The sequence below is a fragment of the Solanum lycopersicum genome, chromosome 11 (assembly GCF_036512215.1).
Source record: "Solanum lycopersicum chromosome 11, SLM_r2.1".
NCBI classification, from domain to species: domain Eukaryota; kingdom Viridiplantae; phylum Streptophyta; class Magnoliopsida; order Solanales; family Solanaceae; genus Solanum; species Solanum lycopersicum.
Window position 1 is genome coordinate 31,779,362 of NC_090810.1, and position 72,089 is coordinate 31,851,450.

At 37.8% G+C, this 72,089-nt stretch overlaps 1 pseudogene; it reads right to left on the reverse strand.

Annotated features, from left to right (window-relative positions):
- The window catches only part of LOC101255359 (12-oxophytodienoate reductase 1-like), an 8,617-nt pseudogene extending 7,169 nt beyond the window's left edge, over nt 1-1,448 (reverse strand).
- Nucleotides 1,449-72,089: the final 70,641 nt, after the last annotated feature.

A 72,089-nucleotide genomic window follows, 5' to 3' on the forward strand; every position in this document is an offset into this window, starting at 1 on the left:
TAAACCAACAAAGCTCCTTATTTCTGACACATTAGTAGGTCTTACCCAATTCTTCACTGTCTCAATCTTAGAAGGATCCACCATCACTCCATCCTTAGAAACCACGTGCCCCAAGAAGGACACTGCATCTAGCCAAAACTCACACTTAGAGAACTTGGCATAAAGCTTTTTCTCCCTCAACATTTCCAATACCATTCTCAAATGCTTCTCATGTTCTTTCTTGCCCTTTGAGTATATCAGTATATCATCAATAAATACGATCACGAAAAGGTCCAAATATCGCTTAAAAATCCCGTTCATCAAGCTCATGAACGCAGCAGGGGCATTCGTAAGACCAAAAGACATCATTATAAATTTGTAATGCCCATACCTAGTTCAAAAAGCAGTCTTTGGCATATCCGTTGCCCGTATTTTCAATTGATGATAACCGGATCTCAAGTCAATCTTAGAGAAGACACAAGCACCTTGTAACTGATCGAACAAATCATCAATGCGAGGAAGAGGATACTTGTTCTTTATGGTTACCTTGTTTAGTTGTCTGTAGTCTATACACATTCGAAAACTCCCATCCTTATTCTTTACAAACAAAATCGGAGCACCCCTAGGAGATGCACTTGGTCTAATGAAGCCTTTGTTCAACAACTCTTGAAGTTAGGCTTTTAACTCTCTTAACTCCGCGGGAGCCATTCTATATGGGGGTATAGAAATGGGGAGAGTACCCGGTTCAAGATCAATACAGAAGTCAATATCCCTATCTGGTGGCATACCAGGAAGATCTACAGGGAACACATCCAAAAACTCACGGACCACAGAAACTGACTCAATCGAAGGTACTTGGGTAGTGTCATCCTTGAGATGTGCCAAGAAAGCTAAACACCCTTTACTAACCATTTTCTTAGCACGAAGAAAGGAGATGATACGCACCGCATTGGAAGTGTAGTCACCCTCCCACACTAACGGATCTGCCCCAGGCTTGGCTAACGTCACCGTTTTAGCATTACAATCCAAGATCACAAAATTCGGAGAAAGCCAAGTCATACCCAGAATTACATCAAAATCAACCATTTCTAAGATAACCAAATTTACATAAGTGTTGCTCCCCACAAAATTCACTAAACAAGACCTATATACTTTTTCAACTATCACAGACTCGCCCACCGGAGTAGAAACACGAATAGGTATATCAAGTAATTCGCAATGTAAATTTAGACCATTAGCAAATGCGGAAGATACATATGAAAATGTAGAGTCAGGGTCAAACAATACAAAAGCCATGCAATCACAAACCGAAAGATTACCTGTGATGACAGCATCAGATGTCTCTGCCTCCGATCTCCCAGGGAAAGCATAACAATGGGCTCTTTCATTTGTTTGTCCGTGGCCCCAACCATGTTGTTATGTAGTGGCTCCAGTTTGCCCATCACCCCGGCCATTTTGGTGACCACCATTACCTCGACCACCGCATCCTCCAGAATGACGGCCTCTACCATGACCACCTCTACCTCTAGCTATTGGGGGTCTATAACTCTGTTTGGGACAATTCCTCATAATATGTCCCGTCTCCCCACATCCATAACACTCTCTAGAGTCAAGCATAGGTCTCTCAGAGAAGTGTTGACCGGTCTGAGGTGGACCCCCAACTACAGTATGTAGTGAAGACTGAATGGGTCGAACTGAGTAACCTTCGGAACCCTGTCCTCTAGAGTAAGAACCATTAAACTCTCCTCCCTTTCGAAACCTCTTTGATGTCGACGCCATGGTGAATTCATCTGGCTTCACTCCTTCCACCTCTACTACGAAATATTCCACTTCTTGGAAGGATTTTGCCGTAGCCGCTACGTGTAAGGCTGAAATCCACAACTCTGACCTCAACCCCTTCACGAAACGACGAATCCGCTCTTGTGGACTGAAACATAGTTGGGTGGCATATCTGGATAATGCACAAAACTTAGCCTCATATGTAGTAACCGACATCCTACCTTACTCTAGGCTCAAAAATTCATCTCTTTTCCTATCCCTCAAAGTCCGGGGGATATACTTCTCCATAAACAAACTAGAGAATGAGGCCCAAGTCATAGGAGGTGCCTCTGTTGGTTTACACTCAACATGTGACCGCCACCACATTTTGGCATTCCCTTGAAACTGATAACTCACGAACTCAACACCAAACCGTTCTACAATACCCATCTTGTGTAGTAGCTCATGACAGCCAACCAGAAAATTGTAAGCATCCTCAGATTCCGCACCCTTGAAGACTGGAGGTTTCAATTTCAAGAACTTACTGAAAAGTTCATGCTGATCATTTGTCATTATAGGCCAAGTAGTCAAACGTGGAAATGTGCCTATGTCCAATGGAACATCCATGCGAGGGGCCACAGTGGCTTCATGTTGTACCTCTGAAACCGGGGGTGTTGGTGCAGAAAACACCAGAGGCGCATGACCTTGATCAGATAACCCACTAAGATAAGCAAGAACCTCATTGATCATCTCTGGGGTAGGTTGGGGAGGCAATCCCTCATTTGGTTTTTGTTCAGTTTCCCCTTCCTCAGCTTCTCTTACTACTTCTTCAGTCAGTGGAGGAGTCACTGCCCTAGTATCAGATGGGCTAGGTGCTCGTCCTCTTCCTCTAGAGGACGTCCTCCCACGACCTCTACCACCGCCTCTTGCTGCTACTCTTCCTCGAGCTACAGCCCTAGTGGCTGGCTCAGACGCTTCTTGTCTTGCCGATGTTGATGTTGGCGCAGTCGTTGCTCTAGTTCTAACCATCTGCGAAATAGAGTGAAGATGGTCAGATACCAATTCGTATCACCTAGATACCAATTGGACCCAAGTAATAGCACGAAAGAAAGAAAGAATGGAATTTTCCTAAAGTCTTATAGCCTCTCAAAGAAAAGTAAAGGCGTCCCCCTACCGTTCCTTAAGACTCTACTAGACTCGTTCTTGTGTGATGAGACCAACGAACCTAATGCTCTGATACCAAGTTTGTCACGACCCAAATCCGGCACGTTATATCTTTTGTACATAGTTTAACTCTGAAGCATGATGGCTAAAATGATATCCCGATAAAACTGGAAAAGGTTGCATGAAAAGGCGTAGTAACTGATAATTGTGTGGATCTAAACATGAAATAGAGTTACACCATTGCACTACCCTAAACCTTCAAGTCGAACTAGGTGTCTGATAATCTGGTATAGTGATGAGATGTCAAGTGAATGTGAGGAAAGTTGAATAGTCCACTACTGATACTGAGCTAGAACTTGCCTGGTTAGTCCTGCTAAATGTAAGTTGTAACATACAATTAGGAAAGGATCATAGGCCCTTATTCAATATAGCCCATTTCTAGCCTAAATAAAAGAAACCAAATGAAAGTTATCCTTCGTTGATCCAAATAATTTGAGCTTAAAATTAGATCTTTCTTTTTCACCCCAACTGATCTTTTCTGGGAACAATATGTTGGCCCTGGTCCCTCCTTGGACATGTGCACCTCAGCTTATGCCAAAAGCATAAGTTGAGGGTGTCTAATGTATAAACAACCTTCGTTATGGCCCTGACCCGATTTTGGGTATTGTGTACCTTGACTCATGGCAAAGCCATGAGTTAAGGGTGGCTGTTTTGAGGAATGCTCTGGAAAGTGGGGTTGAAAGAACAAAGAGAGAGAAAGAACAAAAGTAAAGTGACTCAAGAACTCGTTGAAAAAAAAATATTCAAGAATTACAAACAAGAAAAGAAAAGAGTCACTTACACAAATGAAGAAAGAAGGGAAACAGCAAGGTGAAAGAATAGGAGAAACTGGGCGAGATAAAGTGATATAGAGCGGAAGGTTTAGCCGATATGTCAAGGAGGGCAAAAAGTCACTAAAGTATACCTAAATATACCCTACCTGACTCTGAGCCTACGTTACAAGCTAAAAAAGTCCTATCGTGATCCTAAGGGTTGTATAGCGAACTTAAGGAAGTGAAAATAAGGGCAAGCTTATGGCAATAGGTATGAATGAGTGTGACTTTGTTCTGAGAGCGAGTGTTGAAATGTAATCCTTATACTCAAACTGAAATCATTGTGTGAAAAATGAGGATTTTGTTCTAAAGCGAGGACACTAGTTGCAATACCGGAATTGTTAGCACCTCGGTGAGCAATTGAAGAGGATAGGCGTTAGTGCATGGTGAGTCTGTGTCATGTTCGAATCCCACAAAAGTCAAGCCTAATAGTGATAGCATGCATAGATTTGATGGGATTAGTCGGGATTGATAGCCAAATGATTGCAAAGGATAAAACATGAATACTATTGTACAAAGATTGTGTAGTGAGTCATAGTGCGTCGCTTGAGGACAAACAACAAATTTAAGTTGAGGGTGTTGATATACCGTGGTTTCACGGTATAATTAATACTTTTTCCTTAAGTTTAGTGTGTCCGAAAGCCCTTTTTGTGCTAATTTTGATATAAGTTTTTCTTTGTTTTGCAGGAAATCTGTCTAAAGCTGAATGCTGAGATTTTGAGCGAAAAATGCAGAAGAGACAACCTACGGAGCTTATGACGATCCGTCGTGCTTGTGACGGTCCATAGGTGGCAGCGTAGAGAAGCTGCTGAAGGAAGATGGGGAAGTCTGACCAAGTGTGGGATTACGAAGCTTGTGACGGTCCGTCATGGATATGATGGTCCGTCCTGCAGGTTCGTCGCGAAGATCAGAGAAGTGATCCCAGTACCCAAATTCCAAAAGTTGAAGTATTTTGTAACGAAGGACCTCGACGGACCGTCATGCCTGTGACGGTCCGTCACACTTGCCGTCGAGGGGAATGAAGAAAGCAGCAGAAGAATTGCACCCAAGTATGGGGCGACGGAGCCCACGACGGTCCGTCATGACCACGACGTTCCATCGCGTGGTCCGTCGACCCAGCCGCGTTTTGGCAGATTTCTAGTTATTAGAATCCTTGTTTAATTAGGTTTTTATTTTTTTTATAAATAGTTCGAAAAACCTCGTTTTTGAGGTTAGACTCTGGGATATTTAACATCATATTATTAGACTTTGTTTTTCTGAGTTTTTGATTATTGGAGATTCTTACAAGTAACTCTTGTTGATTAATCAAGCAAATTTTTAGACTTTATTCTTTCTCATTAAAGTAAGTACATGAATTCTTGTTTAATATATTTGAATATTGTGTTTATGGCTATGAGGAACTAAACTCTATAACTAGGGTTGTGGGAACCATAGGCAAATAATGATATAAACCCTAGCTAAAATAACAATTCTAGAATAGTGTCTTGCATGTATTAATAATTCTTTCGCTTAGAAATCTTTTTAACGGATGATCAACGTTAGAACTCGCCTTAATGCTACTTGCCGGACCAAGGAGGTAGATAATAGGAAAAGAATTATTAACATAGATTTAGTGTATACTATCTAATAGGCTAGTATTGATTGGTACGAGGTAATAACTGAGTCAAATATCGAATATGATGCTTAATATGAGGTAAGGATAAGGGTTAGGAAAGCAACACACGTAGCCGGACCAAGGTGCGGAGTGAGATTTTCTAGATGCCGGACCAAGGATTTAGAAATACATAACTTATCACTTTGCATGCAAGATACTAGGAAAGAATTGTTATAGCTAGAATTATCAAGTTATGAACTTGTGGGGAACACGTAAACCCTAGTTACTTTGATTACTTGATTAAAACTCAATATTAAAAGCTGTTAAGTGTCTCTGTCAAGTTCGTTAGTTATTTTTATTTTATTAGGAAGTACAAAACCCCCCTTTTATGCTTTTACTTTTTAAGAAAGTCATCAATCAAACAATAGTAAATACAAGTTGGAGTTAAGTCTAGACTATTTTCCTCGTGGGAACGATCCCAACCTCACTAGTTGGGTTATTTACTTGACGCGACCGCTTTACTTCTCATTTGAGAAGTAAGTTTGAGCGTATCAAATTTTGGCGCCGCTGCAGGGGAATTTAGCTTTTAGATTAACTTTAACTTCTTACTATAGTTTAGTTGATATTTTCTGGATTTTACTTTGTTTTATTGTTTTTGATTCCTTTTCAGAATTATCCTCCTTGTATGCCAAATACACGGAGAGGAAGAGAACCGTTGTTCCCCTACGATCACGAACTAGAACGTACACTGCGAAACATGAATCGTAACTTGGGAATCAATGATGGGGATCCAAACCAGAACATCCCAGCTCCGGCTGATGTTCATGGTCAGATGTTACCCGATGCTCCGGGTGAACATCAACAGAGGGGACAGAATCCCGCTCCACGGCCCCAAGCATACTACAGAGGCTATGATAACATAGCAGATTCGGACGGGCCACTGGTTTTGCCTCCTCTACCTACAGGCCACACTTTTGTGGTAACTAGTAGTCTGATGCAAATGCTCACTGCCAGAGGTTTGTTTTCAGGGCTACCTTCTGAGGATCCACATGCCCATATAGCTAAGGTAAGGGCAGTGTGTAAGAGTTGTGTGGGGAGGCCTGATTTGGATCTAGATGTAATAGGTCTCAGAGTGTTTCCTCTCTCACTGACGGGAGAGGCTGCTATGTGGTTTACTGAGCTCCCATACAACTCTATTTTCACCTGGAACCAACTACGGGATGTCTTCTTAGCACGCTACTATCCAGTCTCCAAGAAATTAAACCACAAAGACAGGGTGAATAACTTTGTGGCACTACTAGGAGAGTCAATTAGTAGTTCTTGGGATAGATTCACCTCATTCTTGAGAAGTGTCCCAAATCACCGTATTGATGATGAGTCACTAAAGGAATACTTCTATAGGGGACAAGATGATTACAATAAAGCGGTGTTGGACACTATAGCAGGTGGATCTTATGGAGAATGCCCTTATGCTGAGATTGCTGAGAAATTAGAGAAAATCTCCCGTAACAACAAAGCTTGGAGTACTAGGAAGTCCGATACAGGGAGAAACACCTTCGCAGTGCAGTCCACTCACATCCCAGCCACAGATGACATTCGTGAGGAAATGGCTCAGATGAGAACTGAGCTTGGGTTGGTACTAAAACATGTCACTGGGGGTGCAGAGAAGATAAATGCAGTCAATTACTTGGCTAAACCACCACCCCCTAACGGTGAATGTTACTATAAGGAGGATTCCTATGCAGTCAATGAACAAATGGCGGGTTTCCGACCAAGCGCCCAAGGCTCAAATCAGGATAATTGGCGCCAAGGTCAAGGTAACCAAGGTCGGAACTATGGTAACTACAACCGTGAGGGTCATTATGTCCGAGATGGTAACTACAACCGCGACAACAACTTCAACAGGAGTAACTATGGTAATAGAAACGACAGGAGTGGACCCTATGTTCCTCCTCAAAATCGTGAAGTTACTCCTAGGGATGGTGGAGATAGTATGGCGCGAGTTGAGGATATGTTGCACAAAATGATGAGGTTCGATGCTAGTGATGAGCACATTAAAGAATTAAGGGGTGAGTTAGCTAGTATTGGGCAAAAAGTGGACACACACGCAATTTCGATTAAACAGATCGAATTGCAAGTGGCCCAATTATCTGTGACAGTGAACACACGGCAACCGGGCACTCTTCCTAGCAACACTGTCCAAAATCCAAAGAATGATGCATACTGTATGGCAATTACTACTCGGGGTGGTAGGCAAACCATTGACCCACCCATGCCATCTGCTGAGAAAAATGTAAGAAAGGATAATGATAAGGTGGAAAAGGGTAGTGGTGAAACAGATGAAAGTAATGGAACAGATGCAGAAGTACCTATCAAGGTAATCCCCATGCCTAGGCCACCACCACCCTTCCCTCAGAGATTAGTGAAAAAGACTGAGGATGGTAAATACCGGCGCTTCATAACAATGTTGAAGCAGCTTTCTATCAATGTCCCTTTGGTAGAAGCTCTAGAACAAATGCCCGGTTATTCCAAATTTATGAAAGATCTGGTCACCAAGAAAAGATCGGTCACGTTTGAGCATGATGATAGATTGCAACATTGTAGTGCTATCGCTACAAGATCCCTAGTACAAAAGAAAGAAGATCTGGGTACGTTCACTATTCCTTGCACAGTTGGGTCATTACATTTTGCGAAAGCATTATGTGATCTGGGGGCAAGCATAAATCTAATGCCCCTCTCAATTTACAAGAAGTTGGGTTTGGGGGATCCAAAACCCACTGCGATGCGGCTACTGATGGCCGATCGGACTGTGAAAAAGCCCATAGGGATACTCCATGATGTGCTAGTAAAAGTGGAGTCATTCATCTTTCCAGCAGATTTTGTGATTCTTGATTGCGAAGTCGATTTCGAGGTGCCCATTATTCTTGGGAGGCCATTTCTTGCTACAGGTAGAGCCTTAGTTGACATGGAGAAGGGACAGATGACATTTCGGTTGAATAATGAAGAAGCAACCTTCAACATTTGTAGGACCATGAGGCAGAGTGGTGAGCTCCAATCGGTATCTGCCATATCCCACAAAGAAAAGATGAAGAAGGGGACTGAACAAAAATTTGCAAAACAAGAGTTCGTGGTTGGGGATTTGGTACTTGTAGACAGTTCTGGGGTGCCTTGTCTTCCAGGTAGGCTCAAGTCCAAATGGACTGGCCCTTACTTGATTACCCAAATATTCCCTCATGGGGCAGTTGAGTTAAAAGCCAAGGAGGGAGTGCGGTTTAAGAAGAATAGAGATAGAATAAAACTCTATTTTAGGCATAAAGCATCGGGGAATAAAGTGATAGAGGCATGTCATCTTGATGAAGTCTGAGTAATCAAGTGGCCCCAGTCGTGCCGCGACGTTAAATCTGGCGCTTGTTGGGAGGCAACCCAATACTTGTCGTCTTTTTAATAATGGTAGCATTTTTCTATAAATGGGTTTTAAATTTGCAGGCACATCACCAGGAAATTCTGCAGAAAACTACTCCGCAGTAGCCACTGACGGATACAACGACGGACCGTCGCGTGTGAAACGGACCGTCGTATGCACCGTCACACCAGGTACGTATTTCTGTCATTATTTGAAACTAGGGCACACACGACGGACACCACTACGGGGCGTCGCATTTGCGACGGACCGTCGTCGGGGTACCGTCGCGTGATTAATGAAATTAACCCGACCCGACCCGGCTGGACCCCTTTTCAAAATTTAACCGTTTATACTCCCATCCCTCCATATTCCACCCCATTACTTCCACTCCCTCTCATCTCCCCTCTCTTTTCCACTTCCACACTTCCCCCACTTCCACAATCTCCCCAACCTTATTACTATCAGTTACTTGTCGGTGCTGCTGTTTTTGGTATCTACCCCCCACCTGAATCATTCCCCACTTGTGTTTTCTCCATTTCCAAGGTATGTGTCTCTAAATTTATACTCATTTCTCTTGTATTTTTGTTTATTAGTTATTATTTCGTTTCTAGTCGTCTCTTGTTACCTTGATATGATTATGTCTAGACCTAGGCTCTAAATGTTTGAATTTGCCATGATAATAACCCCATACATAGGTGATTTCACATTAATAGTTTCCTAGGTAGTTGGGATAGATACATAGAGGTCCACAACACTACACGACCATATGTGTTCATTGGGGTTGCTTAGGGTACCTACAGTTCTATCTCTGATATTCAGAACGAGACCCCGATGACGGTCCGTCGTATTCACGACGGACCGTCGTAGGGTCTGTCGCATAAGCCCTAGCACCCTCCCCAATGACGCCTGTGACGGACCGTTGTCCCGACGGTCCGTCCTGCACGGTCGTCCTGATGGTCAGAGACCCCTTTGAAAAGGGTCTCCAAAAATTTTCCAAGTGTCCAACGACGGACACTTATGACGGACCGTCATACCCACGACGGTCCGTCCTGCACGACTTTCATGATAGTCAGAGACCCCAATGATAAGGGTCTCCAAAAATTTTCCAAGTGTCCAACGATGGACACTTACGACGGACCGTCACACCCACGACGATCCGTCCTGCACGACCGTCATGATGGTCAGAGACCCCTATGATAAGGGCCTCCAAAAATTTTCCAAGTGTCCAACGACGGCCACTTACGACGGACCGTCACACCCACGACGGTCCGTCCTGCACGACCGTCGTGATAGTCAGAGAACCCTCTTCTGAGGTTCTCACATCATTTTCTAAGTGTCCAACGACGGACCCTTACGACGGACCGTCATACCCACGACGGTCCGTCCTGCTTAACCGTCATGATGGTCAGCGACCCCTCCTTCAGGGTTCCTTATATATACATATACCAAGTATAACACGACGGACCTCATGACGGTCCGTCATAGTCACGACGAGCCGTCATAGGTCCCGTTGTGTGGTACAGTTTCAATATTACTAACACATTTTTTTTTAAAGTTTCATGTCATATGATCTTGCCTGATTTGATTGCCACTACTCATACTAACATTGCCCCTTTACAGGTACTATCGACTATGGCACCCAAGCAAGACCGCACTTATGCACGCGGGCGATCTAAGTCTGTCGCTCCGTCTGCACGTTTGATCATCAGGTCTGATGATGAGCGGGACCCTGAATACATGCCCCCAGGCACCTCCGCTCCTTCCCGTGCTACACGTGCCCCCAGAGCCACACCCAAGACGGTGGCGTCCGGCGTAGTCACTGCCTCCCAATCTGATGAGGAGCGCACACTGACCGGCACACCCTCTGGGTCGGCCACAAACGAGGAAGGAGCTTCTGGCTCCTTGGGAGCATCCTGGTCCGAGGAAGCTTCAGGATCTGCTGAGGTTCCCGCACCCGCCACTGCTGCAGCGTCGGCCTCGTCTGATGAGGCTGACAGTTCAGACTCCACATCCGGCGCACCAGCCCCGGTCCCCACCCCAGCCTCTGACCAGCCAAACCGGTGGTGCGTTGAAGGCCAGTTTCAGGTTTACTCCAACGCGAAGTTATTGACCGATAAAGGAGTAATGACTCGAACACTCACCCTTGAGCGGCGGGTACTTACAGGGAGTCTCCCCTCGATGCCGGAGATCCACAACATATTCACCAGTCATCGCCTAGAGTGGACAGCCCGTCCCTTGGGACGATACAGTGAGGAGATGGTCCGAGAGTTCTACGCGTCCTACATAGCGACTCTCCGATCACAGATCGACAGGCGGGCTGCTCCCGCGAAACAGGCCCCATTGGAGCAGGTTCTAGTCCGGGGCGTGCAGGTTGATATTTCCCTGCCCGCCATCCGCCGGTTCCTATACGGCGAGAGTGCAGATGCTACTCGAACCCCCATCACTGCCGAGTTTGACTACCGCTGGCAGGTAGTGAAGGATGGACAGTTCCTGCGAGAGCCAGCACTGAGGGAGACCACCAAGCGGTGGATGGCCCTACACTTATCAGTCGACGGAGAGGGTGCAGATTGGGTCACCGAGCCGAAGGGGGCCATCAAGAAGGCCAACCTCACGTTCGTTGCCAAGTTCTTGTGGCTGCTCGTGCGTCACTGCCTTTCCCCCACAGCTGCTGATAACATAGTCACCTGGGATCGAGCAGTGCTGATGGCGGCGATGATAGCCGGCTTCGAGGTGGACTATGCATGGCTTCTCCAGGCAGTCATGCACGAGAGGGCATTCAAGGTCACCACCACCTACCCCTTTCCGTGCATGATCTTTGCCCTTTGCAGGTCTGCAGGTGTGCCCATATGGCACATAGATCAGTTGAGGACCCCACCGGGTACCATTGACGTCGGCCTCATCAGAGATGAGGCCAATGAGTTGGCCCCACGTCGAGGGCCCCGTCCAGAGCTGCCACCACTATCTGATGACCTTGCGGATACGGTGGCCCAAGCTCGCACAGCTACACAGGCATCCACGGACACTACCCCGGTCGAGTCTATCCCGGGTAGCAGCACAGCCCCTCTACCGACACCGGCCCCGCTTGCCCGAGTCCAAAAACTGGAGGCACAAATGGCCATTCTTCTGCATCATATCCAGCCGTGGATGCAGAAGTCTATTGCTGAGTCTGAGGCGCGTATGGAGAGGCAGATGCAGCGGAAGATTGCTGAGGTTAACCAGCGCCTTGATGCCTTTGAATTGAGAGTATTAGCTCGACCAGCCCCTCCGGTAGATGTGTCGACTCTCCAGGCTGCAGTCGCCAGTCTTCGTGCAGACATCGACACGATCCTAGCGACAAGAGTGTCAGAGTCTGTCGAGCCTGCTAAAGATACTGTATTGGCGGCTCTGTTTTCTACTCCAGACATTCCCCCATCTTCCCCGAGAGAGAGTGCCAAGAGGCGGAGGGGTCGATCAGAGGATGAGGCGCGAGCAAGAAAGAAGGAGCGCCGAGAGATGGAGGCCGCGAGGAGAGCCTCACTTGCTGAGGCGGAGGCACACCAGATCAGAGCATCACAGATAGCGGCTGGGGCGTCTAGCTCCCGCACTGTAGAGACAGCAGGAGGCACTACTGAGGGTGCAGTTGTTGCTGAGGACATCACTGAGGGTGTCCAGATTGCAGAGGATGTGGGTTCTGGGAAACCAGACCCACCAGCTTGTTGATCGACGGCGCTATGCGCCACAGGTTTGCTTCACCTACCCCTCTAATCTTTAGATTTTTTTATGCATTGGGGACAATTGCATGCTTTTTTGTTGGGGGTGGGGTAAATGGAAAGTGAGTGTTAGGGTGAAGTCTGAGTAGCCCGACTCACTATCCTCTTTTGGGGTTTTCTTGCCTGTTTTTTTCCCAAAAGACTGATTACTTTTTCTGTTGAACCGGCACGTGATATCTTTTGTACATAGTTTAACTCTGAAGCATGATGGCTGAAATTATATCCCGATAAAACTGGAAAAGGTTGCATGAAAAGGCGTAGTAACTGATAATTGTGTGGATCTAAACATGAAATAGAGTTACACCATTGCACTACCCTAAACCTTCAAGTCGAACTAGGTGTCTGATAATCTGGTATAGTGATGAGATGTCAAGTGAGTGTGAGGAAAGTTGAATAGTCCACTACTGATACTGAGCTAGAACTTGCCTGGTTAGTCCTGCTAAAAGTAAGTTGTAACATACAATTAGGAAAGGATCATAGGCCCTTATTCAATATAGCCCATTTCTAGCCTAAATAAAAGAAACCAAATGAAAGTTATCCTTCGTTGATCCAAATAATTTGAGCTTAAAATTAGACCTTTCTTTTTTACCCCAACTGATCTTTTCTGGGAACAATATGTTGGCCCTGGTCCCTCCTTGGACATGTGCACCTCAGCTTATGCCAAAAGCATAAGTTGAGGGTGGCTAATGTATATACAACCTTCGTTATGGCCCTGACCCGATTTTGGGTATTGTGTACCTTGACTCATGGCAAAGCCATGAGTTGAGGGTGGCTGTTTTGAGGAATGCTCTGGAAAGTGGGGTTGAAAGAACAAAAAGAGAGAAAGAACAAAAGTAAAGTGACTCAAGAACTCGTTGAACAAAAAAAAATATTCAAGAATTACAAACAAGAAAAGAAAAGAGTCACTTACACAAATGAAGAAAGAAGGGAAACAGCAAGGTGAAAGAATAGGAGAAACTGGGCGAGATAAAGTGATATAGAGCGGAAGGTTTAGCCGATATGTCAAGGAGGGCAAAAAGTCACTAAAGTATACCTAAATATACCCTACCTGACTCTGAGCCTACGTTACAAGCTAAAAAAGTCCTATCGTGATCCTAAGGGTTGTATAGCGAACTTAAGGCAGTGAAAATAAGGGCAAGCTTATGGCAATAGGTATGAATGAGTGTGACTTTGTTCTGAGAGCGAGTGTTGAAATGTAATCCTTATACTCAAACTGAAATCATTGTGTGAAAAATGAGGATTTTGTTCTAAAGCAAGGACACTAGTTGCAATACCAGAATTGTTAGCACCTCGGTGAGCAATTGAAGAGGATAGGCGTTAGTGCATGGTGAGTCTGTGTCATGTTCGAATCCCACAAAAGTCAAGCCTAATAGTGATAGCATGCATAGATTTGATGGGATTAGTCGGGATTGATAGCCAAATGATTGCAAAGGTTAAAACATGAATACTATTGTACAAAGATTGTGTAGTGAGTCATAGTGCGTCGCTTGAGGACAAACAACGAATTTAAGTTGAGGGTGTTGATATACCGTGGTTTCACGGTATAATTAATACTTTTTCCTTAAGTTTAGTGTGTCCGAAAGCCCTTTTTATGCTAATTTTGATATAAGTTTTTCTTTGTTTTGCAGGAAATCTGTCTAAAGTTGAATGCGGAGATTTTGAGCGAAAAATGCAGAAGAGACCACCTACGGAGCTTATGACGGTCCGCCGTGCTTGTGACGGTCTGTAGGTGGCAGCGTAGAGAAGCTGCTGAAGGAAGATGGGGAAGTCTGACCAAGTGTGGGATTACGAAGCTTGTGACGGTCCGTCATGGATATGACGGTCCGTCCTGCAGGTTCGTCGCGAAGATCAGAGAAGTGATCCCAGTACCCAAATTCCAAAAGTTGAAGTATTTTGTAACGAAGACCCTCGACGGACCGTCGTGCCTGTGACGGTCCGTCACACTTGCCGTCGAGGGGAATGAAGAAAGCAGCAGAAGAATTGCACCCAAGTATGGGGCGACGGAGCCCACGACGGTCCGTCATGACCACGACGTTCCGTCGCGTGGTCCGTCGACCCAGCCGCGTTTTGGCAGATTTCCAGTTATTAGAATCCTTGTTTAATTAGGTTTTTATTTTTTTATAAATAGTTCGAAAAACCTCGTTTTTGAGGTTAGACTCTGGGAGATTTAACATCATATTATTAGACTTTGTTTTTCTGAGTTTTTGATTATTGGAGATTCTTACAAGTAACTCTTGTTGATTAATCAAGCAAATTTTCAGACTTTATTCTTTCTCATTAAAGTAAGTACATGAATTCTTGTTTAATATATTTGAATATTGTGTTTATGGCTATGAGGAACTAAACTCTATAACTAGGGTTGTGGGAACCATAGGCAAATAATGAGATAAACCCTAGCTAAAATAACAATTCTAGAATAGTGTCTTGCATGTATTAATAATTCTTTCGCTTAGAAATCTTTTTAACGGATGATCAACGTTAGAACTCGCCTTAATGCTACTTGCCGGACCAAGGAGGTAGATAATAGGAAAAGAATTATTAACATAGATTTAGTGTATACTATCTAATAGGCTAGTATTGATTGGTACGAGGTAATAACTGAGTCAAATATCGAATATGATGCTTAATATGAGGTAAGGATAAGGGTTAGGAAAGCAACACACGTAGCCGGACCAAGGTGCGGAGTGAGATTTTCTAGATGCCGGACCAAGGATTTAGAAATACATAACTTATCACTTTGCATGCAAGATACTAGGAAAGAATTGTTATAGCTAGAATTATCAAGTTATGAACTTGTGGGGAACACGTAAACCCTAGTTACTTTGATTACTTGATTAAAACTCAACATTAAAAGCTGTTAAGTGTCTCTGTCAAGTTCGTTAGTTATTTTTATTTTATTAGGAAGTACAAAACCCCCCTTTTATGCTTTTACTTTTTAAGAAAGTCATCAATCAAACAATAGTAAATACAAGTTGGAGTTAAGTCTAGACTATTTTCGTCGTGGGAACGATCCCAACCTCACTAGTTGGGTTATTTACTTGACGCGACCGCTTTACTTCTCATTTGAGAAGTAAGTTTGAGCGTATCAGCGACTCGCACCCACACTTACCCTCCTATGTGAGCGAACCAACCAATCTAAACCTTAACATTTCAATATAATATCAACAGAAAGTAATGCGGAAGACTTAAACTCATTAAATAAAATCAATAACTATTATTATCCCCAAAATCTGGAAGTCATCACCACAGGAACATCTACGATCAAATGACTAAACTAAGAGTATTCTAAAAGCTAAAAATACGTAAGAAGCTAGTCCATGCCGGAAGTTCAAGGCATCAAGACTTGAAGAAGAAGATCCAGTCCAAGCTAGAAGCATTAGCTCACCCTGAATTTCCGATGTAGTAAGACTGGCTTGAATTACTGTTGAGTTGAAGACGATGGCACGTTTGCTGCACTCCACAAATAACAAAGAAGAAAACAATAAAAAGTAGGGGTCAGTACAAAACACGGGTACTGAATAGATATCATCGGCCAACTCGAAATAGAAAACAATATATACCAAGTAATATCATAAAATCAACTATGATACTCAACATGTTGCAACAACAAGCACTATATCATTAACAATTACCGTCAAGTTCACACATGAGGACTCAAGCCTCAATACCATACTCATTTGGGAATCATGTTCATTAGATTGAGTATATTAACATCTTTCAAAATTCATTATCTTTATTTCTCTTGTGTCGGTACGTGACACTCCGCTCCCTCATATTCATTAATCCTCTTGTGTCGGTACGTGACACTCCGATCCCCTAAATCTACGTGTCGGTTCGTGACACCCGATCCCCTAAATCTACGTGTCGGTTCGTGACACCCGATCCCCTAAATCTACGTGTCGGTTCGTGACACCCGATCCCCTAAATCTACATGTCGATTTGTGACACCCGATCCCCTAAATCTACGTTTCGGTTCGTGACACCCGATCCCCTAAATCTACGTGTCGGTTCGTGACACCCGATCCCCTAATCTCATTCTATCAACTCATCAAGCCTTCTCCCTTACCAAGGCATCATCATTAAAAAGAGATTAGGTTTTTATCAAGATTTGGGATTCAGTAACTTCATCATGCTTAATTTAATCACAATTATATAATCACGTTCATGCATGCATACAATTAAGCACATAGCAGGGTTTACAATACTATCAATACATATCATTCTCTATTAAGAGTTTACTATGAAAGCATGAAAACCATAACCTACCTCCACCGAAGATTAGTGATCAAGCAAGCAAATTTTCTCCAAAGCTTTGTGTTTCCCCTTCTCGATCGACCCTCTCTCTCTCTTATTGTTCTTTCTATTTTCTTTATTCAAACCCTCTTTCTTTTACCCTAATTAGTATATAATTAAGAATAAAAGATGGCATTAATAACCCACTAATTAACTTAAGGTTAACTCTTTTAACCCCCAAGTAATTAGACTTATTAACATTAACCCACTAACTTTATAATTAAGGCAATAATAGTAAAAAACGTCCCTTAAAACGTATAAAGAAATCCGACCCAGACTGGGATTTCGCAGTCTGTGACGGCCCGTCGCGCCTGCGACGGTCCGTCCTGCTGCCCATCACAGAGTTCAGAGACTCAATTTCTCTGAAGGGTCTGTGACGGTCCGTCACACCTGTGACGGTCCGTCCTGCCATTCCGTCACGAAGTTCAGAGAGTCGATTTTCAGTACCCAATTTCAGATTTTCTAAGTGTTTTAAAACGAGACCCTGCGACGGTCCGTCGTGCCCATGACGGTCCGTCGTGGGGTCCGTCGCTTCTGCCAGTTTTTCCAGAATTGAAATCTGCTGCTCAAAACGACTAAACAGGTCGTTACAGATAAGGTCCACAAATATTTCATGTATAAAAAAATGAGAACGCAGGGGATTCAATCCCAACTTTCATTGATTATAGTCTAAAAATCAACTTGCCTTGATAACAAAGAGTACAAGAAAAATCACCATTAGCAAGAGGCATAATTCTGTTCCAAAGCTTCGTTTTGAAAGAATCTTTATGTTCTTTAATGGATGTCTATTTGAATTATCTACAATTCGTCTTATCATTATAGACGCATGATGTGCTAGACGATATGGACCCATGATGTTCGAGACAATCATGCCAAAGTACGAAAGTATTGAAAGTAGGAAACTTTTGATTATTAAAGAATGTGTCACCAATCCTTGTTCAATACAAATAAAAAAATAACACATGTCTGCCTAGAGACATAGTGATACCACAACTACAATAAAAGGTCACAATCTTTTTCACATCTAGCATGGTGGCTTACACCTCATTCACTTTAGAGAATAAATCTGTATTTTTACCATTTATCAAAAGATCACATTCTTCATAAATGGAACACAATCATATAAGTATATCAAATTATGATAACTTAGTACCTTATATACGTATTTATGTGCATTATTCAATCAATTGTTTTCTTTTAGACATATATGCACCGGTACATTCACTTTGGGGAATGAAGCGGTTTCAATTGATAAGTTTCATGACTAACTTTTATCATCATTGTATCATCAATACAATGCATTGAGATTCGAACTCAACATCTTATCCATATAACGGAATTGTCATGCCATATATAAATTGATGCGACTTAAATCGAACATCTTTCATCACGGTGAATAAAAAAAAATCTAATATTTTATTCTCTTAGTACAATTGGACATGAATATATAGCATTGCCTTCAGTTGAGACACACTAGAGCGTTTAATAATATTTGTTTTTCCACTTTGCAAGCCTTTGTTACTAGTAAGTAATGATATCAATATATATTAAATCAAAAGTAAGAAGTAAAAGACTTGTACTACTTTACCGTCACATCTTGTGAAATTGAATATAAGTAACAACAAGGTAAGATAACCTAAACCTAATCAATGAACAAGTAGCAAAAGCTTTAATATATAACCTGTACTAGATTTCTACTTTTTCGTAGATTGGTGTATATTTTTTTTACTTCGAACCAAAATTATCATAAAGGAAAAGGTATGATAGGGCCAAATCATAAAAATAGTAATGAAAATTAGTTCTTTACAGTATAACATACTAAAGATAATGTAATTTAACTAATAGGAGTGTGATAGCACAATTGGGCACATATTACATACTTACCTCGATTTCATGCTTTGAACAAGTAGCATGCAAATTTCATTATTATTCAATCACACACCTGGTTAGAACCACTCACCTGGTTAGAATTTTCTACTGATAATGTGTTATAAAACTATATAAATAACAAGAAAAACGAAATAGGGAGAAGATTTCTTATTCTTCTTGAATGATATTTAGAGATTTACACATCTTATTTATAAAGAAAACCTAATTTGATCTCTAAATAGAATTCCTAACTATGGGCCCGTTTGGATGGGCTTAATAAAAGTAGGTTTAAAAAAATACTTTTGAAAGTGCTGAAACTTATTTTTAAAATAAGCAGTTATGCGTTTGGATAAAAGTGCTGAAGTTAAAAAAAAAAGTTGTTGATGTGTTTGGCAAATAAATGCTGATAAACAGCTTTTTAAATCAAAATGTCTGAAATACCCTTAAAAGTTGTTAACATAACAAAATTTAATTAATTTATATTTTACAGCCATAAATAATTATATTTTGCTATCATTCACATATTTCTTTCTCGTCACAAATTATTTATAAGAGGAATATAAACTTATTATAGATTTTAAAGATATATAATTTGAATAGATTAAAGAACGATTTAAGATCTTATTTTAGTTTCATCCATAGGTAATAATAATTGTCTATCATTCACATATTTCTTTATTATCACAAATTATTTATAAGAGGAGTATAAATTTTTATTTAAGTTACATGTACAACTTATTTTACATTTTAATAATATATAATTTGATAGATCACTTGAAAGATTTAAGATTTATTTTATTTTTATTCATTAGTAATAGTAATTGTCTATCATCCACACGTGAAAAGGGAAAAATAGAAGAAAGAGATGTTAGGGTTATGTGGGTAATTTGGAGATTGTATAAAAATATTAAGGACAAAAAGGTTAAAATGTGGTCAACTTAAAACAGTTTATAAGCTGGACAAAAAAAGCACCCCTACCCCAGCATTTAACTCTTGGCTTAAAATAAATTTATTTTAACTTAAAATAAGTTATTTTGAGTATTGCCAAATAGTCAAATAATTTAAAAATCAGCTTTTAACTCAGTTTGACCAGCTTTTAAGCTGAGCCAAACAGACTCTATATCCTATTAAAAGAACTCCAGGTATGTTTTGAGTGTGAATGGAAGAGAGAGGAAAGAGAAATATCAATAGAGTAGTGGCTAAATTAACTAAAGTTTAAAAATGTTGACCCATTTTTGATGATGTACTTGTGTCAATAGTATTCTTCAAGTAATTACCTCTAAATTTTATTGGTCAATATCAAAAAAATTTAACATTAAAGTTTATATTTGTTAAATTATAATCTAAATAGATTTTATATATAAATTTATGTACCAAAAAAAAATATGGCATTCGTATGAATCTGATAATAGAAGGATATATTCATCTCTATACATTGATTAATTTAAATTTGCATTAAAAATCACTTTTAATAAAATTAAGCTCAATGTGAATAAATCACAATTAATGAAATGAGTAATCTAATTATATAGCTTGAACAAATTTTCCGTCATGAACTAATTTTGAAATTATTTAATTAACTAAAAAATTCATTTATTTCATAATTCATTAAATTCCAAATGAAAATAATTTACGTAAATAGGACGGACGGAAAGTGAGAAGTGAGAGTTGGGCTGAGGGGGAAAGGATGGTATTGGGAGGGAAGAGGAGACAATAGGGTGGTTGGGCAAAGTGTTAATGAGTAAAATATTGAAAATAATATAGTAATGCTAAAATTAGTTATGTATAAGAAAATTGGGTCAAAGTTTCTTCTCTCTCTTACTTTTTAACAATTTTTCCATTATTTTAGCTTTTCCACTTCTTGTTGTGTTCACCATTATTCCAAATTTTGCTATTTTCCTTATCTTTAAATAACTTTATAACTATAAAATTTAGTCTAATTTATCATATACTCCTAACATTTGGCATTATGTTTCTATAATATACTAGTTATCTAAATAACCTAAAAATAATTATTAAAATTATTTTTCAATTAACAAAATTAAAGTTATCATTTTTTTTATTTTCATTACTCTCGCAATTATTCTTTTTGAAAGTATAAATAAAATTTGTGAAGTTGTAAGAAATAAATATCTTAAAGAGTAAATTAGTAAATTATTATTTTTATTAATAATTTCTTAAAGAACGTACAAAAAGTAAAATAACTAATACAAAAGAAGTATAAAATTAATTTTTTTTCTTCTCAATTGTTTCATAATTTTCTAATTTGATAAACACTTAGATGTATCCGATATTCTACAACAAGAAAATATAAGACCATTCGTAATCTTCACAAATAATTACATAAATTTTGTTTCTATTTGTATATAATCCAAATTTGAAAATCATCTAAAACTCCTATATACATATATACTCTCTCATTTTATATGATACATGTCTACTCTTAGAATTCAAGCTATGTAAAATCTAATTGATATTTCAAAAATACATTTATTATTATATTAATATTATAAAAATTGCAATTTATAGTATTTGTTAAAAAATATAACCTTCTCACTAAGTTACAATTTAGTCTAAAATATTATTAGTCGCAATTCTTGTCATGTTTGCATAATTAAAAAGTATTTTATAGCTTAGAATTTCTAGAACACAAAATAATAAATTATGTAATAGAGAGAGAGGGAGTAAAATGAAAAAAATAATTAATTATATTTTAATTTTGTTGATTTACAAGAAATTTTAGATGACTATCTTTTTGTCATAAAAATAATCCAATTGATTTGTATGAGGTTATTAAGAGTACAAATCTTAATTTAACTTTTTTTAAATACATATTTATTTGACTTTAAATTTAAATTAATATTAATATATTTGTTTCTATTTGATTTTTAATAAATGAATATTATGAATTATCAAAACAATAAATAAAATAAATTACTAATCTTAGGACATTATTAATTTTATATTGAAGAACTGGAGAAATGATGCGCAAAAAAGATAATAAATTACTAATTTTAGGATGTTATTATTTTTATTGTGTAAGAAATATATTTAAATTTTAAAATTTTATAAAGTACTTGACAAAGAGGGGGTTAAACAGAAGGTGAGTTAGAGGAGTGAGAAGGAAAATGAAAAGTTACAAAGGTATGCAACTATGAAATAAATTTAGAACTTGAATGGACTTAAAAACTGGTCAAACTGATTTAAAAGTTAATTTTTAATTTATTAAAATGTTTCATAATTATCAAAGTAATTTTTATTTTAATTAAAAAATGACTTACAAAAGCTAAAAGTTAGGTGAGGGATATTTTTTTTCAACTTAATAGTCATTTTATGTTGATCAAATATATCTTTATTGTTGTTGTTATTATTATTATTAGTGGTAGTAGTACTAGTACCAGCAGTAATAGTAGTAATAGTAGTAGTTGTAGTTTTTAGTATATTATTATTATTATTAATATTAATATTATTATTTATTTATTATTATTATTATATTATTATTATATTATTATTTTATTATTATTATTATTATTATTATTATATTATTATTATTATTATTATTATCATTCATTATTATTATTATTACTATTATTATTATTATTATTAATAATAATAATAAAAATAGTAATATTAAATATTTGTATTTGTATTTTTATTTTTATTATTATTATTATTATTATTATTATTATTATTATTATTATTATTATTATTATAAAAACTGTGATAATAGAAATATGTGAATGATAAGAAATATTATTACTTATGGATGTAAAATATAAGTTAGTTTTGTCTTAATTTTTTCAAGTATAAAAATCTTAAATTAATCAGCTTTTTGTATGTTAACAGTTCTAAGGGTACATCAAACATTTTAATAAAAAAAGTGTTTACGAGTACTTATTTTTCAAAACACATCAACTATTTTTTTATGAACAGAAACACTTTTATCCAAATACATAATTGTTTATTTTAAAAATAAATTTTAACACTTTTCATAATTACTTTTTAAATATTGCTTTTTGTAAGCCCATTCAAATGGGCTCTTACTCTATCAAAACCATCTCTCATACAATTATGACATGGTGTGCCTAACACCATAAAAACTTTTCGTCTTGTAATATTAAAATTATAATTTGATATTTGTTAGTTATAAATCTTAAGATACAGAATATAATGGAGACTATTTTTTCATGTATTAATAGTCTTTACATTATTAATATTAGAGACATCATACAGCGTATGTATATGCATCCTTGTACAGATCGAAGTAAAACCAACGACTAATAATAATAACAATACTACTATTACTACTAATAATAATAATATTACTACTACTACTAATAATAATAGAGCTGTATCTTTTGTGATTTTATATGGCATCAGACGCCATGACCGGCCCCAATTCCACATATTACATCTGCTACTTCTTCACCCACAACCCTTAGCCATGCTTACCACTTCATCTCTATTAAGCATACCTCGAAAAGCTACCTCTGTTGAAGCACACAACTATTGCCTTATACTCTTAAATAAAGAACTACTCTTTAGTTTTGTCTCAAATTTTGTAATATTTTTCGTTTTTCGAGAGTTAAATAGTTTAAATCTAATTGGCAATATGTACATGAAATCATCAAATCTTTTAAAGTAAAATTTATATATTTATCGTGTACATGTTTGCAACCTTTTCGACGGCGATAATAATGTCGTCACCGAGAATGGCTATACGTAAAAAGTATTATAAGCTACAATAATTGATAATTTAAAATGTTCAAAAAATTTATAAAAATTTACAATAAATGTTAGGTGTGACATTTTAATATTAATAAAAGTATATTATATGTCACATTATTTATCATGTTATGTCTATGATGGACATTATATTTGCGCTTCTTTACTCTCATCAATTGTGGAAGAAAGTGGTCATTAGTTTTTGCAATTTATGTAACCACTAATTCTTAATTTCATCTATTATTCTATATTTATGTCTTTAACTTATGTAACATTTGAGTCATTCATTTGACAAATTTACTTCTCACTATCTCCTATTCACTGCAAGGAAGAATTCACCGCCTATAAATTGTGTAGTCTTCATTTTTGTGTTGAAAGTGAGAAGAAGAAACACGAGAAGTACAAGAAAATATAGAGTGAAAAAGATGAGTAGTATTATATTGAAGTTAGTATAGTGAAAGAGAGAGTTGAGACATAAAAAATATTCTAGGTCTTCAACTATATTTACTATATAAAAGAGATTATTATATGTTGAAGGAAGGTGTTCTTTTGTGGAGCTTTGGACTCTTTAACTAACCCAGAGTTATTTGAGTTTACACTGTTGTTGGGCTGTTGTGTTCTGAAGGGGATGAGTCAAGAGTTATACTGCTTGATCGATGTAGATTATGCTACAGTGTCTTGAATCTCCTTAAAGAGAGCGAGATATCCTTGTCTCAGCTTAAAAATTAATATATTCATTTTTGTTCATTTTATTTCAACTGTATTATTTTATATTTGTGATATATAATGCCAATAATAAATAGACTTATTTAAATTTTAAAATCTAAAAAATATAACATAAAATAGAAGAGAGAAAATAAATAATACAAAATTTGATACATATATTGGATTTTTTAAATATATCCCACCAAACTAATCGAAATGCACGAATCCTTTTTTCTACATTCAGAATTCAGAAGAAGAGTATTTTTGTGACAAGACTTTATTTTAAAAAAAGTACATATATTCTGATAAATCAAATATAAAAATGTCAGAATTATATTTCTCTAACTACCAAACACATGCTCAACCACAACTTGACATCAACAATAAGTCAAAAACTTGTTATCGAGTCAAACTTAGCTTTTTGTGGTCTTGGTTCGAGGAATTAATATGGTTTTTATGTTGAGAAATTAATTATGAGAGATGGCTAAACGATCAGAAAATTTTGGTCAAAATTTGGTAAAAATTTTGAGAAAACACTTATATTCTTTTTTATTTAAAATAAAATTAGGCTAACTATTGTCTAGTAAATTGCATAAAGCATTAATTATTTTGATAGATTAATTTTTTGAATTCCACCTAATAAAATAGGAAAATAAAATATTTAATAGTTTTTTTTCTTCTCTTTTTTTTTTTGTCATTTTACTTGTTTATCTTACTGTTTTTTAATTTTCCTGGCTCTTTCTAAAAAAAAAAAATTAAAATGTGAAGTAATTTTAAAAAAAAAAGAATAAATATCTTTTTCTTCAATAAAGTAATTTTATAAGATAACAGAAAAAACACTATTTTTGAGATTTAATTTCAGATTTTTTATACAAATAATTAATTAAATTATATTATATTTCAATTTTAAATACACTTCATATTTTAAAACAAACTGTCACGACCCAAATCGGGTCGCGACTGGCACCCACATTTATCCTCCTATGTGAGCGAACCAACCAATCTAAACCCCATCATTTCAAACATAATGAACTAAATACATTGCGGAAGACTTAAAACTCATTAACAAAATAAATCAAATAACTTCTAAAAACTAAAACACTTATTATTATCCCCAAAATCTGAAAGTCATCATCACAAGAACATCTATCTCAAATTACTAAATCTAAGAGTATCTAAGAAGCTAAAATAAATGAAAAGCTAGTCCATGCCGGAACTTCAAGGCATCAAGACATGAAGAGGAAGACCCAGTCCAAGCTAGAAGTATTAGCTCACCCTGAAATCCGGTGTAATGAAGACTGGCTAGAGTTGCGGTTGAGTTGAAGACGACGGCACGTTTGCTGCACTCCACAATCTAACAAAAAGAAACATACAAGTAGGGGTCAGTACAAAACACGGGTACTGAGTAGATATCATCGGCCAACTCAAAATAGAAAACAGTATATATCAGATATTATCATAAATCAACTACAATACTCAATCTGTAGCAACAATATGTACAAGAATCTTTGATAAATAACGTCAAGTACACTCATGAGGACTCAAGCCTCCATATCATACTCATTTGGGAAATAGGTTCATTAAGTTGAGTATATTAACATCTTTCAAGATTCATTATCTTTATTCCTCTCGTGTCGGTACGTGACACTCTGATCCTCATCATATTATCCTGGTGTCGGAACGTGACACTCCGATCCCCTAATTCTACGTGTCGGTTCGTGACACCCGATCCCCTAATTCTACTTGTCGGTTCGTGACACCCGATCCCCTAATTCTACGTGTCGGTTCGTGACACCCGATCCCCTACTTCTACATGTCGGTTCGTGACACCCGATCCCCTAATTCTACGTGTCGGTTCGTGACACCCGCTCCACTAATCTCATTCTGTCAATTCATCAAGCCTTCTCTTCTACCAAGGCATCATCATCTCATTACTTTAGTTCATCAAGCCTTCTTTCATACTAAGGCATCATCATTAACAAGGGGTTTTCAAGATTTAGGATTCAATAGCTTCATCATGCTTATTTTCTTCACAATTATATAATCACATTCATGCAAGCATACAATTAAGCATATAGACGACTTTACAATACAACCCAACACATGTCATTCGCTATTAAGAGTTTACTACGAATAGTATAAAAACCATAACCTACCTCCACCGAAGATTTGTGATCAAGCAAGCAATTTCTCGAAGCTTTGTTTTCTCTTCGTTTCCCTCTTTCTCGATCGATCCTCTCTCTCTCTTCTTGTTCTTTCTATTTTTCTTATTCAAACCCTCTTTCTTTTACCCTAATTAGCATATAATTAAGTATAAAAGATGAGGACTTAACCCACTAATTAACTCAAGGCTACCTCTTTTAACCCCCAAGTAATTGAGTTATTAATACTAAACCACTAACTTTATAATTATGAGCCGGAATAGTCCAAAACGCCCTTAAAATAATTACAGAAATCCGACCCAGCCTGGGATTACGCAGCCTGTGACGGCCCGTCGTGCCTGCGACGGTCCGTCCTGCTGCTCCGTCATAGAGTTCAGAGACTCAATTCCATTAAAGGGTCTTTGACGGTCCGTCGTGCCCACGACGGTCCGTCCTGCCATTCCGTTACGAAGTTCAGAGAGTTGATTTCAGTACCCAAATTTTAGAATTCTAAGTGTTTTGGAACGAGACCCCCTCGACGGTCCGTCGTGCCCATGACGGTCCGTCGTGGGATCCATCGACTCAGCCAGTTTTTCCAGAAATAAAATCTGCTGCTCAAAACGACTAAACAGGTCGTTACAATAGATACCAATTTACCCATTGTTCGTCCTCGAACGATCATAAGAAGAAAAACAAGGGCGAAAAGAAGTACCTGAATCTTTAAAAAGGTGTGGGTATCTTTCTTGCATATCAGCCTCTTTCTCCCAAGTGGCATCTTCAACGGGTCGATTCTTCCATTGAACTTTAATGGATGCAATCTCCCTTGACCTCAACTTGCGAACTTCTCTATCTAATATAGCAACAGGCTCCTCCTCATAAGACAAATTTTCATCAAGCAGAACTGAATCTCAACGAATAATGTAGTTTCCGTCCCCATGATATCTTTCAACATAGACACATGAAATACCGAATGCACTCCGGACAGCCCTGGAGGCAAGGCTAACTCATAAGCCACCTCCCCTACTCGCTTAAGTACTTCAAAGGGACCAATATACCTTGGGCTTAGTTTACCTCTTTTACCAAACTGCATTACCCCTTTCATGGGCGAAACCTTCAGCAAGACTTGCTCACCCTCCATAAACTCCAAGTCTCTAACCTTTCGATCTACATATTCCTTTTGCCTACTTTGCGCCGCTAAAAGCTTTTCTTGAATAGATTTCACCTTCTCCAATGAATCCCTCAAAAGGTCAGTACCCCAAGGTCTAACCTCAAATGCATCAAACCAACCAATGGGAGACCTACATCTCCTCACATACAATGCTTCGAATGGAGCCATATCAATACTTGAGTGATAACTATTGTTGTATAAGAACTCTGCTAAGGGTAAGAAGTTATCCCAATGACCACCAAAGTCTATCACACATGCACGAAGCATATCCTCCAACACTTGAATAGTTCGCTCAGACTGACCATCGGTCTGAGGATGGAACGCAGTACTAAGGTCCAACCTAGTACCCAATTCCGCATGCAATGTTTTCCAAAACTTGGAGGTAAACTGCGTACCTCTATCTGATATGATGGAGAGTGGAACCCCATGCAATCGAACAATTTCTGAGATATAGATTCTGGCTAACTTCTCTGCATTGTAGGTCACCTTGACCGGAATGAAGTGAGCAGACTTAGTTAACCTATCAACGATTACCCAAATGGAGTAAAACTTCCCCAATGTCTTTGGAAGACCAACCACGAAGTCCATTGCAATTCTCTCCCACTTCAATTCAGGAATGGGCATTCTCTGAAGTGTTCCTCCGGGCCTCTGGTGTTCATACTTTACTTGCTAACAATTTGGACATTTGGCAACAAAATCAACAATGTCGCGCTTCATTCTACTCCACCAAAAGTGTTGCTTTAGGTCACGGTACATCTTGGTTGCACCAGGATGTATAGAATATCCGGAACTATGAGCCTCTGTAAGAATAGTGTTGATCAAATCATCAACACGGGGTACACATACCCTTCCCTTGATTCTCAAAACACCTTCCTCATCGATTTGTGCTTCCTTAGCCTCTCCTCGCAACACTTTATCTCAGATCCGGATCAATTTCTCATCATTAAACTGCTTTCCCTTGATCTTGTCAAGAAAAGAGATCTTGCCTCCCCACTGGCCAAAAATCCTCCCTTCTCATTTACTTCTAACCTCATAAAGTCGTTAGCCAGAGTCTGAACCTCTCTAGCCAATGGACGTCTAGAAACTTGCTAGTGGGCTAGACATCCCATGCTCCCTGCCTTTCTACTTAAGGCATCTGCCACAACATTAGCCTTTCCCGGATGATACAAGATAGTGATGTCATAATCCTTCAGTAGTTCCATCCACCTTCTCTGTCTTAAATTCAAATCTTTCTGAGTAAAGACATACTGTAGGCTATGATGATCCGTGTAGACTTCACACTTAACCCCATATAAATAATGTCTCCATTGCTTTAATGCAAACACTACCGCAGCCAATTCCAAATCATGGGTCGGGTAATTGCGTTCGTGCACCTTTAATTGCCTCGAAGCATAAGCAATTACATTTTTCTCTTGCATTAGCACTGCACCCAAACCAGAATAGGATGCATCACAATAAACAATGAAGTTCTTACCTTCCACGGGCAAGGTGAGAATTGGTGCAGTAGTCAACAGAGTCTTGAGCTTTTGGAAGCTTTCTTCACACTCGTCCGACCATACAAATGGGACATTCTGCTTAGTCATGTTCGTCAATTGGGAAGCAATGGAAGAGAATCCCTTGACAAATCGACGGTAATAGCTAGCTAAACCAACAAAGCTCCTTATTTCTTACACATTAGTAGGTCTTACCCAATTCTTCACTGTCTCAATCTTAGAAGGATCCACCATCACTCCATCCTTAGACACCACGTGCCCCAAGAAGGACACTGAATCTAGCCAAAACTCACACTTGGAGAATTTGGCATAATGCTTTTTCTCCCTCAACATTTCCAATACCATTCTCAAATGCTCCTCATGTTCTTTCTTGCTCTTTGAGTATATCAGTATATCATCAATAAATACGATTACAAAGAGATCCAAATATGGCTTAAAAATCCCGTTCATCAAGCTCATGAAAGCCGCAGGGCATTCGTAAGACCAAAAGACATCACTACAAATTCGTAATGCCCATTCCTGGTCCGAAAAGCAGTCTTTGGCACATCCGTTGCTCGTATTTTCAATTGATGAAAACCGGATCTCAAGTAAATCTTAGAGAAGACACAAGCACCTTGTAACTGATCGAAAAAGTCATCAATGCGAGGAATGGGATACTTGTTCTTAATAGTTACCTTGTTCAACTGCCGGTAGTCTATGCACATCCGGAAACTCCCATCCTTTTTCTTCACAAATAACACCGTAGCACCCCAAGGAGATGCACTTGGTCTAATGAAGCCTTTCCCTAACAACTCTTGAAGTTGAGCCTTTAACTCCCTTAACTCAGCGGGAGCCATTCTATAAGGGGGTATAGAAATGGGGCGAGTACCCGGTTCAAGATCAATGTAGAAGTCAATATCTCTATCCGGTGGCATACCAGGAAGGTCTACGGGAAACACATCTAGAAACTCACGGACTATCGAAACCGACTCAATTGAAGGTACTTGGATAGTGTCATCCCTGAGATGTGTCAAGAAATCTAAACACCCCTTACTAACCATTCTCTTAGCACGAAGAAAGGAGATGATACGAACCGGAGTGGAAGTGTAGTCGCCCTCCCACACTAACGGATCTGTCCCAGGCTTGGCTAACGTCACCGTTTTAGCATTACAATCCAAGATCACAAAATTCGGAGAAAGCCAAGTCACGATATGTGACCGCCACCACATTTTGGCGTTCCCTTGAAACTGATAACTCACGAACTCAACACCAAACCGTTCTACTATACCCATCTTGTGTAGTAGCTCATGACAGTCAACCAAAAAATCGTAAGCATCCTCAGATTCCGCACCTTTGAAGACTGGAGGTTTCAATTTCAAGAACTTACTGAAAAGTTCATGCTGATCATTTGTCATTATAGGCCCAGTAGTCAGACGTGGAAATGTGCCTATGTCCAATGGAACATCCATGCGGGGAGCCATAGTAGCCGCATGTTGTACTTCTGAAACCGGAGGTGTTGGCGCAGAAAACACTGGAGGTGCCTGACCTTGATCAGATAACCCGCTAAGATAAGCCAGAACCTGATTGATCATCTCTGGGGTAGGTTGGGGTGGCATTTCCTCATTTTGCACTTGTTCAGTTTCCCCATCCTCCCCTTCTCTTATTACTTCCTCAGTCGGTGGAGGAGTCATTGCCCTAGTATCAGATGGGCTAGGTGTTCGTCCTCTTCCCCTAGAGGACGTCCTCCCACGACCTCTTCCACGGCCCCTCGCCGCTGTTCTTCCTCGAGCCACAGCCCCAGTGGCTGGCTCAGTTGTTTCTTGTCTGGCCGGTGTTGGTGTTGACGTAGTCGTTGCTCTAGTTCTAACCATCTGCGAAAGAGAGTGAAGATGGTTAGATACCAATTCGTATCGCCTAGATACCAATTGGACTCAAGTAGTAGCACGAAAGAAAGAATGAAAGAGTGAAATTTTCCTAAAGTCTTATAGCCTCTCAAGGAAAAGTAAAGGCGTCCCCCTACCGTTCCTTAAGACTCTACTAGACCTGTTCTTGTGTGATGAGACCAACGAACCTAATGCTCTGATACCAAGTTTGTCACGACCCAAACCGGGTTGCGACTGGCACCCACACTTACCCTCCTATGTGAGCGAACCAACCAATCTAAACCTTAACATTTCAATATAATATAAACAGAAAGTAATGCGGAAGACTTAAACTCATAAGTAAAATCAATAATCAACTTCTATAAATCAAAAACTTATCATTATCCCCAGAATCTGGAAGTCATCATCACAAGAACATCTACCTTTAAATTAATAAACTAAGAGTATCTAAAAAGCTAAAAATACATAAGAAGCTAGTCCATGCCGGAAGTTCAAGGCATCAAGACATGAAGGAGAAGATCCAGTCCAAGCTAGAAGCGTTAGCTCACCCTGAAGATCCGATGTGGCGAAGACTGGCTTGAGTTACTGTTGAGTCGAAGATGATGGCACGTTTGCTGCACTCCACAAATAACAAGAAGAAAAACATAAAAGTAGGGGTCAGTACAAAACACGGGTACTGAGTAGATATCATCGGCCAACTCAAAATAGGGAACAATATATATCAATATTATCGTAAATCAACTATAAAACTCAACATGAAGCAACAACAAGTATTATAATCATCAATAAGTACCATCAAGTTCATCCATGAGGGCTCAAGCCTCAACACCATACTCATTTGGGAATTAAGTATATTAAATTGAATATATTAACATCTTTCAAGAATCATTATCTTTATTCCCCTCGTGTCGGTACGTGCCACTCCGCTCCTCAATATACTATCCTGGTGTCGGAACGTGACACTTCGATCCTCATTCTATCCTGGTACCGGAACGTGGCACCCGATCCATATTCTATCCTGGTGTCAGAACGTGACACTCCGATCCTCATATACTATCCTGGTACCGGAACGTGGCACCCGATCCATATTCTATCCTGGTGTCAGAACGTGACACCCGATCCATATTCTATCCTGGTGTCGGAATGTGACACTCCGATCCTCATATACTATCCTGGTACCGAAATGTGGCACCCGATCCCCTAATCTCACTACTTTCATTCATCAAGCCTTCTTTTATACCAAGGCATCATCATTAACAAAGTAGATTAGGGTTTCTTTTCAAGATTAGGGATTCAATAGCTTCATCATGCTTATTTATTCATAATTACATAATCACATCATTCATGCAAGCATACAATTAAGCATATAGAAGGTTCACAATACTACTAACACATATCATTCGCTATTAAGAGTTTACTACGAATAGCATGAAAACCATAACCTACCTCCACCGAAGAGTTGAATCAAGCAAGAATTTTCCCAAAGCTTTGTTTCTCCCTTCTCGTTCGATTCTCTCTCTTTCTCTTGTTCTTTCTATTTTGTTTATTCAAACCCTCTTTCTTTTACCCTAATTAGTATATAATTAAGAATAAAAGATGGCAATAATACCCCACTAATTAACTTAGGGTTACCTCTTTTAACCCCTTAAGAATTTTAGTTATTAATATAACCCCACGAAATCTATAATTAAGGAAAGAATAGTCCAAAAACGTCCCTTAAAACTTCACCAGAAATCCGACTCTGCCTGGGATTTGCGCAACCTGTGACGCGCCGTCGTGCCTGCGACGGTCCGTCCTGCAGGTCATCGCAAGGGTCAGAGAGTCAACTTCCACTGAACAATCTGTGACGGTCCATCACGCCTGTGACGGTCCGTCCTGCCATTCCGTCACGAAGTTCAGAGAGTCGATTTTCAGTACCCAATTTCAGATTTTCTAAGTGTTTTGAAACGAGACCCTGCGACGGTCCGTCGTGCCCTTGACGGTCCGTCGTGGGGTCCGTCGCTTCTGGCAGTTTTTCCAGAATTGAAGTCTGTTGCTCAAAACGACTAAACAGGTCGATACAATAGATACCAATTTACCCATCGTTCATCCCCGAACGATAGAAAGAAGGAAAACAAGGGCGAAAAGGAGTACCTGAATCTGTAAACAGATGTGGGTATTTTTCTCGCATATCCGCCTCCTTCTCCCAAGTGGCTTCTTCAACGGGTTGATTCTTCCATTGCACTTTGATGGATGCAATCTCTCTTGACCTCAACTTGCGAACTTCTCTATCTAAAATAGCAACAGGCTCCTCCTCATAAGAAAAGTTCTCATCAAGCAAAACTGAATCCCAACGGATAATGTAGTTCCCATCCCCATGGTATCTTTTCAACATCGACACATGGAATACCAGATGCACTCCGGACAGCCCTGGAGGCAAGGCTAACTCATAAGCCACCTCTCCTACTCGCTTAAGTACTTCAAATTGTCCAATGTACCTTGGACTTAGTTTACCCCTTTTTCCAAACCGCATCACCCCTTTCATTGGTGAAACTTTCAACAAGACTTGTTCACCTTCTATGAACTCTAAGTCTCTAACCTTTCGATCTGCATATTCTTTTTGTCTACTTTGCGCCGCTAGAAGCTTTTCTTGAATAGACCTCACTTTTTCCATCGAATCCCTCAAGAGATCAGTACCCCAAGGTCTGACCTCGAACGCATCAAACCAACCAATGGGAGACCTACATCTCCTACCATACAATGCTTCAAATGGGCCATATCAATGCTTGAGTGATAGCTATTATTGTATGAAAACTCCGCTAAGGGTAAGAAGCTATCCCAATGACCACCAAACTCTATCACACATGCACGAAGCATATCCTCCAACATTTGAATCGTTCGCTCAGACTGACTATCGGTCTGAGGATGGAACGCAGTACTAAGGTCCAACCTAGTACCCAATTCCGCATGCAACGTTTTCCAAAACTTAGAAGTAAACTGCGTACCTCTATCGGATATGATGGATAGTGGAACCCCATGCAACCGAACAATTTTTGAGATGTAAAGTTTGGCTAACTTCTCTGCATTGTAAGTCACCTTGACCGGAATGAAGTGAGCAGACTTAGTTAACCTATCAACAATTACCCAAATGGAGTCATACTTACCCATTGTCTTCGGAAGACCAACCACAAAATCCATTGCAATTCTTTCCCACTTCCATTCCGGAATGGGCATTCTCTGAAGTGTTCCTCCGGGCCTTTGGTGTTCATACTTTACTTGTTGACATTTTGGACATTTGGCAATAAAATCCACAATGTCACGCTTCATTCTACTCCACCAAAAGTGTTGTTTTAGGTCACGATACATCTCGGTTGCACCCGGATGTATAGAATACCTTGAACTATGAGCCTCTGTCAGAATAGTGTTGATCAAATCATCGACGCGGGGTACACATACCCTTCCCTTGATTCTCAAAACACCTTCCTCATCGATTTGTGCTTCCTTAGCCTCCCCTCGCAATACTTTATCTTTGATTCGCCTTAGTTTCTCATCATCAAACTGTTTTCCCTTAATTTTGTCAAGAAAAGAAGATCTTGACTCCACACTAGCCAACAATCCTCCCTTCTCATTTACTTCTAATCTCATCAAGTCATTAGCTAGAGTCTGAACCTCTCTAGCCAATGGGCGTCTAGAAGCTTGCAAGTGAGCTAGACTCCCCATGCTTCCCGCCTTCCTACTTAAAGCATCCGCTACAACATTCGCCTTCCCCGGATGATACAAGATAGTGATATCGTAGTCCTTTAGTAACTCCATCCATCTCCTCTGCCTTAAGTTCAAATCTTTATGAGTAAAGACATACTGTAGGCTACGATGATCCGTATAGATCTCACACTTAACCCCATATAAATAGTGTCTCCATTGTTTTAATGCAAACACTACCGCAGCCAATTCCAAATCGTGGGTCGGATAGTTACGTTCATGCACCTTTAATTGCCTTGAAGCATAAGCAATCACACTCTTCTCTTGCATTAGTACTGCACCCAAACCAGAATAGGATGCATCACAATAAACAATGAAGTTCTTACCCTCTACTGGCAAGGTAAGGATAGGTGCGGTAGTCAACAAAGTCTTGAGCTTCTGAAAGCTTTCCTCACATTCATCCGACCATACAAATGGGACATTCTGCTTAGTCAAGTTCGTCAATTGGGAGGCGATAGAAGAGAATCCCTTGACGAATCGGCGGTAGTAGCTAGCTAACCCAACAAAGCTCCTTATTTCTGACACATTAGTAGGTCTTACCCAATTCTTCACTGTCTCAATCTTAGAAGGATCCACCATCACTCCATCTTTAAAAACCACGTGCCCCAAGAAGGACACCACATCTAGCCAAAACTCACACTTAGAGAACTTGGCATAAAGCTTTTTCTCCCTCAACATTTCCAATACCATTCTCAAATGCTCTTCATGTTCCTTCTTGCTCTTTGAGTATACCAATATATCATCAATAAATACGATCACGAAGAGGTCCAAATATGGCTTAAAAATCCCGTTCATCAAGCTCATGAACGCAGCAGGGGCATTCGTAAGACCAAAGGACATCACTATAAATTCGTAATGCCCATACCTCGTTCGAAAAGCAGTCTTTGGTACATCCGTTGCCCGTATTTTCAATTGATGATAACCGGATCTCAAGTCAATCTTAGAGAAGACACAAGCACCTTGTAACTGATCGAACAAATCATCAATGCGGGGAAGAGGATACTTGTTCTTTATGGTTACCTTGTTTAGTTGTCTGTAGTCTATACACATTCGAAAACTCCCATCCTTCTTCTTTACAAACAAAACCGGAGCACCCCAAGGAGATGCACTTGGTCTAATGAAGCCTTTGTTCAATAACTCTTGAAGTTGTGCTTTTAACTCTCTTAACTCCGCGGGAGCCATTCTATAAGGGGGTATAGAAATGGGGCGAGTACCGGGTTCAAGATCAATACAGAAGTCAATATCCCTATCCGGTGGCATACCAGGAAGATCTGCAGGGAACACATCCAGAAACTCACGAACTACTGAAACCGACTCAATCGAAGGTACTTGGGTAGTGTCATCCTTGAGATGTGCCAAGAAAGCTAAACACCCTTTACTAATCATTTTCTTAGCACGAATAAAGGAGACGATGCGGACCGGATTGGAAGTGTAGTCACCCTCCCACACTAAAGGGTCTATCCCAGGCTTGGCTAATGTCACCGTTTTAGCATTACAATCCAAGATTGTAAATTGCGGAGAAATCCAAGTCATACCCAGAATCACGTCAAAATCATACATTTCTAAGATAACCAAATCTACATAAGTGTTGCTCCCCACAAAGTTTACCAAACAAGACCTATATACCTTTTCAACTACCACAGACTCACCCACCGGAGTAGAGACACGAATAGGCATATCAAGTAATTCACAATGTAAATTTAGACCATTAGCAAATGAGGAAGATACATAAGAAAATGTGGATCCAGGATCAAACAATACAGAAGCCATGCAATCACAAACCAAAAGATTACCTGTGATGACAGCATCAGATGCCTCCGCTTCAGACCGCCCAGGGAAAGCGTAACAATGGGCCCTATCATTCATCTGTCCGTTGCCCCTACCTTGTGGTGATGTAGTGGCTCTAGTTTGCCCATCACCTCGGCCGTTTTGGTGACCACCATTTCCTCGACCACCACGTCCTCCAGAATAACGGCCTCTGCCATGACCACCTCTACCTCTAACATTTGGAGGTCTGTAACTCTGTTTTGGACAATATCTCTTAATATGTCCAATCTCCCCACATCCATAGCACTCTCTGGGTTCATGCATAGGTGTCTCAGAGAAGTGTTGACCGGTCGGAGGTGGACCCCCAACTACAGTCTGTAGTGAAGACTGAATGGGTCGAACTGCGTAACATCCCGAACCCTGTCCTTTAGTGTAAGAACCACTAAAATCACCTCCCTTTCGAAACCTTTTTGATGTCGATGTTGTGGTGAAGTCGTCTGGATTCACTCCTTCCACTTCTATCACAAAGTCTACCACTTCTTGGAAGGATTTTGCCGTTGCCGCTATCTGTAAGGCCGAAATCCACAATTCTGACCTCAACCCCTTCACAAACCGGCGAATCCGCTCTTAAGGACTGAAACAGAGTTGAGTGGCATATCTGGATAGTGCACGAAACTTAGCCTCATAAGCATTAACCGACATCCTACCTTGCTCTAGGCTCAAGAACTCATCCCTTTTCCTATCCCTCAAAGTCCGGGGGATATACTTCTCCATAAACAAACTAGAGAATGAGGCCCAAGTCATAGGTGGTGCCTCTATTGGTTGACACTCGATATGTGACCGCCACCACATTTTGGCGTTCCCTTGAAACTGATAACTCACGAACTCAACACCAAACCATTCTACTATACCCATTTTGTGTAGTAGCTCATGATAGTCAACCAGAAAATCGTAAGCATCCTCAGATTTCGCACCCTTGAAGACTGGAGGTTTCAATTTCAAGAACTTACTGAAAAGTTTATGCTGATCATTTGTCATTATAGGCCCAGTAGTCAGACGTGGAAATGTGCCTATATCCAATGGAACATCCATGTGGGGAGCCATAGTAGCCGCATGTTGTACTTCTGAAACCGGAGGTGTTGGCGCAGAAAACACTGGAGGTGCCTGACCTTGATCAGATAACCCGCTAAGATAAGCCAGAACCTGATTGATCATCTCTGGGGTAGGTTGGGGTGGCATTTCCTCATTTTGCACTTGTTCAGTTTCCCCATCCTCCCCTTCTCTTATTACTTCCTCAGTCGGTGGAGGAGTCATTGCCCTAGTATCAGATGGGCTAGGTGTTCGTCCTCTTCCCCTAGAGGAAGTCCTCCCACGACCTCTTCCACGGCCCCTCGCCGCTGTTCTTCCTCGAGCCACAGCCCCAGTGGCTGGCTCAGTTGTTTCTTGTCTGGCTGGTGTTGGTGTTGACGTAGTCGTTGCTCTAGTTCTAACCATCTGCGAAAGAGAGTGAAGATGGTCAGATACCAATTCGTATCGCCTAGATACCAATTGGATTCAAGTAGTAGCACGAAAGAAAGAATGAAAGAGTGAAATTTTCCTAAAGTCTTATAGCCTCTCAAGGAAAAGTAAAGGCGTCCCCCTACCGTTCCTTAAGACTCTACTAGACCTGTTCTTGTGTGATGAGACCAACGAACCTAATGCTCTGATACCAAGTTTGTCACGACCCAAACCGGGTTGCGACTGGCTCCCACACTTACCCTCCTATGTGAGCGAACCAACCAATCTAAACCTTAACATTTCAATATAATATAAAAAGAAAGTAATGCGGAAGACTTAAACTCATAAGTAAAATCAATAATCAACTTCTATAACTCAAAAACTTATCATTATCCCCAGAATCTGGAAGTCATCATCACAAGAACATCTACCTTTAAATTACTAAACTAAGAGTATCTAAAAAGCTAAAAATACATAAGAAGCTAGTCCATGCCGGAAGTTCAAGGAATCAAGACATGAAGGAGAAGATCCAGTCCAAGCTAGAAGCGTTAGCTCACCCTGAAGATCCGGTGTGGCGAAGACTGGCTTGAGTTACTGTTGAGTCGAAGATGACGGCACGTTTGTTGCACTCCACAAATAACAAGAAGAAAAACATAAAAGTAGGGGTCAGTACAAAACACGGGTACTGAGTAGATATCATCGGCCAACTCAAAATAGGGAACAGTATATATCAATATTATCGTAAATCAACTATAAAACTCAACATGAAGCAACAACAAGTATTATAATCATCAATAAGTACCATCAAGTTCATCCATGAGGGCTCAAGCCTCAACACCATACTCATTTGGGAATTAAGTATATTAAATTGAATATATTAACATCTTTCAAGAATCATTATCTTTATTCCCCTCGTGTCGGTACGTGATACTCCGCTCCTCAATATACTATCCTTGTGTCGGAACGTGACACTCCGATCCTCATTCTATCCTGGTACCGGAACGTGGCACCCGATCCATATTCTATCCTGGTGTCGGAACGTGACACTCCGATCCTCATATACTATCCTGGTACCGGAACGTGGCACCCGATCCATATTCTATCCTGGTGTCGGAACGTGACACCCGATCCATATTCTATCCTGGTGTCGGAACGTGACACTCCGATCCTCATATACTATCCTGGTACCGGAACGTGGCACCCGATCCCCTAATCTCACTACTTTCATTCATCAAACCTTCTTTTATACCAAGGCATCATCATTAACAAAGTAGATTAGGGTTTCTTTTCAAGATTTGGGATTCAATAGCTTCATCATGCTTATTTATTCATAATTACATAATCACATCATTCATGCAAGCATACAATTAAGCACATAGAAGGTTCACAATACTACTAACACATATCATTCGCTATTAAGAGTTTACTACGAATAGCATGAAAACCATAACCTACCTCCACCGAAGAGTTGAATCAAGCAAGAATTTTCCCAAAGCTTTGTTTCTCCCTTCTCGTTCGATTCTCTCTCTTTCTCTTGTTCTTTCTATTTTCTTTATTCAAACCCTCTTTCTTTTACCCTAATTAGTATATAATTAAGAATAAAAGATGGCAATAATATCCCACTAATTAACTTAGGGTTACCTCTTTTAACCCCTTAATAATTTTAGTTATTAATATAACCCCACGAAATCTATAATTAAGGAAAGAATAGTCCAAAAACATCCCTTAAAACTTCACCAGAAATCCGACTCTGCCTGGGATTTGCGCAACCTGTGACGGGCCGTCGTGCCTGCGACGGTCCGTCCTGCAGGTCGTCGCAAGGGTCAGAGAGTCAACTTCCACTGAACAATCTGTGACGGTCCGTCACGCCTGTGACGGTCCGTCCTGCCATTCCGTCACGAAGTTCAGAGAGTCGATTTTCAGTACCCAATTTCAGATTTTCTAAGTGTTTTGAAACGAGACCCTGCGACGGTCCGTCGTGCCCTTGACGGTCCGTCGTGGGGTCCGTCGCTTCTGCCAGTTTTTCCAGAATTGAAGTCTGTTGCTCAAAACGACTAAACAGGTCGTTACACCTAACAACTCTTGAAGTTGAGCCTTTAACTCCCTTAACTCAGCGGGAGCCATTCTATAAGGGGGTATAGAAATGGGGTGACCACCATTACCTCGACCACCGCGTTCTCCAGAATAACGGCCTCTACCATGACCACCTCTACCTCTAGCTATTGGGGGTCTATAACTCTGTTTTGGACAATTCCTCCTAATATGTCCAGTCTCCCCACATCCATAACACTGTTTGGAGTCAAGCATAGGTCTCTCAGAGAAGTGTTGACCGGTCTGAGGTGGACCCCCAACTACAGTCTATAGTGAAGACTGAATTGGTCGGACTGAGTAACCTCCTGAACCCTGTCCTCTAGAGTAAGAACCATTAAACTCACCTCTATTTCAAAACGTTTTTGATGTCGTTGCCATGGTGAAGTCATCTGGCTTCACTCCCTCTACCTCTATCACGAAGTCTACCACTTCTTGAAAAGATTTCGCTGTAGCCGCTACCTGTAAGGCTGAAATTCGCAACTCTGATCTCTACCTCTTCACAAAACGGCAAATCCGCTCTTGTGGACTGAAACAAAGTTGGGTGGAATACCGGGATAATGCACGAAACTTAGCCTCATATGCAGTAACCGACATCCTACCTTGCTCTAGGCTTAAAAACTCATCTCTTTTCCTATCCCTCAAAGTCCGGGGGATATTCTTTTCCATAAACAAGCTAGAGAATGATGCCCAAGTCATAGGTGGTGCCTCTGTTGGTTGACACTCAACATGTGACCGCCACCACATTTTGGCGTTCCCTTAAAACTGATAAGTCACAAACTCAACACCAAACCGTTCTACTATACCCATCTTGTGTAGTAGCTCATGACAGTCAACCAGAAAATCGTAGGCATCCTCAGATTCAGCACCCTTGAAGACTGGAGGTTTCAATTTCAAGAACTTACTGAAAAGTTCATGCTGATCATTTGTCATTATAGGCCCTGTAGTCAGACGAGGAAACGTGCCTATTTCCAATAAGGCATCCATGCGGGGAGCCACAGTAGCCGCATGTTGTACCTCCGGAGCCTGAGGTGCTGGTGTAGAAAACACTGGAGGCGCTTGGCCTTGATCAGATAACCCGCTAAGATAAGCAAGAACCTGATTGATCATCTCTGGGGTAGGTTGGGGTGGTAATTCCTCATTCTGTACTTGTTCATTTTCTCCATCCTCCCCTTCTCTTACTACTTCCTCAGTTGGTGGAGGAGTCACCGCCCTAGTACCAGATGGGCCAGGCGTTCGTCCTCTTCTTCTAGAGGACGTCCTCCCGCGGCCTCTACCACAACCTCTTGCCACTGCTCCTCTTTGAGCTACAGCCTCAGTGGCTGGCTCAGATGCATCTTGTCTTGCCGATGTTGATGTTGGCGCGGTTGTTGCTCTAGTTCTAACCATCTGCGAAATAGAGTGAAGATGGTCAGATACCAATTTGTATCACCTAGATACCAATTGGATCCAAGTAATAGCACGAAAGAAGAAAGAATAATGGAATTTTCCTAAATTCTTATAGCCTCTCAAAGAAAAGTAAAGGCGTCCCCCTACCGTTCCTCAAGACTCTACTAGACTCGTTCTTGTGTGATGAGACCAACGAACCTAATGCTCTGATACACAGTTTGTCACGACCCAAATCGGGTCGCGACTGGCACCCACATTTATCCTCATATGTGAGCGAACCAACCAATCTAAACCCCATCATTTCAAACATAATGAACTAAATACATTGCGGAAGACTTAAAACTCATTAACAAAATAAATCAAATAACTTCTAAAAACTCAAACACTTATTATTATCCCCAAAATCTGGGAGTCATCATCACAACAACATCTATCTCAAATCACTAAATCTAAGAGTATCTAAGAAGCTAAAATAAATGAAAAGCTAGTCCATGCCGGAACTTCAAGGCATCAAGACATGAAGAGGAAGACCCAGTCCAAGCTAGGAGCATTAGCTCACCCTGAAATCCGGTGTAATGAAGACTGGCTAGAGTTGCAGTTGAGTTGAAGAGGACGGCACGTTTGCTGCACTCCACAATCTAACAAAAATAAACATACAAGTAGGGGTCAGTACAAAACACGGGTACTGAGTAGATATCATCGGCCAACTCAAAATAGAAAACAATATATATCAGATAATATCATAAATCAACTACAATACTCAATCTGTAGCAACAACATTTACAAGAATCTTTGATAAATAACGTCAAGTACACTCATGAGGACTCAAGCCTCCATATCATACTCATTTGGGAAATAGTTTCATTAAGTTGAGTATATTAACATCTTTCAAGATTCATTATCTTTATTCCTCTCGTGTCGGTACGTGACACTCCGATCCTCATCATACTATCCTGGTGTCGGAACGTGACACTCCGATCCCCTAATTCTACGTGTCGGTTCGTGAAACCCGATCCCCTAATTCTACTTGTCGGTTCGTGACACCCGATCCCCTAATTCTACGTGTCGGTTCGTGACACCCGATCCCCTAATTCTACATGTCGGTTCGTGACACCCGATCCCCTAATTGTACGTGTCGGTTCGTGACACCCGCTCCACTAATCTCATTCTGTCAATTCATCAAGCCTTCTCTTCTACCAAGGCATCATCATCTCATTACTTTAGTTCATCAAGCCTTCTTTCATACTAAGGCATCATCATTAACAAGGGGTTTTCAAGATTTAGGATTCAATAGCTTCATCATGCTTATTTTCTTCACAATTATATAATCACATTCATGCAAGCATACAATTAAGCATATAGACGACTTTACAATACAACCCAACACATGTCATTCGCTATTAAGAGTTTACTACGAATAGTATAAAAACCATAACCTACCTCCACCGAAGATTTGTGATCAAGCAAGCAATTTCTCGAAGCTTTGTTTTCTCTTCGTTTCCCTCTTTCTCGATCGATCCTCTCTCTCTCTTCTTGTTCTTTCTATTTTTCTTATTCAAACCCTATTTCTTTTACCCTAATTAGCATATAATTAAGTATAAAAGATGAGGACTTAACCCACTAATTAACTCAAGGCTACCTCTTTTAACCCCCAAGTAATTGAGTTATTAATACTAAACCACTAACTTTATAATTATGAGCCAGAATAGTCCAAAACGCCCTTAAAATAATTACAGAAATCCAACCCAGCCTGGGATTACGCAGCCTGTGACGGCCCGTCGTGCCTGCGACGGTCCGTCCCGATGCTCCGTCACAGAGTTCAGAGACTCAATTCCATTAAAGGGTCTGTGACTGTCCGTCGTGCCCACGACTGTCCGTCCTGCCCACGACGGTCCGTCCTGCCATTCCGTTACGAAGTTCAGAGAGTCGATTTCAGTACCCAAATTTTAGAATTCTAAGTGTTTTGGAACGAGACCCCCTCAACAGTCCGTCGTTCCCATGACGGTCCGTCGTGGGATCCGTCGACTCAGCCAGTTTTTCCAAAAATAAAATTTGCTGCTCAAAACGACTAAACAGGTCGTTACATAAACACTTATGCTTAATGTAGTGTAAAAATTCTAAATTTACACCTTTAATGAAATTATCTATAACTAAATATGTTAAAGTAAATTATTAAAAGATAAACTAAAATTATAAAAAAAATAGTTTTTGTGAAGTTATTCTCACAAAATTTTAAACCAAAAAGAAAATTTTTATTCATGCATTTGATTTAAAAGAAGATTAATATAATTTTTTAAAAATGTTAAGTGATACAAATTAGTTTATAAGATATATAACGGTTAGTAATAACTTACTTTAATATAAATACGTACTTTATTTATAATTTTTTTTAAATGCAATATTTATTATGTGTAATTTCTTTTTATTTATTTTCTTGCTTTAAAATTATGTATATATAATTATTTAGATAGAATTTCATTTATGTAGAACATTCATATTATACAATATTTATATATGTTGTTAGGAAATAGAAATAACATTATTGGTGGATAAAATTTGTATGCTTGTAATATAAAGGATGTGAATGTTTGATATCAAAATATAGAGGGTCTATCTTTGATAGAATATGTATAATATACAAAAGTTTAGTGTAATCAATTAGGATTGATACTTATAAGTTATATGACTTTTATGATTTGTATAATATAAGCATTTTGAGTTTTAAATGTTTTTATTGTAATATTTTGCAGATTATATAAAAAATAATAATATATAATTTAAATTTGTTTACACAATAATTAAGCAGACTATTTAATTAGAGCTTATTTAAGTATCAATAATGTCATTATCATCGGAGAACTATAAAGATGTTTTTCTTTCAATTTATTTTTATAAAAGATTATTTTGAAATTATAAAGATTTTTCTATATCCGTTCGATGTTATTATAATTTTTCAATGAAATTCCATCAACATTTTAATCCAAATAATATTTGTATGCATCTCTACTACTCAAATATAAAGAAATACGAATCAACTTCTGTTTATGCTTTACTTGATCCAGGGTCTACACTTCCCTTTGTAACTCCTTTACTTTCTCTCACTTTTGAGATATTGCCTGAAGTTCTACATGATCCTATAGTGGTTAGTACACCTTTAGGAGAAAATTTAAGAACGGATAGAGTATACAAGGATTGCCCAATAGTTGTAAGTGGTAAGACTATGTGCAGACTTGGTTGAGTTACCAATGCATGATTTTGATGTTATTCTTGACATGGACTGGATTCATAATTTTTATGCTTGTATGGATTGTCGTAGTAGGGTTTTGAGATTTTGTTTCCCTAATGAAAATGAGCTGGTCTGGGAGGGGTACAACTCGTCTTAAGGACAATAAAATGATATCCAAGGGGTTATTATGTCATCTTGTGAGTGTTAATGATTTAGATCATGACATTCCTTCCATAGACTCAGTGCCTGTAGTGAATGAGTTCCAAGATGTATTTCCTGATGATTTGTCTGGAGTTCATCCCCCTCGAGAGATTGACTTTAATATCGGCTTTGAATCCGATACTAAACAAATTTCAATTCCTCTTTACAGAATGGATCCAGCTGAATTCAAAGAGTTCAAGCTGCAGTTAAAAGATCTCACTGATAAGAGTTTCATTTAGCCGAGCATAACTCCTTGGGGCGCTCCAGTGTTCTTTGTGAAAAAGAAAGATGGAACCCTTAGAATGTGTATCGTTATCGGCATCTCAACAAATACACTATCAAGAATAAGTATCCACTTCCCAAAATAGATGATTTGTTTGACCAACTCCAAGGGTCTAGTTTATTCTCGAAGATTGATCTTTGTTCAGGGTACCATCCACTCAGGGTTAGGGATGGAAATATACAAAAGACAGCCTTTCGTACCCGTTATGGTCACTATGAGTTCCTAGTTATGTCATTTGGTCTCACGACTGCACCTACTGCATCTATGGATCTTATAAATAGGGTCTTTCGTGAATACCTTGACTCTTTCGTCATAGAATTCATTGATTACATTCTCATCTACTCTAAGACCAAGGAAGATCATGAAAAGCATTTGAGTCTAACCTTGCTGTTACTTAGACAACATCAGTTGTATGACATATTCAACAAGTGTGAATTCTAGCTTAGATCAGTGACCTTCCTAGGTCATGGTGTGTCCGACAAAGGTGTGGAGGAGATCCCAGGAAGACTGATGTTGTTAAGAACTGGCCAAAATCTTTTACTCCTACTGATATTCGTAGCTTCTTGGGATTAGCTGGTTATTATCGCAGGTTCGTGGAGGGTTTTTCTTCCATTGCTGCCTCATTGACAGCTTTAACTAAGAAGAAGGCCAAGTTTGAATGGATGGATACTTGTGAAAAGAGTTTCCAGGAGCTCAACGACAGACTCACTTTAGCCCCGGTGCTTACTTTGCCTAAGTGTGGTGAGAATTACACTATTTATTGTGATGCGTCTAGTGTAGGTTTTGGTTGTTTTCTTATGTAGGGTGGTAAGGTGATAGCTTATGCGTCCAGACAACTCAAGGTTCATGAAAAGAATTATCCCACTCATGACATGGAGTTGGTAGCTGTGGTGTTTGCACTGAAATTGTGGAGGCTCTACTTGTATGGAGTGCATGTGGATGTGTTCACAGACCACAAAAGTCTCAAGAACGTGTTCACAAAGAGGGAGTTGAATTTACGTCAGGGGTGGTGGTTGGAGCTGTTGAAGGACTATGACATGAATATCAACTACCATCCAGGTAAGGCTAATATTGTAGATGATGCTTTGAGTATGATGATCATGGGAAGTATAGCTCACGTTCAGGATGAGAAGAAGAAGTTGGTGAAAGATATACACATACTGGCCATAATAGGTGTGCGGTTAGTTGACTCTACTAGTGGGGGTGTTTGAGTTCATCCTAGTTCTGAATAATCCTTAGTGCTTGAAGTCAAGAATGGTAAACATCTTGATCATTTGTTGATGGAGCTGAAGGACTTAATGTTGGTTAAGATGAATAAGTCTTTTTCTTTGGGAGATAACGACATACTTAGATGCCAGGACAGGCTGTGTGTACCGGATGTAGATGATTTGCGGACAAGGATCATTGAAGAGACCCATGGTTCCAGATATTTTATACATCCAGGTACCACCAAGATGTATCATGATCTTAAGAAGATGTATTGGTGGAATGGCATGAAGAAGGACATTGCAAAATATGTGGCCAAGTGTCCTAATTGTCAGCAGGTTAAGGCAGAACATCTTAAGCCTAGCGGTCTTACTTAAATGATCAAGGTTCCGAAGTGGAAGTGGGAGCCCATTAATATGGACTTCGTGGTTGGTATTATGAAGACTAGGAGACAACAGGACTCCATATGGGTTATTGTGGATAAGATGACTAAGTCTGCCCACTTTATCCCTTTGAAGTCTACTTACAGAGCCGAGGATTATGCAAGACTCTACATTGATGAGATTGTGAGATGGCATGGGATTCCTTTGTGTACCATTTTTGATAGAAGAGCTCAGTTCACCTCACATTTCTGGAGATCCTTCCAGAAGAACATAGGCATGTAGGTAAAGCTTAGTACTGCCTTTCATCCTCAGACTTATAGGCATGCAGAGCGCACCATTCAGAAATTGGAGGATATGTTGAGGGAGTGTGTGATTGACTTCAGGGGTAGCTTAGACGACCATATTCCCTTGATATAGTTCTCGTATAATAATACATATCACTCCAGCATTCAAACGACACTGTTTGAGGCGCTGTATGGTAGAAGGTGTAGGTCTCCAGTTGGGTGGTTTGAGGTTGTAGAGTCATCCATTTTGGGTCCAGATATCATTCATGAGGCCTTAAAGAAGGTTAGAGTTATTAGGGACAGGTTTTCTACTGCTTACAGTTGGCAGAAGTCTTATGCAGACTACAAAAAATGACCCTTAGAGTTTGATGTTGGTAACCTGGTCTATTTGAAGATATAAACTATGAAGGGGTGATGAGTTTCAGCAAGAATGGGAAGTTGAGTCCGAGGTATGTTGGGCCACACGATATCCTCCAGTGTGTGGGTGAGGTGGCCTATGAGTTGGAATTGCCTATGGAGCTAGCTTCTGTTCATACTGTATTTTATGTCTCTATGTTAAATAAGTGCCTAGGTAATCAAGCATCGATTCTACCTGTTGAAGGTTTGAGGATTGAGGAAGGCTTGTCCTATGAAAAAGTACCTTTTGAGATTTTAGAAAGACATATCAAGAGGCTAAGTAACAAGGAGGTTGACACAGTAAAGGTATTGTAGAAGAATCATCTTGTTGAGGGTGCTACGTGGGAGGCCGAGGCCGATATGAGATTCCGCTACTCTCATCTTTTCAGCCCTTCAGGTTAGACATCCTACTCTTAAGTCTAAGTTTCCTTATCTCTCCATTCTTTGTTGCTATTGCTTGATAGTGTATAGTAACTATGTTATGATCTGACTGGCATTACGCTAGATAGTTAGTAGTGTCATTCGGGGATGAATGTTCCTAAGGCGGCGATAATGCAACAACCCTAAAATGACTATGCTAAGTAATGCCTAATGTGTATAGAATGCCTACAATTATACCGAATATGAACCCTTGCGACAACCAAGACAACTAACTTGGGGAGTTATTTAAGCTAGGAAATGTTAGGTCCAACCATGTAGGGTTCCCGAATATGAAGATCTACTCAGATGAGTCTTTACCGACTTAAAAAGGGGAAATCTTAAGTTTGGAGGGTCTAGGTGTAAAATGGTATTTTTCTAGGGTAAGGGTAGTATCTTAATTACCCTAAATATGCAATTAATTAATTAATTTATAGGGTGGAGGGGAATTTTAGGGAGACACGGCTGAAAATTGGCTTTTGAGTGAAGTCTTGCTCCACCCGGGTTCGAACCTAGGTGGAAGCAATGATTTAAATTGTTTTAATTAAATTGTTAAATTAATTTAATTAATTAATAATCATTATATGATTTAAGAAAAAGTAAAATTATATTTTTAAAAATTTGAAAGAGTCCTACTTTGACTAAGTCATTACCTAAGCCTAAACTACCTATTCATGATCATCTGTCTCTCACGTCTCTCTCGTTCTCTTTTCTTTTCACTTTCTCTCTTCCTAAACAACTACAACAACATAAAATTTATTAAATTTCTTCACACTTGAAGAGCTTAAAGGAAACATAAGAAAAACAAGCGAATGAAAAATGTTAGGCAAAAGGGAGGATTATTCTGTCAATTTGGTATTGAAGTTAGGGGGTTTTGGACATGATTTTTGGCGAAGGTTTTGGGAAGAAAGTCAAGTTTTGAACTACATAAAATGTATGGGTTTTCTCACTCTTTGTCCCTTTCCCAATAGACCCTTAGGAATCAGTTGAATCTACTCCTAAAACAAGGGTTGTTCCCCTTTACATGTTCCCTATCACTAGCTCCCATCGATTTGTAGGTTGGGTAGATTTGATGGTAGAAATTAGGGATGTAAAGTGTTTTTATGTTGATTATGTTCATGCATGTATGTTTGGTACTATGTGAATGTTATGCATGCTGTCCGAAATTATGTGTTTATGTGTGTGCAATGTGTTGCCGTGACATATACTCTTGGTTTAAAGTTCGAAAATGACATGTTATGGTTGTATTCTTACATGCACAAACTTGTATAAATCGTCATATTCATACGAAGTATAATGTGGCTGGTTTGAATGGAAATTATTAGCGAAATTAATCCATGAAAATGCACCTAAGGATGTACTAAATGATCCATGAATTACCATAAAAACTAACATGTAAACGTTGATGAAAATGAGATGAAAAATGTACAAAATTTCCAGCATCTTGTTGATGAGTTTCGGACAAGATAAGCGATGTAAAAATTCTGATTTGAGTGCAAACTCTTTATATAATATGATCTTGAAAATGCACCTAAAAAACTCACTAAAAACTACTCCAAACCTATACACATTTATCGTGAAAGAGGTGAGAAAATAGGCAGCAAAAATGTAATCAAAATTCAAGAACTTTGATGTTAGTTTTGGTCAAGTTAAGTCAATTAACATGTTATGAAAAATGAAGAAAAACAAGTGGGGTCACTGAAGATCAAACCCATAACCTCACCTTGTTAAAAGTCAAAAAATAATGTAAGTTAAAAGAATGTGGTAAGGGGGTTTCGAACCGTGACCATGACTGGAAAATGAAACTGTGAAAATAAAAATTAGAGGAGTGGGATTCGAACCCACAACCTCTTGGTTAGACTTGAGGAATTAAAAGAATATAAAGGTTGAGGCGTGTGGGAATTGAACCTACGACCTCTAGGCTTATTAAGGGAATTAAAGAGAAAAATAAAGTGAGGCTATGGGGATTCGATCCCAGACCCTCAAGGTCAACTTTGAAAATTCAAGGAAAAAGAAAATAAAAGAAATGAGGATGTGGGGCATCAATCCCACAACTCCTCGTGCTCAAGACAAGAGAATAAGAAAGAAAAATAAGGAAAAATGAAACGAAGGCGTTCGGGTTCGATCTCGGGTCCCCAAGCCGTATGGATCAAAATAGAAAAAATAAAAAAAGTTGTAAATGTTAACCAAGGGATTCGAAACCAGGTTCCCTTGCCCAAACTCCATAATGATACTTAAGTCATACGTGAATAAATGTTCAAAGTAATGCTGCCCACATAGATCGAAGTCGAGATCTTGGCATACATACAAGATGCATAAGTCTTGTACCCCATAATATTAGGAAGTTATGAATTATTTAAGTGAACATGAATGAAGCCTCATGACTTGTATGTATAAACCCATAAGTCTATCATACGTTTAAAAGTAAGTGAACGTAAGATGTATTCAGTGAAATTATGAAACCCTAGAAGGGTTAATTAAGAGTGTGAAACACACTAAATAGCCAAGTGCATTGGCATATGATGAAATGAACATTCACGTAATAAGGGGTGAGTAATTATGAAAAGCAAATATGTTAAAGTTAATGAATGAGGTGACAATATGATAAGAGGCTAATGTGAAAGATGAGAGCAATCTCAAATGAGCATGAGTAAATATTACCAAAATGTACTCACATATGATAGTGTAAAGTTAATGAAGAGACCAGTCTCTATGAACACTCTAATGAAAGTATTGAAGTTAATGCATACTTAATACTAATGATGTGATGAGAAATCATGTAGTCAACTATGATGTCCTCATAATAGAAGCCAACTTTCATGATGTATGAGTTGAATGTAATGGAACTTTATACTGAGCACCGATAGGCTAGCTATGAGCGGTGATGCCTTCCTTCAGGAAGGGAGGAGGTTCATGTATCTCTCATGATATGAGACTGTCCATCATGCCGGGTATGGGTCTTCTTATATCTCCTAGTCTTTTAACCTATACTGCCAATATATGGATCTAGAAGGGTTCTACTCCCTATATACGCTAGCATGTTCGAGTCACTTTAGATGGTAATTCCACCTATTTTCGGTGTGCGGCAGACACTGAATTTCATGATTCTCACATGATCTATTCCGGTTAAGGTAACAGTTCCCAAACAAAGAATGAGGCCAGCCTCAAATGATACCCATAATGAAATGAACGATACCAAAGTTGTTAGGATAGGATAATTAATAGGTGAGGTAGACTTAAGTAATGACACTAGGTTATTCTGGGTCATTGCACAACAAACCCGATGAGAGTATTAAATTTCATCCTATGTATGACTGGTGGTTGCAATAATATATAATTGAATGAAAATGAAGTACGTATGAATGAACAAAGCAGACTCTGTGTTTTCTAAAGAAGGCTCCCTAGTTGAGGTCTCATATGTTGAGCCCTCATTTTAGGAAGTCCTAATGTCAAGTCCATGATTCCAAGGTCTCATAGTATATGAAAGAATGATATGAATTATAAGGTATGTGTAATATGTTATCTGTTGTTTGCAAAATGATAAGTATGATGATGCATGTTACTCTCATGACATGACTTTCCTAATCTGAAATTGGCAAGTCGACTGACTTGACTTTCCATAATTCATATTGATAGTAAAGAGATCTTCGTAATCATGCATGTCCTTGGTGTGTGCTTGCATATACCATACTTAGTACAATTGTGTACTAATCCCATACAACACTATAGTTTAGGTGCAGGCACAGGTGGACATTAGAGATTAAAGGTCGACGTTGAAGTTATCAAGATGTGGAGCATTCATCCAGATTTGGTAGGCCCTCATGATTTCGAGGACGCTTGCCCATTATATTCTAGATTAGATATAGGTTTGAGTTAGTGGAGTATGTTGCACTAGAGTTTCTTTCTCATCTTATTCCAGACATTGTATTGGTGCCATTTTGGCAAGTATACATTTAATGCAGTATGGAACTATTTCTTTCATTTGATGATCTTATTATTAGATGGTTAATTGTGAACGTTTATGAGTTGAAGTAGAATGTCTTATATGAACATTAAGTAACAAGAATTACAAAATTTCCACTTAAATTAACCTAGATAAAGTAACGATGACGTATGTAGGCTTGTATGTGACCTGTAAGAGGTCAATGACGCCGGTCATGTTTTGGTGCTAGACTCTGGTCGCGGCATGTACAACTTGAAGTAGCTTACTGTAAAGCCAATGTAGTCTTGACTTAAATGTGGATTTGATATATTATGCTTATATGATGATATGTGTTGGCTTAGGTAGGTTATATGTATGTTTCCTTGTGGCCTTAAGGTGATACATTGCACCATCACTAGAGGGTAACTTTGGAGGTTAATGAATAAAAGCAAGAAAAGTTCACTGTTAAGTAGGAATAAATTACTGTAATGTGACTAAAAAATGACTTAAATTCTATATGTGATCTTTTGTGATGTTTGTCTTTTGAATATGTCTATATAAAGTATGTGAATGATATAAATACAATTTTCTAAAGGTTTTTATAGAGATTTACTCAAAATATGCATGAAGTATGATTTCATGAAAATGTCTCTTTTATATGTATGTTTTTGCATGGTTTTTATACTTAGTGCATTCTTGTACTAAACCCATTCTTTTCTACTTTTTACACAAAGTGTAGGTTTTGGATGCTTAAAGGATGTCTTTGATTGAGGAGATTGATATGTGATTCTCAAGCTCAAGGAAAGGGGTTCTTAAATATTAAGGATTCCCTAGTCATGACTTAATGAAAAGTTTATTAGATGTTGTGTAGTTATTTATTATGTTTTAAGGGTCGTGTCCCTAATGAACTCTAATGTTGTCGAGTCTTAGATGGCAAAGAGGCTTAAGGTCTAAATATGTATTATGACTTATGTTTTATATATATATGAAGTAAAGTTTCTAGCTTATGATGCTCTATGTGATGTTTTAAATTTTCTGCTAAATTTACAAGGTCAATGCGATGAATGATAACTATGGGCTTGTACTAGACATCCGAGGGGTCAAGTACGCCATGTTATTCTAAGGGGTGCTCCCTGAATGTGACAAACATTGTATCAGAGCAAGAGGTTTTAAAAGTAGTTTAGGGTCCAAGAAGTCTCATTTTGCCACGTGTAGTAGAGTCTTATATCATTGGTAGTGAGTCACAACACATCAAATGGTAGGAGAGGATATAAGACTATAGAGTTTCACTTCTTCATCATTCTTATATCGTGCCATACAACTTAACTCTATAAGATCTCGCTCTTATGTTTTCTTTTCCGGTGGTCTTGTATATGTGATTGCTTGGATGTGACTGTTCTCTATGATTGAGGGAGAAAAGGTGAGTTTAAATGTTTATCTGGTTTTATGGTTGAATGAGTATGTGTAAAGGTGAATTTTGGCATGTTTTGATATTGTGATTCCATTTATGGCTATGTATGAAAATTTATGTGAAATAGCATGTTATGTTGAAAAATGTATGTCATGATATAGTTAAAGCATGTTAGAAGTTACTGTGGTTGACATGAGTTTCATCTGGAATAATGTGTTACTATATGGTTTTGCATGATGGTAGACTTATGATACAATTTGAACTTGATGCACAGTGACTATATATGGAAACATGCTACGCTAAACTGTTCAATGTTTTCCCTTAGTATATATGTGGTCCTTGATAAGTTGCCTTATATGGATTGGAGTTTTTTGTATAAAATTGATCCTAGTTGTGACGATAAGATGCTTGTCTTTGTAAAGTTTTTTCTTATCTCATATTGTCATGCTTTTCCCATCAATTGCCTAAATGTTGCATTTTTGGAATGTTGAAGCATGTTCACTGTAATGCTAGTCCATTTATTGTAATATTTTAAAGAAACCAATTAAATTGTTCTTTAATTAGGAGTTATTGAAATTTGTATAGAATTGATGCATATGAACATGATAATGAATGTAAAAAGGAGTTTTGCTATTTGGAATAAAGAATGAGAGTCTTATGGCATAGAATTGTTTCTAATGTCTAATTTTGTTGTGAGCCCCTTGATATTGTGGAATTGATGTTTCCCTAGAATTGAGGGTAGTACTCTTGTCTATGTTGGGTGATGATGTGGGCTTGATTGACCTAGAATTTACCATACATTAATGTTGAAATAAAAGAAAGAATCCTTAAGATAAAATCTCCTATATTGTTTCCCTAATGATGTATGACTTCGATGTTTATGGTATTGTATGAAAACCTTATGTGGTTCAATGAGATGACCTAACTTGATAATTAGGGATAAATTGCCTAGGTGATAAGGCTTAGAACTTGGTGTTCCTATATTAACTTACAATAAATCCTTCTCAAGTAGTAGTCACTTTTAAGTGATGAAAATGAAGGTTGTTTTGTTAATATCCTCTTAAGTTTGGGCTAAGTTGCTCTAAATTGGCTTTACCCTAAGTGGGGGATGGTCATTGAGTAGTAAGGTTATACATATTTTCTACAATTGACCTTCTTTTTTGGCTTGAAGTTGAATCTATTGAAATTTTTGTATGTTTTTTCATGATTAAGAGTTTTGCATAAAGTATGAATTGCATGAACATTACATGTTTGTTATGCATTGATTGACATTACCTCAAGGTTATTTTTAAGATTCCAAAGTGCATGAAAGAATGTTTTTGATAAAATCCATGTTTTCTCATGTGCATTGTGCATCTTAATATGCTAATTGTGAATTTGACTTCATGAGGTGAGATAAGAAACTCGGTAGAAGTCACTTATGAGCTGAAAATGTTTAGCCTTGTAATGGAAAGTTGAGTGTCTTTAAATGAAATGTGTAGAGTCTCTTGAAAATTATGTGACTTTCATGATTTGGAATGCATAGTTGTAGGATCATTCTTGAAAAGTAAAACCATGTTTAGCTAAGTGTTAATGTGTGTGCCTATGATTTGTGTTATTCTTCTCAAGGTGAGTACTATGTTAGAAATTGACATTTTGTAAAATTTCTTCCTATTTTTGTGATGTACTTGGTGTGACTTAGAATTTAGACTTCACTAGAAAGGAAAAATGAGCATGCCTTGGTTTGAAAGTTGAAAATTTCTCATTTTAAGAGGAAAGTGACCTTGTATTTTGCTTAGGTGTGAACTCATGATACATGTAAGTGTGTTGAGAGAAGGACATTCCTCCATGGACACCATTAATCATGGTATGGTTGAGTATGACCTTCATGGCACTAGGTGTAACTAATAAAGATCTTTGTTGATTCAATTAACTCAAGTCTATATGCATTGAATTCTGATTGCCGAATTGTTTCTTGAGTGTTGTTGAAATCTGCCTAGTTGTGACTTAAATAGTAGTTGCAAAATGAGTTCTAAATAAATTGAAGTGTAATGACAATTTTATGATTAGGATAAGGATGTTCCTCATATGAACATGATAAGAGCCTTTGTGTTTGATGCATTAAAGAGTGAGTGATTAATGATTTTGCTTTCTTGTTTTCATTAAGTTCTAAAATTATTTGATGATGTTATAAATGTGATGAACTGTTCTAGGATGCATTGGAGTCCTTATTGTGATTAAAGTATTCTAAGTGTGATTCGAGGACGAATGTTCCCAAGTGGGGGATATTGTAAGACCCCAAAATGAGTTAGGGTTTTTAGAACATAACATGTTTGTCTTAAGGTTATAAGGTCCTAAAATGGCTTATAATATGGTTCAGAGTTAGTGTGTAAAGTTTGAGGTGATTTGGAAGTCAAACGTCAAGGGACGACCAAAACGTTTGACAATTAGTCACCTATGTGCCTCATGTGTCTATACGTGTTTCTATATTGTATGTCATGAGCTTATGAAGTATTAAAATTAGATATAATGATGTTCAAATATAGTATATGTAGTTTTGAGAAGTTTGGAGGTCAAACGACCAAGAGCATCCAAGGCGTTCGAAAGATACCCTTAAGACGCTCAAGTGTATCTTGATTGGGCCTAGCTTGTTTGGAAGAGTTGTGAATATTTGTTTTGGGTGAAACTCATGTGGCAGGTATCAATTTTTTAAGGGTTGTATTTAAATTTGGAAATTGGTGTACGACTTCTAAAAGGCCCCGCATAAGGGCTCACAAGAAGGACCCAAGGCTGGTCGAGACACTGCCTTTGCAATGTTAATCGACGGACCAAACGATGGCCAATCGTTTGACCAACGGTCCGTTGGTGACGTCTCGTCGAGGAAACTTATCTTGGGAATATCCCAACCAAAAAATTGGCCAAGTACCAAACGACGGAAGACAAAGGATGGCCAGTCGATTGGGTCCGTCGATGGTGGCTTGTAACTGCTGCGTTGCATCTATTTTATTTAAGGGGTGAATGGAAATTCACCTCATGTACTAAAATTACTATCATATGTTTATTTATTTACTTTCTTGTGTAATAAGTCAACTAAAACATGACCAACCCATTCACATTCCCTCTACACGAAATTGAACCTTTGCCTCTAAAAATCATCTCCCTAGAAACCTCCATTGTTGGTAAGTCTCAAGAACAACTTGGAGCATGAACTACTATGACTTCTTCATAAATTTTTAAAGGTTTTCATGAATAAAAATATATGGTGATCCTTCATATCTAGTTATCCTTCCGTTTAGAGAGTTAATATCAAAGTTTTCAAAGAAAGTTTATGATCAAAGTTCTTTTTCTTCTTTAATCTAGCCATGGGTTCTTTCTCAAACTGTTTTTAATGTTTAAATAATGATAAATTTATGTTAATGTATTGGTTTTAACATGATTTTAATCCAATTTCATGATGAACCCATGTTCTTTCCCTAAATCGATTTAGTCCTTGCATGAGCTTTGTCATCTTGACTTGTTATCAATTGAATTACGATTCTATTATGTTGAAGTGTTTATATCTACTGTTGTTTATGTGAATTGGTGTTGAATTAAGGATTATGAATCCATGTGCATTATTGTATGAGCATTCGAACATATTTAGCTTAGTTTATATAATTCACTAGAACATTGGACTCTTAATGATTTAATGTGGAATTTGATTGTGTAGGGTTGATTGTATCTACTGTATTGATTGGATACTATTGATGAATTGTAAATAAGTGATTCATATTGATTAATGTCGAGTAGCCTATGATTCTTCTATTTTCCATTGATGTCTAAAGTAGCAAGTTCACTGTGATCTAGACGTTTTGTCAATTATAGTAGGATTTCATTTAGGTTATGTTTTCCTTAACTACTGTATTATATTGATGATATTAATTGATTTTTGGTATGAATTCTTGATGATCAAAGAAAAGGAGTCTTGGCATGAATTGATCTAGGTTCTTCTAGCTTGCAATTTGAATGTTTTAATGAACATTATGTGATCTGAAATCTAGGGTAGATGAAATATGATTTAGATTTGATTTATATCTATTTAGATACTTACCTAAATGTATATTATTGATACATGATGATTGATGAGAAATTACTTGATCATCTATAACTCTCTACTTTCTACCATATATGTGATATAGTGCACTAGTTATATCATCCTCTTGTAACGACTTGTACATGGTTTCGTCTATGATTTAATAACTAATAAATACTGCTCTATAATTTATAAAGGATTAGAAAGGATTATTGATCAATAATGATCAAATATAGATTAATTGGTAAGAATGCTTATCTACTCTTCTATATTAATGTAGGTGATGTAGTCTTGTATTGGATTGTGTGGTATGGTCCTCTTATGGTGGTGGTGTTTACTTTATTGTAATTATATGTGTGTTGACCATGTGTTTGAAGGCAAATTGATGAACATATGAACATGTGCTTATGATGATACTATGAGAAGTTTATGCCTACTTTCCTATTCTAGTTGTGATCTAGGTTGTATGACTATTGTATAACATGTGTATATCCATGTTAGGGTAAAGTATAGGTGCTTCCACTTACAATGTTAAAAGGATTAGTAATTCCTATGTACCCCTATGTGAATATATGAATAGTAAAAGTTAGGATTCTTAAGTGTAATATGAAGTTGGCTTGTCTCCTATGGTATTGTGTATTTTGTGGTCTATGCTAAGAAAGAGTATTATGATCTAAGAGAATGGCTTCTTCAATGTGTTGTTGGTAGCCATTTATATGCATGTTACAAGTAGTATAGGTCATGGTGTCTAAATGAAAGGTAGTTATCATATTCACTAGTGTCTACCACTATGCATGTTAAGGTGATGTTTATGAAAGTATGATATGTATTTCCTTAGCTAGTATTACTTGATAGGTGTTCTTGTATGGACAATGATATGGTACTTTGCCTATGCGTTGCAGAAGTGTACCTTGATAGGATAGTTCTAATTGTGGTTTCTATATGTATAATATGAATGTATGAACATGTGTGACTTAAGGTGTTATGTGAAAGGTTTGCTCACATATATGTATAGACACGCAAGAATGATGATCTAGTCAATAGAGTAGCCTTGAAAGGTGTGCTCAAGTGTATCCTAAAGTAAATAGTTTAAATACTTATGTTATGTTCATATAAAATGATCTTCTCACATAATTTAGGGTGATGAACTTTCATCTATGACATATAGGCTAAGCATATGAAAGGATTACTATCCTAAGCCTATATTTTACAAAAGTAATGTAACAATGGCTTTTCAATAAAGGGAACTATCTTAGCACGGAGTGAACTTGAATATGAGTTTGTTTACCTTTCTAATGTGAAAAGGAAGGTCTACCATAAATCTCATGAGGTAGATAACCACAATGCCTCAATAGGCATAAATAGGGTTTTCATATGTGAATAACCATAGTGCCCAATCTTGGCATAAAGAGGGTTTTCACATGCACCTCCAAGTTCTAAAACAATGCTTGCCCATAGAATCTAGCAATGTGATATCACTTAGTACTCTAGCATGTGTTAATGTTCTACCTTGTCTAGGTAGGAACACCTTCCTTTGGTGTAAGGCTCTACAACACCAAATTCCATGTTTAGTACCCATGGTCTTAGTTTCGGTTAAGGCTATAGTTTCCCTAAAGTAAAATGGACAACGGAAGTAAGTGAATAGGATCCTAACTAGGAGGACTTAAGGTAAGTAACTTAGCATAGGTGGAAGTAATGAACCCATCAACACATTGCACAAGTAGCTCCTTAGAAAGTCCTAGGAAGGTGACCTAGTATGTATGATTATGTTTATGTCCATATGCATGACCTTTATGTACATATGCATGACTTTATAGTATTGGTCTACTTGTCATGAATATGTTCGTGGTCTGAATCTATATGATGTGGTCATTTCCTTATATGCACTATATTGGTACAAATGAATATATGATGAAGGTCTTGTATTGACATGAATGATGTTTTTCTCACATGCTTGTTTATGTATAAATTTAATGTTAATGTTTGTTGTATCATGAAGGGTTTACTAAGCATGTGAGATTATGGGCCTTCACATGTGAATTTTACTAGTAGACTAAGATTGGGGTCATGAACAAGGTCTTATAATGATGAATGTGAAAAGAGTAAGAATATGTACAACTTGAAGTAGCTTACTGTAAACCTTATGTAGTCTTGACTTAAATGTGTATTTGATATATTATGCTTATATGATGATATGTGTTGGCTTAGGTAGGTTATATGTATGTTTTCTTGTGTCCTTAAGGTGATTCATTGCACCAAGTATCACTAGAGGGTTACTTGGGAGGTTAATGAATAAAAGCAAGAAATGTTCACTATTAAGTAGGAATATCTTACTTTAATGTGAGTCAAAAATGACTTAAATTGTGTATGTGATCTTATGTGATGTTTGGCTTTTGAATATGTCTATATGAAGTATTTGAATGATATAAATACAATTGCCTAAAGTTTTTATGAAGATTTACTCAAAATATGCATGAAGTGTAATTTCAAGAAAATGTCCCTTTTAAATGCATATTTTTGCATTCTACTAATCCCATTCTTCTCATATTCTTACACAAAGTGTAGGTTATGGATGCTTAAAGGATGTTTTTGATTGACGAGTTTTATATGTGATTCTCAAGCTCAAAGAAAGAGGTCCTTTAGTTCGAAGGATTCCCTACTCATGTCTTAATGTAAAGTTAATTAAATGTTGTATAGTTATGTTTTATGTTTTAAGGGTCATGTCCCTAAATTATTCTAGTGTTGTTGAGTATAAGATGGCAAAGAAACTTACGATCTAAATATGTATTATGAAATATGTTTTGTATATATATGAAGTAAAGTTTCTAGCATATGATGAGCTATGGCAAGTTTTAAATTTTCCACTAAATTTACTAGGTCAATGCGATGAATGATAACTATGGGCTTGTACAAGACCTCCGAGAGGTCAAGCACACCATATTACTTCTAGGGGGTGCTCCCCAGATGTGACAGGTATTTTGATATATGGTTTTACATGATGATAGTCTTATGATATTATTTCGACTTGAAATGCTTTAGGGAGTGTGGTAAATGGCTAAAAATACATATTGCCTATATATGTATGTTAATAGTTTGATGTTTCCTTATATATGCTTAATGGTTCAAAAGTTTCCCTTTTTTATATGAGTGGTTCTACATAGTTTGTTTGTATGTATTGAAGTCTTTTTGTATAGGCTTGATCCTAGAAGATAGGTTAGCATGCTTGTATTTGTAGTTTGATTATGTGGGTTTAACTGACCTAGAAGTTACCTTACTATAAGGTAGAAAGAAAAGAAAGAGTCCTTATGGATAAGTTTCCTCTATTGTTTCCCCTAAAGTTGCCATGACCCATGGTGTCTATGGTATAGTTGAGACCATATGTGGTTGGGTAGTATGACCTAACTTGTGCGTTATGGATTTCCTTCGGGTGTTACGACAAGAAGGATGGTTATGATTGAGTTAGTAGACTCCTTGATGTGATATTAGGAGTGAAAACCTTAATGATGTTAAACTTTCTTGAGTGAAGAGTATAAAAGGTTGGTTTTGACTTGCTTGACCTTGGTGATTAAGGGGATGATGTGATTAGGCATACCCCAAGTGAGGGTTAGTGTGACTAGATGGTAAGATGTTAAATGCCCTTTTTTATTCTTAGGTTGAGTTAATGTAATTCCTTTTAGGTTGGTAATCACTTTTTATTGATGATAATGAAAGTTGAAAATCTAACATCCTCTTGAGGTTGGGTTAATTTTCTCTTAATTTGGTTAACCCTAAGTGGGGGAAGGTGATGGTGTAGTAGTAAGGTTGTAGATATTTCTATCTTTACCTTCTATTCTTACTTGAACTTTAAACTAATGAATTCTGAGTAAGCTTGTTCACTATAGGAGTTTTGTATAAAGTATGAATTGTATGTTCTCCATATGTTATGTGTGTTTTGATTGACCTATGTTAAGAATATTTTAAGATTCTAATGTACATGAAAAAGAATTTTGATTAAATTCATACTTTCTCAAGTTGATTGTGCATCTTTCTATCCTAGTTGTGCATTAAACTTCATGAGATAAGGTAAGGAACATGATTGTAGTCACTTTTGAGGTGTAAGGTCAGCCTTATAATATGAAATTGAGCCTCTTTAAAATGAAAAATGTTGAGTTTCTTGAAGAATTATCTTACTTTTATTGTTTGTAAAGCGTGATTGTAGGCTCACTCTTTAAAAGTGAAGGCATGTTTAGCTAGTGTCCTTGTGTGTGCTTAAAAATTGGGTTATTTTCCCAAATTGATGCTTTCTTATGGAGGCTAGTGACATGCTAGAAATTGAAATTTTGTGAAATGACATCATATTGTTGTGAGGTTTGTGGTGTGAATTACCATTTTGACTTCATTAGGAAGAATGTTTGAGCATGAATTTTTTAAAAGTTGAGAAATTCCCATTTTAAATGAATAAACCTTTGTGTTTTTCTTGGGTATGAACTCATGAGACACGAAAGTATATTAAAGAGAAGGATATTCGTCCATAACATAACTAAGCATTCTTTGGTTGAGTATGACCCTCATGACACTAGGCCGAATTAATAAAGATCCTTGTTGATTCAATTGACTCAAGTCTATGTGTATTGAAGTATGAGTGCCTATTTGTTTCTAGAGTGTTTTTAAATCCGCCTATATGTGATCTTACATGAATATCTCTTAATGAAATGAAGTGTAATGAACATGTTAAGGAGAATGTTTCTCCTATGAACATGAGAAGTGCCTATGTGTTGTTGCATTGTGAAAGTGAGTCCATAAGGATTTTTTCTTGCTTGTGTTGCATTAAGTGCTAAGTGGTTTGAAGTCTGTGGTCATTGTAATTTTGGTGCATTGACTTATATGTGATAATATTATTAATATTGTGATCTTCTCTATGATTCATTGAAGTCCTTTTTGTGAAAAAAGTGTTCCAAGTGTCATTCGAGGACGAATGTTCACATTGGGGGATATTGTAAGACCCCTAAAATGAGTAAGTATGTCTAGAGCCTCACATGTTCCTATAATATTGTCTACATGTTAAGTTAAGTGTTTTAGTGTAAGCATGATTTATTTGAAGCCATTCTGAATTAAAACGTCCAGGAGCGTCCAACACGTTAGAAAGTTAGCCCTTTAGACGTGCATGTGTAACTTGAGGGTGGCTAGCATGTTTGGATGAGTTTTGAGTTTTTTTTTTGGGTGAAACTGATGTGGAAGGTCCTTGACATGTTAAGATTTAGATTTACATTGGAAAATTCCGGGCACAACTCCCCAAGGTCCATGAAAGAGGCCCTCAAGGAGGACCCAAAGGTTGTTGGGACACTGCCTTGGCAGTGTCAATCGATGGAGCCAAAAGAAGTCCAGTAGTCTCATATATGCCCCGTCGATGGCGAGGATCCTCCAAAACACAGATCGGTGAAGGTACAAGACAATGGTCAATCCTCAGTCATAAATGACGGCTAACGGTAAGGTCCATCGATGGACCTACTGGCGTCGTTTGTGACCGTTGATGCAGGGTGCAATTAACTGCCATGGACGCTTTCTCATTATGGGGTCAATGAAAATTCAACCCACATCCTAACCTGACCCTAGATGGTTCATTTGTTTTTTTGGGTGTATTTAGTTTATTAAAAACGTGACTATCCCATTCCTAATTCATTGTTTCAAATTAAACCCTTCCCTCCCAAAAAGAAACCTCTCTAGAATACTCCATTGAAGATGAAGCTCAAGAACAGCCACGGTGATGGATTCTCACGCTTTATTCATCAATTTTTAGTGGTTTTATTTTACAATAAGGTATGGTGATCCTTCATCTCTAGTTATTCTTCCATCTTGAGAGTTCCTTTCAATGTTTTCCAACAAGTTTCATGATGAAATTGTGTATTCTTCAATGTAGACATTGGTTCTTTCTTAAAACATTTACAAAGACTTTCTCATGATGAATTGATGATAATGTATTGAAGGTAAAGTGGATTCCAATCCAATTTCATCATGAACCCATGTAATGTTATTTCAATTATGTTAGATTGATTGTTCGCTACTGCGGATGTAGTGTGATGATGAATTATGTGTTATTCTTCCAATGTATATCAATGTTTGAAGACTTGATTTATACTCCCTATCTATTTTTAATATATGTTGTTCACTGTAAAATCGATTCTATAGTTCATGAATGTAGGATTCGTTTATGTAAGTATAAATGTAGCTACTGCCTTATATTTATATTATTGATAAATGGTGGATATGAATCATTGATGATCAAATAAAAGGAGTTTTGAAAAGGGCTGATCTAGGTTCTTCTAGCCTATAGATTTGATGTTGTAATGTATACAATGTGATCTCAATTCTAGGGTAGATGAAGCATGATTTTGTTTTGGATTCTATCTCTTTAGATACTTCCCTACATGAATATTACTGATGAGATATGATTGATTATCAAGGAAAGGGAAATTGGTTAATGATCTATGTCTCTTTACATTGTAATGTATCAGTGATGTAGTGTACTTGTTAGTATCATATCTTTTAGTGGCTTATGCATGTGATTTCGTTTATGTTAAAGCACATTTAGCTACTGCCCTATAATTGAAGTGTTGATCAAAAAGGAGTATTGATCAATGTTGATTAAAGGTTGATGAATTGGTAAGAATGACCCTCTCTACTTTTATATAGAATTGTTAGTTGATGAAGCCTTGTGTGGCATTGCATGGTATGGTCAACTTATGGTGGCGGTTTTTACTTCATGTCAATCCATATATGTGTGGATCATGGACTTGAAAGGAAATTTTATGATATATGAGTGTGTGATTATGATGATTACACTAAGTGATGTTTATGCCTAGTTCTCAATCTAAGAGCATGTCCTATGTTTTGATTATGTCTTCTATGATTGAATGAACTTGCTACGACTAAGTTTAGGTTCTTCCATTGATGATTCATAATGGTTAATAATGTCTGACCTATGTAGCCCTATGTGAATGTGTGAATAGCTAAGGCTAGGAGTCTTAAATGTAATGTGAAGTTAGCTTGTCTTCTATGCTATTAAGTGTTGTGTGGTCTATGATTGGTTATGCATTGCGGTACTAAGAGGGTGGCTCCCTCAATATGTTGTTGATAGACATTGTAATTATGTCGACTAATATACACACACACTCAAACTTCATGCCTGCTTACAAAGTAGTATAGTTTCATGGTGTCTAATGACAGGTCGTTCTTATATTCACTAATATCTACTACTATGCATGTAAGGTATATGTTATGAAGAATTTTATGTGATGTATCACTAACTAGGATTACTTGATAGGTGTACTACTATGGTCAGGGGTACCGGACCTTCTCTATGCATTGCACATGTGTGCCTTCATATGATAGTTCCTAGGTTTGGTTTTCTATGTAGATGAATATGAATGAATTGTTTTTACATGAATGTGTATAATGTTCTAAAGTGTTTATATGAAAGGATTGCTCATATAGTTACACCTATAATATTGTGCATTGATGTATGAACATGTTTGGCCTCAATGTGTTATACGAAAGGACTGCTCTCATATGTGTATACACACACACGTATAATAATCTAGTCAATGGAGGGGCCTCTAAAGGTGTTCTCAAGTGTACCCTAAACTAGATAGGATCTTGAATATGCGATGTCCATGTGAAGGGGTTTATCACATGATATAGTTTGATGAACTCTCATCTATGACCTCTAAGCTAAGCATATGAGGGGTTAAGTCTCCTAAGCCTAATTTTATAGAGAAATGTTAATAAAGGCTTTTCAATAAAGGGAACTTAGCTTAGCACCGAGTGAACTTGAATATGAGGGGTGTCGCTTTCCATTATAGGAAGGTTGGTCACCATAATCCTCCCGAGGTGGTTATCCTCATAGCCAAATGACATAGAGTGATATTTCTATAAGTGGATAACAAGATTGCCTCAATAGGCATTAAAAGTGTTTCACATATACCTTCAAGTTCCATAACTATGCTTGCCACATGGGATCTAGCAAGTTATATCACTTAGTATGTTAGAATCGATTAATGTTATACTTTGGCTCAGTTGAGAACCTTTCATTTGTGTGAGTCTCTACAACACCAAATTCTGTGTTTAGCACCCATGATCTTACTATCAGTTAAGGCTATAGTCTCCCTAAACTAAAATGGACAATAAAAATAAATTATTAGGACCCTAACTAGGATGACCTAAGTTAAGTTTCATAGGATAGGTGAGAGTGATGAACTTACCTATACATTGCACAAGTAAATCTTTAGGAAGTTCTAGGATGGTTTTCTAACATGTATGATTATGTTTAAGTCTTTACGCATGAGATTGTAGTATTATCTACTTTTTTTCATGAAATTCATTGTATGGGTTTATGGTATGTGGTCTCTTGTTATGTGTATAATGTTCTTCTGATTGACTATATGGTGATGGTCTTGCTTGGTTATTATGAATAGTCTATACATGCCATATTGATGTATGAAGTACACATTAAGATAATTGTGGTCTTATGATAGGTTTACTAAGTATGTGTGAGGTTATGGGGATTCACATGCACATTGCACTATTTGATTTAGATTGGGGTCATGAGTAAGGTCTTATAATATTTTATGTGAAGTGAAGTTAGCGTATGTGCAAATTTAATTGAGTTCACCGTAAAGTCATTAGGGTCTTGACTTAAATCTGTTTATGATGTACTATACATCTATGATGGTATGTGGTGGCTTATGTAGGTTGTTTGTATGTTTTAATTGTGGCCTTAAGGTGATGCATTGAACCAAGTATCACTAGAGGGGTACTTGGTAAATTAAGATGTTGAAAGAAAGAAAGATTATTGTAAAGAGTAAATATGTTACTTTAATGTGCTCCAAAATGTGATTTAAATGATATATGTGATTTTATATGATGTATGACCACTGAATGTGCCTTTATGATGTATGTGAATTGTATAAATGTTATTGTATCTATGAAGATTTCACAAAAAGGCATGATGCATGGTTTCAAATAAAATGTCCCCTTTTAAATGCATGTTTTTGTGTGGTTTCCATATGTAGTGCATTCTTGTACTAACTCCATTCTTCTCTACCTTTTTATACAAAGTGTAGGTAATGGATGCTTAAATGAAGTCTGTATGGTAAGGATCTTGTTATGTTTTTCCCAAGCTCAAAGAAAGGGGATCCTTAAGTTCAAGGATTTCCTATGTCATTGTTTTGAGTAAAGTTTGTAATAGCTTAGTTAATAAATTAAGTTATAAGGGTCGTGTCCCTAATGTACTCTAATGATGTTGAGTCTACGATAGCATAGAGACTTAGAGTCTAACTATTTAAATATGATATTATATATATTTATTGGAAGTGACGTTCTATCATATGATGTGCTATGAAAGTTTTAAAATTTATGTTAAATTTACCTATGATAATGCGTTTAATGATAACTATGGGATTGTATAAGACCTACAAGATGTCAAGTACGCCATGTTACTTCTAGGCGTTGCTCCCCGGTCGTGACATTCATCCCTTTTTTACAAGGGGAAACAAAACCCTCATTAATAACAATGCTCGGTTCTCTTATATGGGACGACATATCCTGGTTTGTTCTAGCAATATCTTGTCACATCTGGGGAGCACCCCGTAGAAGTAACATGGCTTACTTGACCTATCAGAGGTCTTATATAAGACCATTGTTATCATTCATCGCATTTTCATTGGTAAATTAGTGGAGAACTTTAAACTTTTTTACCACATCATATACTAAGACATCATTTCATTTAAATAAGAACTATCAAAATAGATAATTAAAGACTCTAGTATTTTTTTTACCATCCTAGACTTAACATAATTAGAGTATATAAGGGACACAACCCATACAACATAATCATAAGTATATAATTACAAGTCTTCACAGTAAACCATAAGTAGGAAATCCTTGGACTTAAGTATTCCTTTCCTTGAGCCTGGGAATCACATATCTAGCTCCTTTTCATCTAAATACATTCTTTAAGCATCCATAACCTACACTTTGCGTAAAATGGTAGTGAAGAATGGAGTTAGTAAAAGAAACCACAAAGTATGACAACCATGCATTTAAAAGGGACATTTTTCTTGAAATCACAATTCACGCCTTTTTGAGAAAATCTTCATAAAACCTTTATACAATAAGCATTATACTATTTACATACTTCATATAGGAATATTCAAAGGCCAAACATCACATAAAATCACACATAGGATTTAAGTCACAGTTGGGGCCACTTTACAGTAACCTATTTGCATTTTACAGTAAGCATATTTCCTTTACAGTGAACTTACTCTTTTAACTCATCAACCTTCCAAGTAACCATATAGTGATACTTGGTTCAATGCATCAACTTAAAGTAACAAGGAAAACCATACATACGAGTTACATAAGCCAACACATACCATCATAGAAGTATAACACATCATAGACACATTTTAGACAAGACCATAAGGACATTACAGTGAAATCTATTCAATTTGCATATATACTAATTATACTTCACATAAATGATTATAATACCTTACTCACAATCCCAATATAGGTCTACTAGCGCAATTACATGTGAAGCCCAATAATCTCATACATGCTTAGTAAACCAATCATGAGACCACAAGACTTAACCTTCACTTAATACATCAACATGGCAACATAGACAACTTCATTAATGTCAAGCAAAACCTTCACCATATAGTCATTAAGACAAACATTATGCATATAAGAACAGACCACATCATATAGACTCATACCATGCATTTCTTCACAACAAGTAGACAAATACTACCATGCCATGCACAAAAAAATAACCATAACTATACATCTTAGAATACCTTCCTAGGACTTCCTTATAGAGCTACTTGTGCAATGCATAGATGGGTTCATTACTTCATCTTATCATAAGTACCTTCCCTTCGGTTATCCTTGTTAGGGTCCTTTTACATTGCTTTAATTCCATTGTCCATTTTACTTTAGGGAAACTATAGCCTTAACAGACACTAAGACCATGGGTGCTAAACATAGAATTTGATATATAGAGCCTTACACGAATGGAATGTGTTCTTACCTAGCCAATGTAGAACATTAACACATGCTAGCATACTAAGTGAATTGACTTGCTAGATCCTATGTGTCAAGCATAGTGTATGGAACTTGGGGTACTTCATGGAAACATCACTCTACAAAATTTTTGGGTCATGAGGCTATCCAGTTCGTGAGGACCGTGGTGAACCCTACCTTCCCTCCTTGGGAAGGTGCCACCCCCTCACCTAATAGATCACTCGGAGCCAAGCTAACTTTCCTTTATTAAAAAGCCTTTATTAACATTACTTTATAAAATTAGGCTTAGGAGAGTTAACTCCTCATATTCTTATCTCATATGTCATAGATGAGATCTCATTAACCTAAATCATATGAGAAACCCTTTCACATGGACATAGCATATTCAAGCACCAATGTTGTTTAGGGTACACTTGAGCACACCTTTCAAGGAACCTCCATTGACTAAATTATCATACATGTGTGTATACTTATATGTGAACAAACCTTTCCCATAACACATCAATGTTACACATGTTCATATATCAACGCATAAGTGTATTTATGAAAAATGCTTTCATATGAACACATTAAGACATAGGCACATTCATAACATAACCATGCATTCATATTCATGTACATACAAAACCAAACTAGTAACTATCCTATCAAGGCACACATGTGCAATGCATAGACAAGGTCTCATACCATCGCCCATACTAGTACACCTATCAAGTCATCCTAGTTAAGGAAATACATAATGTTTCATATAAATATACCTTACATGCATAGTAGTAGACATTTAGTTAATATGAGAACAACCTTTCATTTTGACACCATGAACCTATACTTCATTGTAAGCATTCATAACGTAAGATTGTATGTGTACATTGGTCAACATGATAACATAATGCCAATCAAGAACACATTGAGGCAGCAACCCACTTAGGACCACAATACAATTTCAAAAATAGACCACATAACACAATTTAGCATAGAATACAAGACAACCTTAACGATTACATTCAAGACTCCTAACCTTATCTACTCACACATTTATATTGTGGTACATAGGTCAAGGAACGTCAACAATCATAACTCATGAATGGAAGCACCTAAGAAAACTGATTATATCTACTGCCTAGTAAGTTTATTGACGATGAATTGTTGAGGACTGATCCATGAGGATCAAGGTTTGAAGGTTTGAATAAGGCTAGTCTATAATGAAGTAACTTGTGATCTTGATGCTAAAATGGTTGCTATGTGACTCTATCATGATGAATTGTCTTAGCTATTGCATATTTGTTGAATGTGACGATAAATTAGGTATAATTGATCCAATATTAATAGAGACAGTAAAATTGATAAGTAATGATCTAGGTTCTTCTAGCCTATAGATTGATAATGTAATGTACATGATGTGATCTGAATTATAGGGTAGATGAAGCATGATCTTGCTTAGGTTATTATCTCTTTAGATTCTACCGTACATGTGTATTGTTGATGAACTATGATAATAATTATAAATGCAAGGGAAATTTGTGGGTGATCTATATTACTCTACTTCCTATCAATTGTAATATATGTTGTTCACTATAAACTCGATGTTATAATGTATGAATGTAGGATTTTGTTTATGTAAAGATACTTGTAGCTACAACCTTATATTATATTGTCGATGAAAAAGGGATTATTGACCAATGACGGTCAAAGGATGAGAAATTTGTAGGATTCTCTATTTCCCTTACTTTCTTATAGTATTATTAGTTGATGAAGCCTTTTATTGCATTGTGTGGTATGTTCCACTTATGGTGGCGGTGTTTACTTTATTGCCAATACACACACACACACACACACACACACACACACACACACACACACACACACATATATATATATATATATATATATATTATATATGTTTATTATGTCCTTGAAGGAAACTTGATGATATATGAGTGTGTGATTATGACAATTGCATTATGTTAAGCCTTTACCTAATTTCTTATTCCAGCTCTGATCTAGGTTGTATTTCTAATGTTACAAGCATATGAATGACTATGTTAGAGATAAGTTACGTGCTTCCATTGATAATTAATATAGAAGGAAGAGGGTTTATTGTGAGGGTTGAGGGTATTTATAGTGGGATTTTATCAACTTAATTAGTTTCCCTTTAATACCCAACTATCCCCTAAACATCCTAATTAATTAAATAATCTGAATTGAAAACGTGCAGCAACTTAAGACCCTCACAGACAAGACCCCGCTTATGGCCCGTCTGTGAGTCGACGGACATCTCCCATTCTGTCCTGCACTCCGTCATCTTGGTCAGAGACTATGCAGACGAGGGGCTTCCTCCAATTGTCTATGTGTGAGACCACGGTGGCATCGAAGCCCCGTCGATCCACACACGGGCAGTAGTCTAAACCTCTGCACTCCGTCGGTGAGTTCAGAGGCTGTGCGGGGGAAGTGTCCTTATCCACCAGGCTAATTATGGGACTAAGATGGCATCGACGCCTTGTCGATCCACACACGGGCCGTCTTCTGTTCTGTCTATGCACACTGCTAGGTAGTGTTGCATCAAACTATAAAGGTCCTCCTCAAGGATCCTTGGTTAATCCTTAGGGTGTCGTACCTGGACGTTTCCACCATGAAACAACTCAAACATATATTATCTACCTTTCCACCAATTTTCGTACATTTGTGACTCCTAAAAGTTAGTCAAATTGGCTAAGGCACACTAATATTCCTTTGAACCAACTTCCTGGACATCATAGACGTTTTTGGACGTTTTGGTTTTAAACCTGTTAAATGACCTATATTCCTTAAAAATTGACAGTAATTACACCTTATGACACCTATGTTAGACTTTACAATGTGTCTTGGATTTTCAAGGTTTTACAGACATAATAAATTTAGCAGAAAATTTAGAACTTTTCATAGAACATCATATGCTAGAAACTTAACTTCATATAAATGTAAAATATAAGTCATAATACATATTTAGACCCTAAGTCTCTTTTCCATCTTAGACTTAGTAACATTAGAATACATTAGGGACACGACCAGTAAAACATAAGACATTAATAAACATTGCGATAAAGACATAAGTGGGAGATCGTTGAACTTAATGATTATTTTTGTTGAGCTTGGGAATTATCTATCTAGATCTTTACCATTCAAGACATCCTTTAAGAATAAATAACCTACGCTTAGTGTTAACAGTAGAGAATAATGGGATTAGTATAAGAATGCACTAAGTATGACAACCATGCAAAAATATGCATTTAAAAGAGACATTTTCTTGAAATCATACTTCATACATTTTGAGTAAATCTTTATAAAACCTTTAAAAAATAGCATTTATACCATTTACACTTCATATAAACATATTCAAAGGCCAAACAACACATAAGATCACATAAATAATTTAGGACATTTTCAAGTCATTTTATAGTAAGCTCTTTCACGTTTAAAGTGAGCATTATTTCCTTTTATTCAATAACTTCCCAAGTAAACCTCTAGTGATACTTGGTGCAATGTATAACCTTAAGGTCACAATAAAGCATACATATAACTTACACAAGGCAACACATACAATCATAGGAGTTTAGTACAATATCGACATATTTAAGCCAACACCACATGACAATTACAGTAAGCTATATTCAACTTACACCTATGATGACTTTACTTTACATACATCATTATTAGACTTTGTTCATGACCACAATTTTGGTCCACTAGTGCAATGAACATATGAAGCCCCACAACGCCATTAATTCTTAGTAAACATTTCATAAGACCACAAAGCTTAACATTTCATACATCAACATAACATGCAAAGATAACTTCATTCATGTCAATACAAGACCTTCACCATATAGTCCTATAGACCAACATAGTGCATATAAGGATAAGACCACATCATATAGGTTCATACCATGCACATCTTCATAAAAAGTAGACCAAATACTACCAAGTCATTCATATGGACATAAACATAACAATA